Source organism: Scyliorhinus torazame, chromosome 7 (assembly GCF_047496885.1).
Source record: "Scyliorhinus torazame isolate Kashiwa2021f chromosome 7, sScyTor2.1, whole genome shotgun sequence".
In the NCBI taxonomy this organism is placed as follows: domain Eukaryota; kingdom Metazoa; phylum Chordata; class Chondrichthyes; order Carcharhiniformes; family Scyliorhinidae; genus Scyliorhinus; species Scyliorhinus torazame.
Genome location: NC_092713.1, coordinates 224,434,976 through 224,493,575, shown reverse-complemented (window position 1 = coordinate 224,493,575; position 58,600 = coordinate 224,434,976). Strand labels below are relative to the sequence as shown.

The 58,600-nt window shown below is 47.8% G+C and overlaps 1 protein-coding gene across 6 annotated transcripts; it reads right to left on the bottom strand.

The window, feature by feature from the left end:
• Positions 1 to 5,097: 5,097 nt before the first annotated feature.
• msx2b (muscle segment homeobox 2b) lies at positions 5,098 to 46,775 on the bottom strand. 6 transcript variants are annotated; one of them, XM_072512105.1, is made up of 5 exons: positions 46,649 to 46,775; positions 46,221 to 46,500; positions 37,503 to 37,641; positions 6,394 to 6,753; positions 5,098 to 5,715 (listed from the first exon to the last, which is right to left on the bottom strand). In XM_072512105.1, the coding sequence occupies exons 4-5, from the start codon at positions 6,635 to 6,637 to the stop codon at positions 5,291 to 5,293; spliced, it is 669 nt and encodes a 222-aa protein (XP_072368206.1). In that variant the 5' UTR covers positions 6,638 to 6,753; positions 37,503 to 37,641; positions 46,221 to 46,500; positions 46,649 to 46,775; the 3' UTR covers positions 5,098 to 5,290. The 6 variants fall into 6 exon arrangements, with proteins under 6 accessions (XP_072368206.1, XP_072368205.1, XP_072368204.1 ...); XM_072512104.1 differs by lacking the exon at positions 37,503 to 37,641; XM_072512103.1 differs by lacking the exon at positions 37,503 to 37,641 and having other exon boundaries at positions 46,225 to 46,500.
• Between the last annotated feature and the right edge of the window lie 11,825 nt (positions 46,776 to 58,600).

Genomic DNA, 58,600 nt, shown 5'->3' with positions numbered 1-58,600 from the left:
AAAATTGTGTCCATTAAATATTAACTTATGCCTTCATTTTGTGCAGCGGACTTGCGTTTAGAGAGATCCCCTTTGGCGTGTTAATGATTTCACCCCCCATCCACAAATCGTACATCATGGATTGCTACTTGAAAGGAAGACAACTCATGAATATTTAAAGAAAGAAATATGAAAAGAATAATTCAAAGTTAAAGATATGTTTTATTCGTTGTTACAGCTATGCGGTAGAAACAGGAATGTTAGAACTTTATCAGAGAGGTCACACTGTTCGGTTCCATTTTCGCTTCAGAACGGTTAACAAGTACAGTCTTGACACAACTCGGCTGAAAAGGAATGTCAATTAAACAGTTTAATTCTCATTACGCAAATTCATTTCCTTGAGTTGGCAAGAAGTCGGTGTGTTCAAAGATTGTGCCACCAGCGTTTGAGATGATTTATTCCGGGTAATTAATTAGGGCAATTACACCTACACCTTACCTACCACTTGGTTTAGAAAGGTGATCAGTCAACAGTTAGTGAAGTGAACTGGATTTCACGATGTATTTATTGACACTGATGTCCTGTTTGGTTTGGGGCTGAAACTTCAGCCGAATGTTTGTGGATTCTCGACATGCCCATACTGGACTGGTCACCCAATCCGCTGTGATTGTTTAGAATTGATTCAGATGGGCCTAAATGACAACTGACATTTACATTAGTCAGTGTGGAAGGATTGGAAAATAAATGTAAGCTCGAAATGGTTCTAGAGTACGCAAAATGAATAGTACTTTTGAAACGCATGTTGAACAGTTTCGTTACCCTGTACAGGTTAGAGTAACTCTGCCATTCTCCCTTTTATTGTTAGTTGCACATGATCGCGGAAGAGGAAATAAGCAAACGTTTTAAAGTTTGTTTTGCATATTAACAATTTGGAAATAACGTTCCAGGAAGTCAGTCGCAATGAGAAGTTTCCAGTTGTAATAATTAGGCATTTGGTTTACTGACGCAGATAAAATATCTGTCAAGTGTTGTGCAATAATGTTACAGTGACTGTCCTTGCAAAAGTTATCTCCGTATTTTCACAGCAGTCTGCCTGTGGTTATAGTCGCCAATTGTGCAGCTATCGCCAACCAAAGTTAATGTCCCATGTTCATCTGAAATTGAAAGTTAAAATACTGTGAATGTTGTGAAGGAAGCTGGTGGCAGTCACATAAAGCTGCGAGAGCTGACACAATCGGGACACTTTTTCACAGATCAGCACCCAGAATCAGTTTGACAGGGTCCAAACCAAAAGCAAAATGCGAACCTTTCTCTCCATGCATGTGGAGCAAGTCTCACTGTTGCTACGCACATTAATGCACGTGTGCAAATATGTATAGCTACTTGAAGTTTTCTCTTTTTCATATATTTCACTTTATAAGTGGTTTATTGAGTGCGGTTTAGTTTTCGGAAAGACGCGATGATACATTCACGTAAAGTCAGTTTACTCCTCTTTGATGGCGATTGAACTCAGATCTTTCCCAGACGGTCTACTTTCTTATTCGGCAAGTGTAGAAAATAAAAATGAGAGAACTGCTAACCTGAAAAATGTGAATATGTCCCGAGTATCATACCCAGGAGGCGAACTTTGTAAGTCACTTTCAGGCGTTTGAAATAGCAGGCACTGGAATATCATGAGGTTGAACTCTAATCGTTAATAGGTTGTTGAAAACAAGGAGAAATACGAATGGCCCTAATCTTTAACTAAATGCGGTCGGATATCATTTCTATGATAGAATTGTCCTGTCATTCTGGCAGATATGTATAAAACAGGAAGCAAGGTGACAGGGGTAATTAAAACCAATCTCAGTGGGGAACTCCCTTTCAAAGTTCTGATGAGAATCCGGCGCCAGCGAGCTTCAATGCAAAATCTGCATTGCAAAATCAGTCTAATTCAATCATTATTTCTCAAGCAATGTCTCACGAATTAAGCAATCAAGCGCTGATTAACAGAACTTACGGGTAAACAAACCGACGGGAGTATAGAGTTGCACTACGTGATTGATACTGACTGACATTTCCAAGCGCAATATTCTTCTCGAATAGACGGAGACGTTTCGTGGGGATTTGGGGGGGGGGGGTAGGAGCCGGTCGGCTCTAATGAGATCAAGCTCGGTTTTGCCAGACAAGCTCATCTCAGCTGGGAAGTACATTTATTGTAACTGAACAGTGCATTAGATTGATGTATCTGACCGTCCATGCTACAGAGGGGGGATGATAACAAATCGGCTCCGGTTGAAAGTTTAGCACTGCCCCCACCCCCCACCTTTTTCCCTGGGATGTACAGGAAACCGCCTTATACAATCAGAGATGACGAAAGGATACTTTCATTTGATTGAACTTTTGTAATTGCTTCGTCTCGGCCAGTATTTCGGTGGAAAGATATGAATGGCCATTCCATTAAAATGCATGGCGTGGCGGCTCCTCTTGCCCCACCAGCCCTTGATCGCTGAGGGGTCTGCGAAGTGTGTCATCGATGCAGAAAAAGCTTGACGTATCATTAGTTTGCCAATAAATTGGAACGCTTGGATTGGCATTCCACTAGGGACAAATGACTGAAGGTGGAACAAATGGAAGCGGTGTATTGTACCTGTGCCTGTTACAGTGTAACTATGTAGGGTAACAAGACGGGCGCGGCATTTTGCTTATTCTACATGAGGCTGACGAGCCCCCTACACAACAAGCAAGGATTGTCAGCCGTCTCGCTGTCTATGTGGTGTATGTTTAATCATTAAGGGTGTCGCTCATGTGACTCCCCCCCCCCCCCCAAAAAACAACCCCCACCTTGTAATCTTTTTCCAGTTCGATTCCTCAGTCACATAATCCTCAAACTTGGTGTCATTACTTATTTATTGATTGCTTGGTATTTGGGTGTAATTGAGCAAGGCGGCTCAAGCCTGAGGGGGGACCGGCGCTAGATGAGCAATTAAATCAGATTAAGTCAGTCTTTAAAGAGGCGGCTGGCGTGATTGATAACCGCGAACACAATTCTTAAATAGAACTGCTACATCAAAAGGAACGCTTAAACACAAGGCTCTTGGAGTTTCACCAGCATGAACCAAATCATATTAAAAAAAACTTCGGCAGGAGTTTGCCTCTAAATACCTTCCGCCCTATCGTCTTTTAATATTAAAAATCCACAGGAGTGGCAGACACTGTATTAATTAGTTCATCCACTCGTGAAAACTGGGTTTAAACCAGAATTCTCTTTCCTTGTGTTTTGACCAGTCTCAGTAATTAAACATTCTTAATTGGTGCGTTGCCTGTGGAAATTGTGCAAAGTTAAAATTATGCTTTTCATATTACACAGTAATTACAGAGTAAGAGCCCTTTTAAAGCAATAGACAAAATCAAAGAAAGTATAAAAAGGCCTTTCAAGAGGTACAGGAACCTAATAAAGTATGTCTGTATGGTGCTCTACTTTGCCCCCCAGCTACAGCCACAGTGGAGCCAAAGCAATCAGCTCGAATAAAATAATAGCATTCCTTTTCGCATGCAATTCCACGCTCCCAGTGCAAACTAAAATTATTTTCTCAATTTTCTAAATTATGAGGTGTGACTTCAAAGGTAATCCACTCCATTGACAGATGGCACTGGTGCTGTTTGCATCAGTTTGCAAAACATATTTCCTTATTAGTTTACCATCAAAGAAAGGGCTTTGATGTTTGAATAATTATAATTATCACAACAAACACTGTTGTTCTGCTTTTTGGCCCAATCATTTTGATCTTTTTACTCGAAAATACTAAAAGCTGAAGCTGATTTAGAAACTTTTCTAACTATACTCCCACAATATTTCATTCTATTTCCATTTCCCCAAAACCAGGTCTGTTTCTCCTGTGCATTTTATACAATTGGCTCTTCTGATGTATTAAATTATCCATATTTGTTTGAACATAATCAGTTGAACATGTCAAAATTAACATTAAGTTATTATATTGCATATCATTGTGCACCTTGGAATTGTACAGCAGAAACTATTTGATGGAAGTGCTGATGTGTTATTTAGCATTGAATTTCATTGATTTTTGTTCCATCATATGAACTGTATTGATTGTCCCCATAAAATTAAAATACAATTGCCTTTTATAATCCAGCAGGAACTGAAAAGTAAAGGCTTAAATATGCCACTTAACAAGATGTATTAATTGTTTGCAGTTGCACTACAGAATATTATTAACATCCCAACCCAACAAGGAAAACAAAGCCAGCGAATCGTCTGTCCCATTATTTATTGTGTGATTAATGGACTGAGAAAAGAAAAGTGTGATCAATTTTGAACTAACAGACAGGGAGGAAAAGGGTTTCATGTGACAGAAACAGTTGGGAACTTGCTGATGTTTAGAAATACATTATGTATTATATATACCTGAAAATAAGATCAATGTAAAACAATTTTTTTTTCAGGTCCATATTTACTTTGACTGGCTCGGTTGTGTGGGTTGAAATTACAAGTTCAAGAGTATGTCCACTTACGTGCTGTATGAAACAGTATCCAAGATGTGATCTCATCAGGTTTTCATTATGGTAACTATCTGTTTCATTAATCTAGCCAGATTCAACTAACATTTGAGTCAAGTCAACTTTCAAATGGTAAACACTCCTGCACTATATCATGTTGAAACATGGATGTCAAGTAGGGGAAATGACATTATTTTCAACTTGACAACAGCTAATATATAAAATGTTGTTTCTTCAGCTGGGCACCCCGCAAGAAAAAAATGACACTAAGTTTGTCAAGAGTTTTGAGGAAAAGCACTAGCGTGGGATGAGGAAGACAGAATACCTTAAATATTAAGTAAACTCGATTCCTGGACTACCTTTATGCACAGAATACTGGGCATTTATCTAGTTTTATTTTCAGTGTTGCAACGGAGTAAGCACCTCAAATGGCTTTTACCTTGAAACAATTTGGTCTCCAACCCAGTTGGATAAGCGTAAGTAACATTTCAACTTTCCGACAGAAAGATTTGAACACGCTTGTCCCAGGACGTGTTTGTTTTCAGATGCAGTTATATTTATTTTCGGTACGGGGGGGGGGGGGGGGTAATAATGAAAACTAGATGGACCAGTATAACGTAGTATTCAACAATTACTTTAATTTATTCACAAATATAAGGTATAAGAAATAATAAATCTCCATATATATATAAAATAGTACATAACATCCCTTTCAAAGGGACAGCGATCAAAACAATGTTAAAAGCGCTGGCATCGTTTCAAATATATTTGAAAGTTTTGAGTCTTCTATAATTGTGTTTTTTTCCCCCCCTCAAGATAAATGGTACATGCTGTATCCGATAGGAGTGGCATAAAGTCCTACAGGGGGGACTGGGAGCACAGGTCTATGGAAAGGATAAGCGTGTCCATAAAGTGAAGCTCCGTGCATCGGGGAATTCATGGGAAAAGTCAGACTCAACCCCGGGGGTAGCATGGGCTTCGCTGCCATTTTGAACTTTTCCAGTTCGGCTTCTTGTAGTCTCTTTGCCTTGGCCCTGCGGTTTTGGAACCAGATTTTCACCTGGGTTTCTGTGAGGTTGAGGGAGCTGGAGAACTCTGCTCTCTCGGCGATGGACAGGTACTGTTTCTGCCGGAATTTGCGCTCCAGGGCCAGGAGCTGAGAGGTGGTGAAGGGCGTCCTGGGCTTCCTGTTCGTTTTGTGTTTTCTCAGAGTGCAAGAAGTGGGGCTCAAATGTCCTAGTAAAAATGAATGAAGGACGGATCAATATGTTATGTCCACAGTGGAGTTCACAAACGGATAACAACACACTTGCTTTAAACAATAACAGCCATCATGATCTTTAAAACATTTACCACCCCAATACATATATATTTTTTAAAAATCGATCACAGAAATACAGCATATTTGACCCAATTATGATATGTTCCACCATGTTTTGCAAATGTTGACAGCTATCCCACCAAAGCGATGTTAAATCGCAGTCAACACCGGCGACCTGTTTTTTTTTTAGGCTCTGCCCCTGTTGGGGAGTATTTTGAACGAATTGTTCACATCAGTTAGCATTGCCCACCCCGTTGACTTCGATGTTTAATTGGCTGTCAACACGTTTAGTTACAGCAGTAGGCAGCCGGAGATTTTTGAAAGCAGAGAATTGGTGTCTATGGCACCATCACTGAGTTCAACAGTCAGATTAAAAACCACCACACACGCCTTTCAAGATGTGCTCAACTGTGGCAACAGTTTTCTAATGCTCTCGATCGCAGTGGAAGTTACAGCGCTGTTTACCTCGACCGGGAGACCGAGGGGTTTAGCTGTGATGTCTAAAACATCGCATACTTCCGAGAGTAGTTCTGTAAATAAATGTATACGCGGCATTGGATCAAGCAGCCACATAAATCTCGAAACAAACTCACTATTTGGAGGCGGCGAGTAGGTTGCATTTTTCACCCACGGCACACACTCTTCTTCCTTGCAGTTTTCAGACTTCACTGGCGAATCGTCGTAAGTTTTTGTAAAACCTTCCGGTGGGCAGGATGAGGAGTCGACGGGACTCTGCGGTTCCCTGGCCACTGACTTGGGGACAAGCTTTTGGGAGGCGCTGCCGCCTGCTCCGTCCAAAGGAGGCACAATACTTCGGTGAGGCTTCCGATCGGACATCAACGCTTCCACGCTGAAGGGAAGGCTGGACACTTGGACTTTGTGATCGCTCAAAGCAGTTTCGGCAGCCCTTTGAATCTCTGGGTCAGCGACGCTGTTATCCTTCACTGTTAAGCCTTGTGGCGAAGACATCATGGTGAACAAGAAAAAGGCATAAACAAAAAAAAAACAAAAAAAAGTTACAACGCTGGAGAAAGTGATCCTTTACCAAACTCAGCAACTTCCACAACTAAAGGGTCAGAATGGCACGGAACTGTAGTAAAGGTTGCAAAAACTTTACAAGGGGGCGAAACTTTCAGCCAATCAGCGAGGTCTGGCCGGGTGGCGCTGCAGCTCCGGCAAGGCGATTGGTTGATCAAAGTGCCAATAGCAGTAAATGATCGTTTTAAATAAATTAGTCCTTAATCAGATGGGCCACTGGCTGCGATGGGTTAGTGATAACTGCGGGGCTCTAATCTCACTGTAAACATGCAGCTAATTAAGTGAAAAGAGAAGGCAACCGTCACTCCTCCCCGAAAAAAATATGGGGGGGGGGGAGAAAAGTATCCCTGAGGGGGCGCTTAAAACCCGGAATAAAAAGCAATAAATGTGGGGAAGGGATGGATGTGATACTTGGTCCTTTGTGCCTGAAGCCACCTGTTCTCAGAACTGTCTGCCTTGCTAATTGTGTGGATAAACAGTCTGTCACGATTAGTCAGCAGGGTGAAAAGGCAGACAAGTGAGGTTGTTTGTAGGCGCCAGCATCGGCGACATCAAAGGCGATCTCCCTGGGGAACGCTGGTGGAAAGTTTGGCCGGCTCCAGGAGCGTCCCGCCCCCGCCGAACACGCCCCAACCCCCGGGCAGAGCTGAATCCAGAGCCCGTCCCCAGCTTTGAAATCGAGGATAGGCAAAGAAAGCGAAGCAACAACAAGAGAGAGAGGAAAAAGAACACAGCCGTAACCGCTTGTAAAACACCAGCTTGCCAGTAGGGTTTAAACTGAACATCCTGTGTGTATTAAAAAAAAATGCATGCCGTTAAATGCATTCCGATACAGCGTTTATTAGTACAGTAAAGCGATCTAATAGCAACATGTCATACATTTTCAAAAAGGACCTTAATTATTTAACAGCACCACTAAAGGCTCCAGGAAATCACAGCTAAAAGAACAAGCATGTTCACAATTAGTGCGTGCAAGCTGGTATAGGGGGGTACATTGCACAATTAATTGATAAGGTAGAAAGCTATAATGCAGGTCAAGACCAAATGTTACTTTCCGTTCACATTTACAAAATAGAGATAACGTTGGATTCCGTTACAACGCCCATGACACATTGAAAGTTGCAACCAGCTAGACTTGTTCTCACCCAGCCCTTGGTGTAGTTTGAGGACAGGTGGCATACAGGTGACCTGCATTGTTGGAGATGTGTACAGACAGAAGCTTTCAAACGCTGATATTAAACACTGCCGCTATTCACATATTTCACGATGCAATTATTGTCCAGCGAACAATGGGATAATTTTAGTCCGGGTGGTTTGCCCGTCGGGATGGTGATCAAAGGAGAGGCAGTCCGCAGATTATTTCTTAACTACGATTCGACAAATAACCAATGAATCAAAATGGAATATGACAGACATTTACATAACTCGTCCCTCGCCTCTTCCCTTCATACTCATTCATATATTTCCCTCTTTTTGATTACAGAAGCTTAAGCTGCGAAGCGCATTTTTAATCGAATGTATTATTTTGCCAGACGGTGCCACATCAATATGAATCGCAATTTGCTTACAGGATAATGTCTGTACGCCCCAGCACGACAATCGTGGCGACGCTGTTTAAATTCTGAATGTCCACATGGTCAAAACAAAAAGGGACCCCTGGTTAAATGCACGCATGGGACAACATTTTCGGTGTGTTTTTGAGTCATGTTTCCCGACAGATTTGTGTTACGTTAAGTAGGTTGTGCAGAAGGAATGAACTGGACACCTAAACAATACCATTACAGGAGTTAAGTAACCCTCAAACCGGTTCAGGCATTTCTACCCGTTAGTCCGCCCTGGCTTTATCGCGGCGAAGTTAGGTGTTCTTCAGAATCGTTCAGCCCAACAGCTCTGGGCAATAATAATTAATTGTCACCCTCCTTCCTCATTTACAAATATTCTCCCCCAGCTCTTCTTCAAACTTCCCCCCCCCCCCCCCCCCCAATTTCTCATCCCCTTCATCCCACGCTTACTTTCACGTACCGTTATCTGAAATGCACTTTGAACAATTCAAAAAAATATTCACTTAAACTCGTTTCGTATGGGGTCTGGAATTATTTTGACTCGGTTGCTTCAGTGACGGCTTTCAATAATATTGTTGGGTTTAAGTGCACGAAACTGTGTTTCTCTGTCTAAATCATGAAGCGATGTTTTTTTCTTTGGGTGATGTGCAAATAAGCAACACTCGGCATTGGATGGGATTCCGTTAGCCATTGAAAGACAGGTAGGTCCACTTCTTTGCATTTCCCGTTCGCATGCATGGGAAAAAAACGTTTCTTTTTTTAATTTCACCACTTTCGTGATTTTTAGTCGCCAGTTTTGTTTATAACGCACCCCCGAACCATTGCAGTTCGAAGTTTTAGAAAGCTCCAAGTAAAGTGCAATGGTAAAATAGCCACTAACTGCCAGATCGAATTGATAAAGGTTGAAACGAGAGTCTTCTTATCCTCTCCGCGTGTAGGAATTTAAATAAAAACCGAATTACTTGTTAAATTCGTACAAAATAAGCAGCAAATGTTCTGTCAAGGAAATGTATTACTTTGGTAACTTTGCAGATAACTTCACTCGATATCGTATCTAATAAATCGAAAAATAAAGAAATGCTGTTTATTTAGATGTGCAATACGATCAAATATCTTGTTGACGAGAGAAAATACTAAATTGTGAAATGAGCAATCCAAATGTTACGGGAACAGCAACGATAGGTTAGATGAGATTTATACCAGTTTATGTATCGATATTCCTCCAGCTCAGCACAGTACTTAAGCACCGAGGGTAGCTCAACAGAACGGTGGATTTAATTGTCTGCAATTATGGAGACAGGCATGATTCTGTCAGTCTCCATTTGTGATGAATTTTCTGAAGCTTGGAGCAGGACATTTGATTGTGTTTAAAACAACGGCTCGCTTGAGTTTTCAAACAGGAGCGAAATTAAAATCGTTTGATCTGACTCTCGATGAGGGCGCGTTGGTTTTATAACTAACATTGAAGGGGTAAAAAAAACATTCAAATGCGTTTATCAAAAACTATATTTGCAGGTGATCAGGGAGGTTGGTCACCGAAAATCCGTTAACATATGAAAAAGCTATATGATGTCAAAAAATAAACACAAATGTTTCATTTAATTAAAGGGCGTACTTGCAATTATTATGGGCGTACATATGTAAATATGTATCCCCTCAATACATATATCATGTCCTAAATATTCTTAAGTACAGCTAAATATAAAATATTTAATTGTTTCAGGCCAATGCTGGTTATTTAGTGAGAATAATAGATTGAATTATATCTTCTAATGTGGAAAGCATTTCACTATTGTTTTTGCAAATACTAACATTAATATTGAAATATGTTTTGGGATGCCAATAGTTTAAATATCACCCCTCTCATCTGTGGCATATAAGTATCAATAGCTGCACAGATAGATGGAAAAACATTATTGTATAGTTGGTGCCACGTAGACCATAAGCACATAATGCTCAGATTTTTAAAATCACATGCAGCAATAAACTTGAGCTTTTTATACAGTAATTGAAATAGTTTGATCAAGAACAAACTGTGAGCTGATTGCATTTCGTTACATCAGTACCTTGGCCATTGTCATTCTCAGATATGGTCACTCCCGAGGACCCCCCCCCCCCCCCCCCCCAAAGATGTTTGGTAAACATTTTAACCAGAGACCCGAACAGTAGCTCGACTGCTGTAAGAGGTATGGTAAACGTCTGCTCACAGAGTTCAGTGCTTAACAAAGAGCAAAAGATACACCAGCCAAATCTTAGGAATGAAAATGGTCAAAAAAGCTATCCACCTATTTCCAGCACAACATTTTTGTTTTTTGTTAAAAATTGCTTTCTCTAATTACAATCAAAACGGTCGCAGATGTGTCCTAAAGTCTCACAGATCATTAAGTTTAAATTCCATTCAAGGTGATTGTTTTCTCTGGCAATTTTAAATTGACTGAGAAAAGCTTCCCTATCCGATCCAAGGAGAAACTATGCCTTATATGTTTTGAGCTGATTGGACATAGACCCCTTTGGATCGAAGGAACTGGGAAGGTGGGAAGCCTATATCCCAATTATCTAGTTTACTTTTGCTCAAACTAAATTTTACTTTGGTGGTTTTGGTAATTGAGGGGGAGGATGCTGCTGAGGTTAATGGGTTATTCTGACGAGAGTGGATCTTAATTTGACTCCACTGGTAAGTAACATTGGAAAGAATTAGAGATTGATAAACAGCAGTGCTTTTCTCTGTCATTATTTGGAAAAATGGGACTGACAATGAAACTTACACAGACTTTTTCAGTATTCTACACTTGCTTAATATTTAATTATGCTTTTTTTCACAATGACCCCACTTATCACTTCTCTCAGAAACTAATTGCATGTGAAGCATTTTTCCTTAGAAATGTGGAAGCCATTTTGCATGGAAGAAGATTTCACAAATAACAATAAAACACATGACTAGTTATTTTAAATGGAAAACGCTGGAAATACTCAACAGGTCAGGAAATATCCTTGGGGAGAGAGTTTCAGGCTCTGATTCTCTCTCCAGAGATGCTAATTATATTAATAATCATTATTAGTGTCACAAATAGGCTTACATTAACACTGCAATGAAGTTACTGTGAACATCCCCGAGTCATCACACTATGGTGCTTGTTCGAGTACATTGAGGGAGAATTCAGAATGTCCAATTCACCTAACAAGCATGTCTTTCAGGACCTATGGGAAGAAACCGAAGCACCCACACCCACGCAGACAGGGAGAGAACGTGCAGACTCCGCACAGACAGTGATCCAGCTGGGAATCGAACCAGGGTTCCTGACGCTGTGAAGCAACAGTGCTTACCACTATGCTACCGTGCTGCTAAGCCTGCTGAGAATCTCCAGCAGGTCCTGTTCTCATTTCAAATTTCCAGCATCTCAAGTGTTTTGTTTTGGGCTGGCTAACTTATTTCTGGTGGCAATTGTTGAGGAACAAACTTGGCTCGGGTATTACGAACATTCCCTGCATTTATGTGAACACTGGCCACCTGAAGTCTTGGAACAAATGGTTTTACATCTCACCCAAAGAGCAGCAGCTCCAGCCTTCTCTCAGTACCATAATGGAATGTCAGGTTAGGTAATGTTGTCTTGTCCTCGAGTGGGTTTGAACAGACGTAGAAACGCAAATGCCACAAATTGAATTAAATTAATAAATCTGGACATTCTTTTTGCATGGGGGAATGTTATTCTAGCCTGCTTCCTGGAGCAACTAGAGAAACTGGCTTCAAATACCCACTAAGTATTTGTCATGTTGATTACTGTGGTAAATTTATGCAGCAGATTGGACTTTTTGCTAATTGGTGTGGAACTAGATTTTTAAAAGATACAGCTGTTGATATATGCTCAAGTTCTGATGTTATTGCATTACCAATTGTCCCATTGTGTAGCCCTTTGTTTACAATTTTGATAACTTGCCATGCAACAAACTTTACCAGACAACATGGCATCTTTAAACAATTGGATTATTTGGTTTTAGCTCTTATTCCTGTTTAGTATTTAACTGGATTTTTTTATTGGACACATTTTGCATTCAAATCTGACTCAATCTTTGAAATCTGCCCCACTCAGTCTGGACAGTTTTAAGAGCTGTCAGATCGGGGGCAAATGATGGCTATCTTCCATTTTGCTCCTAATCTTTATAATTTATGTTAGACGCTGTGTAGTGCTAGTCTCACATCACCACTTTGTGTAACTTCAGAGATCTTCTTGATTTTAATTTTTTTAAAATTCCCATGAAGGTTGCATGCTGATGAAGGTTTTTATACCCATGAAGGTTGCATGCTGATATGTTCTCTTCTTTAAAACTTTACCTGGCTATGGAAAGGGTGTGACCAGGTGGCGAAGGTTACTGACAAGTTACACATCAACAGCACCATCATGCTTTTACATATGAACTTTGACCTGCTGGAAGTCCGTAACACAGGAAGTTATCTATGCATACTTTCCTTCAGAGTTGGCTTCTAAATCAAGACCAATTCTTTTGGAAGTTTCTTCCAGTTTAAAAATGAGTGTTTGGGAGCCCAGAAAAGAATGAATAAGCAAGGTATTTGCAGGTTAATGTTCTGAAAATTAAACGAAGAATAAAAATTAAGAGATTAGATTAAATGTGAAAAAAATTGAAGTTTAGCTAAGTTAATTTTTAAAATGAGGCAAAGAGAATAAGGAGTGGACAGGGACAAGGTATAAAAAGGAGCAAAAGTATTGCTTAAATTGTTGTAAAATTATCTTGAAAGTGTTGACTAAAATCTGAAGGACTACGGTTTTCAGTATCACATCAACAAAAAATAGCCAGTTTAATTATATTTTTAATTCACTATTGTATCATGTAATTATTCGGTTTAGGATCCTGTGCAGTATCATTTATTTATCCAGTTTAGGGTCCTGACAAAAACAGCAGCTTGTATTCAACACAATAAAGTGTCCAAAAGCACCTCAGAGTGGTGAATAATCACTGAACAGTGAGCAGGGTTGGAAGAAGGAGATTAGGGTAGTTGCCAGAAAGCTTGATCAAAGGGGTAGGTTGCGATGAGTTTCTAAAGAAGGGGGCAGAAATCCCAAGGTCAGAGAGGTTTAGGGAGAGTTTGAAGCTGATGGTGTGGGTGCAACAAATGTCAGAGTTGTACGATGTGAGGGCACATACGAGAACACAAAGCTGAAGGCGATTACAGAGCTGGGAAGGGCAAGGCCAAAGAATGGATATAGATCAAAGTCTTTAAAGTTGATGCATTGAGGAAGGAGGAACTAATGAAGTTGTTGAAGTTATGGGTAATTGGGGAGCAGGACTTAGAGCAGGATAAAATACTGGCAGAAGAGTCTTGGACATGCAGTAATTTGTGAACCGTGGAACTGGAAAGTTGAAATTCAGAATCTCAAGTTGCAAAGCTATGGCAAAATGTTTCAAATGTAGTGGCAATTAGGAGAGGTGGAAGCTGGTGATATTGCTGAGCTGGAAACAGACAATTATGAGACTTCGGTTATATTATTTTTCAGCTCACACTTCAATTTTAGGATCATGATACACTGGTTGCAGAATATTTAAGCATGGCGTTTATTATGATGGCCTTGAAACATTTGAAATCAATATTATTCACGAGTAAAATCCATGAGCCACTCTTGTGTCCCATTTTGAATATTTCTAAAAACATTTTTTATCATAGAATCATAGAATCATAGAATTTACAGTGCAGAAGGAGGCCATTCGGCCCATCGAGTCTGCACCGGCTCTTGGAAAGAGCACCCCACCCAAGGTCCACACCTCCACCCTATCCCCATAACCCAGTAACCCCACCCAACACTATGGGCAATTTAGCATGACCAATCCACCTAATCCGCACATCTTTGGACTGTGGGAGGAAACCGGAGCACCCGGAGGAAACCCACGCACACACGGGGAGGATGTGCAGACTCCGCACAGACAGTGACCCAAGCCGGAATCGAACCTGGGACCCTGGAGCTGTGAAGCATTTGTGCTATCCACAATGCTACCGTGCTGCCCCATCATCTATACAAAACGCTGGAGAACCTTAAACAAATAGGACAATTTGGCTGTTGTGATCAATGTAACATTAAACTTGAAATGCCAGGGAAATTTAAGGAGGCAGCTCAGGAATTATAGAATGATCTGGAAAAAATACGTCTGGTAAGTGGACAGAAAAATACCAGATGAAATTAATGCAGACCCGTGCAAAATAAAATCAGGAACTAAACACGGGCAATTCAAGAACGATGTTGGTTTATCTGAAGATGAAGTAGAAAGAAGCCACCAACTATTAATTGACTTGATTTTCAACGTGCACAATCAATGCAGAATGCCAATATATAAAGTGTGTGTAATATTGAACTGTATGGTCAAAACAATAGAATGTAAGTCATGTGCGTCATAAACAAAATGTACATTGCTCCGGCAGACCAAATCTTGTGTAAATGGTTAGCTTTGGCCACTCGGATACAAGTGCAACATTCAAATGCTTGGGGCAACAGAGAGTATGCTCATACCTTTTAACTCAGACCTCAACAAAAAGGAAGACAAGCTCTCCAGCTTGGAAAAGAGGAACCAGAGGGATGATCTTGTGGAGGAATGGAAGATAGTGAATGATACGGAAAAGGCAAATCTATGAAGTGTTTCTTCATGACACATCTTCATTATTCGAAGGTTGCTGAACAATTGCTTATACTGTGATGTCGCTATGGGACAAACATACAAACAAGAAGCAGGAATAGGCCATTCGGCCCCTCCAGCCTGCTCCATTGTTTAATAGTATCAGGGCTGGTCTGATAGCAACCTCAAACTGCATCCAGCCTATTCCTGATAACCTGTCACCTCCCTGATTACCAAGAAACTATTCACCTCCGCCTTAAAAATATTCAAAGACTATCTTCTCAATGTTACTATTACTATTTCTTTTCGTTTTTTATTTGTGTTGGCATTTGCCGTTAGTTAATATATTATTTTAAAAACGATCACTGTATATATTGTTACAAAGTTGTAAAAATGAAAAATTCTTGGTTGATCGAAAAACTTTAATAAAATATATATTTTTTAAAATAAAAATATTCAAACACTTGGCGGCTTCCACCACCTTTTCAGGAAGAGAGTTGCAAAAACTCACCACCCTCAAAGAAACAAATTCTCCTCATTTTCATTTTAATGGTGACACCTTATTTTTAAATCGTGACCCCTAGTTCTAGAATCAACCAGAAAAAGAAACATCCTCTCCACATCCACTCTGTTAAGACCGCTCGGGATCTTAAATCTTTCAATCAAGCTGCCTCTTCCTCTTCTAAACCCCAATGGATACAAGCCTAGCCTAACCAACCTTTCCTCCTAAGACAATCCACCCATCCTGGATATTAGCCTGGTAAACCTTCACTGAATTGCTTCCAAAGCATTTACATCCTTCCTTAAATAATGTGACCAATACTGTACACAGTACTCCAGAAGGGGCTGTTTAGCACAAGGCTAAATTGCTGGCTTTGAAAGCAGACCAAGGTTAGCCAGCAGCATGGTTCAATTCCCGTAACAGCCTCCCCAAACAGGTGCTGGAATGTGGTGACTAGGGGCTTTTCACAGTAACTTCATTTGAAGCCTACTTGTGACAATAAACAATTTTTATTTCATTTCGTTTCATTTCATGTGGCCTCACACATGTCCTGTACAACTGATAACCTCCCTCTTATTCAATCTGCCTTGCGATAAATTAAATCATTCTATTAGCTTTCCTAATTACTTGCTGTACCTGCAAGGCTGGATGGGGCCGGTTTGCTCAGTTGGCTCATGATGCAGAGTGATGCCAGTAATGCGGGTTCAATTCCCATGCCAACCTTTCCCCTCACCTGAGGTGTGGTGATCCTCAGGTTAAAACACCACCAGTCAGCTCTCCCCCTCAAAGGGGAAAACAGCCTATGGTCATCTAGGACTATGCCAACTTTAACTGTACCTGCATTTTATGATTCATGAGCTCGGGCACCCAGATCCATCTGCACCTCCAGACAGGGTGAGGAGGGAGGCTAAATTGCCTAATTCTGCTTCCTTAAGTCTGCCTCAACTGGAATGGAAATTGACCACAATGCTATTTGTGTTCTTGTGAACCATATGCTAGATGTCTAGCCAACTGAGCTAACCAGCCACCTTCCCTCATAAAGTATTTTTCATATATATTCTTTCACATGTTGTGGACATTGCAGACGAGCATTTCTTGCCTGTCCCTAATTGCCCTTGATTTGGATTTGTTTATTGTCACATGTGCCGAGGTATAGTGAAAAGTATTTTTCTGCGAGCAGCTCAAACAGATCATTTAGTACATGAAAATAAAATAAAATAAAAATAAAATACATAAAAAGGCAACACAAGGTCCACAATGTAAATACATAGAGACGGGCATCAGGTGAAGCACACAGGATTATCATAGAATTTTTTTTCTATGATAGTATGATAGTGTAGTATTAATCAGGTCAGTCCATAAGAGGGTCATTTAGGAGTCCGGTAACAGTGGGGAAGAAGCTGTTTTTGAATCTGTTCTTGCATGTTCTCAGACGTTTGTATTTTCTGCCCAATGGAAGAAGTTGGAAGAGTGAGGAAGCCGGGTGGGAGGGGTCTTTGATTAATTTGCCCACTTTCCCCAGGCAGCGGGAGACGTAGATAGAATCAATGGCTGTGAGGCAGATTTGTGTGATGGACTGGGCTGTGTTCACGACTCTCTGAAGTTTCTTGCGGTCCTGGGCCGAGCAGTTGCCATACCAGGCTGTGATGCAGCCCGATAGGATGCTTTGTATGGTGCATCTCTAAAAGTTGGGAAGAGTCAGTGCAGACATGCCAAATTTCCTTAGTTTCCTGAGGAAGTATAGGTGCTGTTGTGCTTTCTTAGTGGTAGCGTAGACGTGGGTGGACCAGGACAGATTTTTGGAGATGTACACCCCTAGGAATATAAAGCTGTTAACCATTTCCACCTCGGCCCCGTTGATGCTGACAGGGGTGTGTACAGTACTTTGCTTCCTGAAGTCAATGACCATTTCTTTAGTTTTGCTGGCATTGAGGGACAGATTGTTGTCGTTGCACCACTCCACTAGGTTCGCTATTTCCCTCCTGTATTCTGACTCGTCGTTATTTGAGATCCGACCTACTATGGTCGTGTCGTCAGCAAACTTGTAGATGAAATAGGAACCAAATTTTGCCACGCAGTCATGCATGGACAGGGAGCATAGTAGGGGGCTAAGTACGCAGCCTTGTGGGGCCCCGGAATTGAGGACTATTGTGGAGGAAGTGTGTTGTTTGTTCTTACTGATTGTGGTCTGTGGGTCAGAAAGTCGAGGGTCCAGTTGCAGAGTGAAGAGCCAAGTACTAGGTTTTGGAGCTTTGCTATGAGCTTGGCTGGGATTATGGTGTTGAAGGTGGAGTTGTAGTCAATAAATAGGAATCTGATGTAGGAGTGCTTGTTGAGATGCTCCAGGGATGAGTGTAGGGCCAGGGAGATGCCGTCTGTTGTGGACCGATTGCGGCGGTATGCGAATTGCAGTGGATCTCGGCGTTCTGGGAGATTGGAGTTGATATGCTTCATGACTAACCTCTCGAAGCACTTCATTACGATTGATGTCAGGACCACCGGACAGTAGTTATTGAGGCACGTTGCCTGGTTCTTCTTTGGCACCGGTATGATGGTTGAGAAGGTGATGGTGAGCCTTCTTGAACTTCTGCAGTGTAATGTAGGGAAATGTGGCAGTCAATCTGTGCAAGGCAAGATGCCACAAACAGCAATTGCACAAATGGCAACATAATCTAATTGTAATGATATTGGTTAATGGATAAGCAATGGCCAAGGTAACAAGAAAAACACCTGAATAGGAAACAGCCTATGGGTAGATTAATAAAAGCAAGAAGCCTGGAATCATTTAAAGATCAACTGGACAGTACAAGGGAGAGACCCAAGGGCCAGTTTGAATGGATGATCTAAGATGGACTGGATGGCCTTTCTTATCCATAATTTAGCTTGGGATAGAGTTCATTGATTCAAAGCAAAAATAAAAAGCCATGTGTAATTATTTTTACTTATTCAAGTGTTTCTGAACACCTGATTTTCCCAATTTATGGAACACCATTTACTGAACCATGCTATTTTTAATTATGTGAGGATGCAGCCTCTTGCAGATTGATACCAGGAAGTGCAAACGCGGATCCAGATCCATTGCATAACGGCCATATTTTCCTCTGTCTTTCTCATTTGCTTTCTCTCTAATATGCTTCTATGATTGAAGTGCAAAGTTATTATTTTGCCTGTATTGGTTTAGCCAGAATCAAAATTCACTCTGGGATAGGGTCTTGTATTCCTCTTCAGCAAAAGGGTACCTTGTTTTTTGCGTTGTCATTCATGAAGAAAGGTGCTTTATTTTTGTTCCCCTTTTGCTTTGGTTTTGTTGGCAGATTATATAAAACATATGGCTTGGATTATTAAACCCAACTGTTTTTATGGGATTTTCGGTAGCTAAGAAAACAGTTCTTTAAACTTGGTACAAGTTTTAGCGTCTGGCCCTACGGCAGGTAAGAAATATCAGTTTTTTTTAAAAAAGCTCTGTTGTTTCAAAGCACAATTAAAAATTGATATAAAAGATTTGAACAACTCTTCTGATGGGTTAATGAAATGCCCTGGGCCATACAAACCAGGAAAATCCCAGGCTTGATCCCATGCTCTGCTGAGGTAGGTCTCTCACTCAAGTCACAGCATGAATGCTACAAAGGAGTACAGTAGTGTAAAGGTTTTGTTAGTGACTAATAATCCAGAGGTATGGACTAATAATCCTGTAGAACATGAATTCCAAATCCCACAATGGTAGTGTGAGAATTTGAATTCAGCATTTTTCTTTTCATTTAGAAGTAATCAGCAGTTGTATTGTTCTAAGAGGACAACTGGTTCATTAATGTTTAACAGGGAAGAAGATAGACTTACCTACTCTAGGTTATACATAACCCCAGTCCCCCAAATGGTTGATTCTTAACTGATCTCTGAATTGAACATCCCCAAAAGCTTTCTGCTGTTGGTCTTACATCCTGCAAACAAATGATTTTTTTTTAAACTTGGAGCCAGAGGCTGTAGACTAAACAGGTAAAAATCCTGTCAGGACTCTGACTCATGATCACAAGCCAGTGACTGCTGCTGGAAGTAAGGCTTTGATTTGTGAAGATCAGGCTCAGCTGTTGTGCCCAAACTGCCAATCAGCCTGCCTGCGTTCACTGTCTAGGTTCACCAATGAAGAAAGTACATTTGTTGAAACATGAAGCCTGGCCTTCACATAGAAGTGGAGCCTAGCCTTAATTCACACACAACTGAAGCCTAGCCTTAATTCACACAGAACTGGGGGCGCGATTCTCCACTCCCGCGCCGGTTGGGAGAATCGCCTGGGCCGACAAAATTTCCCGGGACACCGGTCCGACGCCCTCCCGCGATTCTCCCCAGCGGCGGGAACGGCCCGGTCGAGTTTCGCGGGCCGCAGGCCGGAGAATCGCCGGAGACACCCAAAATGGCGATTCTCCGGCACCCCCGCTATTCGTGAGCGGTGTGTGAACGCTGGGGTGGGGGGGCGGCCTGCGGGGGGGCGAGGGGGAGATCCTGCACCGGGAGGTACCTCAAATGTGGGGAGGCCCGCGATCTGTGCCCACCGATCGTCGGGCCGTCCTCTCTGAAGGAGGACCTCCTTCCTTCCGCGGCCCCGCAAGATCCGTCAGACATCGTCTTGCGGGGCGGACTTAGACAGGACGGCAACCACACATGCGCGGGTTGGCGCCGGCCAACCCGTGCATGCGCGGATGATGCCCGTTATGCGGCGCCGGCCGCGTCATCTATGCGGCGCCGCCTTTACGCGGGCGGCAAGGCCTGGTGCGTGTAGATGACGCGGCCCCGATCCTGACTCGGTCGGGATCTGGGCCGTTTCACGCAGTCGTGAACCTCGACGGCGTTCACGACAGTGCAGCCACTTCGGCGCGGGAGTGGACAATCCCGCTGCTGGCCTTCACACAGAACTGAAGCCTAGCCTTAATTCACACACAACTGGAGCCCAGCCTCAATTCACACAGAACTGGAGCCTGGCCTTAATTCACACAGAAGTGGAGCCCAGCCTTAATTCACACACAACTGGAGCCCAGCCTTAATTCACACACAACTGGAGCCCAGCCTTAATTCACACAGAACTGGAGCCTAGCCTTAATTCACACACAACTGAAGCCTAGCCTTAATTCACACACAACTGGAGCCTCACCTTAATTCACACACAACTGGAGCCTAGCCTTAATTCACACAGAACTGGAGCCTAGCCTTAATTCACACACAACTGGAGCCTAGCCTTAATTCACACACAACTGGAGCCTAGCCTTAATTCACACACAACTGGAGCCCAGCCTCAATTCACACAGAACTGGAGCCTGGCCTTCACACAGAACTGGAGCCTCACCTTAATTCACACACAACTGGAGCCTAGCCTTACTTCACACAGAAGTGGAGCCTAGCCTTAATTCACACACAACTGGAGCCTAGCCTTAATTCACACACAACTGGAGCCTAGCCTTAATTCACACAGAACTGGAGCCCAGCCTTAATTCACACACATCTGGAGTCTAGCCTTAATTCACACACAACTGGAGCCGAGCCTTCACACAAAACTGGAGCCTAGCCTTAAGTCACACACAACTGGAGCCTAACCTTAAATCACACACATCTGGAGCCTAGCCTTAATTCACACACAACTGGAGCCTAGCCTTCATTCACATACAACTGGAGCCTAGCCTTAATTCACACACAACTGGATCCCAGCCTTAATTCACACACAACTGGAGCCAAGCCTTAATTCACACACAACTGGAGCCTAACCTTAATTCACACACAACTGGAGCCTAGCCTTAATTCACACACATCTGGAGTCTAGCCTTAATTCACACACAACTGGAGCCGAGCCTTCATTCACATACAACTGGAGCCTAGCCTTAATTCACACACAACTGGATCCCAGCCTTAATTCACACACAACTGGAGCCAAGCCTTAATTCACACACAACTGGAGCCTAACCTTAATACACACACAACTGGAGCCTAGCCTTAATTCACACACAACTGGAGTCTAGCCTTAATTCACACACAACTGGAGCCTAGCCTTAATTCCCACAGAACTGGAGCTCACCTTAATTCACACACAAATGGAGCCTATCTTCCAGACAAATCTCTCTGATCGGGGGTTTCTGTCCCTGCCACATGACAATCATGAAAGTTACAAATTCATATCCTTATGTGACTGTGACAAAGGTAAAATTTGGCTCCTCCCTTTCACATGGATGAGCAAACTATGGGGCGAGATTCTCCAAAACGGCGGTTCCCCCCGGCGCCCTCCACACCTGGTCGCTGCCGTCGGGAACAGCGCGCGAACGTTGGGGGGGCGGCCTGCGGGGGGGGGGGGGGGGAGGGAGGATCCTGCACCAGGGGGTACCTCAAATGTTGCATGGCCCGCGATCGGTGCCCACCGATTGTCGGGCCGTCCTCTCTGAAGGAGGACCTCCTTCCTTCCGCGGCCCCGCAAGATCCGTCCGCCATCCTCTTGCGGGGCGGACTCAGAGAGGACGGCAACCACGCATGCGCGAGTTGGTGCCGGCCAACCCACGCATGCGCGGGTGACGCCAGTTATGCGGCGCCGGCTGCGTCATCTATGCGACGCCGCCTTTACGCGGCGACAAGGCCTGGCGCGTGTAGATGACGCGGCCCCGATCCTAGCCCATTGTCGTGGCCTGAATCGGTCAGGATCGGGGCCGTTTCACACCGTCGTGAACCTCGACGGCGTTCACGACGGCGCGGCCACTTCGGCGCGGGAGTGGAGAATCCCCATGTTCCTTTGATACCTCTCTGCTGTCATACAGCTGGGACTGCACTCCCATGGCTCCATCTTTGACTCTGTAGTTGTAGTCAGAGAATCACTTACAATGACTCCTCTTCTTGTTTCCACATTGTGACCTTTAGTCTCCCCCAAGGATGCATGCTTGGCCCAAACATATTTCTCACCTACCTGCTGCCCAGGAAACATCATCCAAGGCACAATATTAGTTTTCACGTGCACGTTAACAACACTTAGCTTTACCACAACACCAACTCTCTCTCAATTCCTCCACTGTTGCTAAATTATCAGACTTCTTAAAATTCAGTCGTGAATGAGCAGAAATTTCTTTTGAGTAACTGGGAAGACTGATGCCATTGGGCGCAATCTACCCGAACCGCGAAACATCGCTTCAGTGCAGGGAGAGATCAGGACCCCTGAACCCCACCACCTAGCTTCAACTCACCTATAAGAGGGTCGTCAACCCCCCCCCCCCCCCGGGCCCAAGTGGCCAGGGTGACAGGCTGGCAGTGTCAGTGTGCCAGGTTGCCCAGGTGGCACCAGCAGTGTCAGTGTGCCAAACTGCCCAGAAGGAAAGCAGCTGGGGGATTCCAAACCCCTGGAGACCCCTGTCTGGTCCCCATTGGTGGAAACCAACACTGAACAGCGCTCACCCAAGATCTCCAAGGCAACGGGGTTAGTCTCACGCCTTGGTCAGGTCTCGGGAATGCATATTAGATTGAGTCTAGCTGTCTTACTTTAACATGCAGATTTGCCAGAAAGTGATCCTGCCCACAATGGGCGGGATTCACATTGTGACGTCTCACAAGGTCGCGTTAGAGCCTGTAAGGTGTGACAAGCCAGGTAGATCCAGGAAGAGGAATCTATCTACCGGCTGTGCCACGCTGCTTTTCTGGTGCAACTTGGCTGGCAGATCTCGCCCATTGTTTTCATTCTCCTCTCCATTTTCCTAGTTACTGACTCGATCCCTCTCCTGGCAACAATCTGAGATTACAGTCTATTCACAATCTTGGTGTTACAATTGACCCCGAGATGAGCTTCCAACTTCTGTGCCATCACTAAGACTGCCTATTTTCATTTGACGTCGCCCCTGTCTTAGGCGAACTGCTGCTGGGATCCTCATTCAAGCCTCTATCCTTGTCTATTCCAGCACACTCCTGGCTAGTCTCCTACATTCTATCCTCTACAAACATGAGGATATCTACAATTCGGCTGTCCATGTCTTAACTCACAGCAAGTCCCATTTTCCTACCATTCCTGTGCTCGTTGACTTAAGTTAAACAATGTCTTGACATTAAAATTCTCATCCCAGTCTTCAGATCCCTCCATGGCTTGGACCCTCCCTATCTCCTCCAGCTTCACAACCCTCTTGAGATATCTGTGGTCCTCTAATTCTGGCCTCTTGTCTATTTTTAATTATAGTTGCTCCACCATTAGTGGTTATATCTTCATTTGCTGAGGCCCTAGTTCTGAGCCAGAATTATACGGTTCCCCAATCATCGGTTCATAGGTGGGGGCATAATAAAATTGAAGGGATGGGATTCCCTCTGGGTTCATGTCCTGACCACACAGTGAGCAGCAAGGCCTTGGACGGGAAGCCCACCTTTGCCCCAACTGAGGCCCTTAAGTGCTCAATTAAATGACTACTCAAGTGCCTCAATTTTGAGGCAGACGGTAAATTGAACATCTGTGGGGAAAGCCCAACAAAGAACTAGGTTGCATTTCAGACAGGAAGGTGGGGGCGGGGGTGGTGCCTCCATAGGAAGCACCCTTCTGAAGTGGGTGACCCCCCCCCCCCCCCCCTTTAAGGGCCAGTGACCTCTGGGCGTGGCCCCACTCACTCCCTCATTGTGCCTCTCCCAACTAGCCTCTCCCCTGGGACCCTGATATCCCCATCGCCCCCCTCCCCTTGTTTTCCACGCCCTCCTGGATCCCTTGGAACTTACCTGGGCCTCCAGTTCCTGGACTTAGTCTCCTGTGTCTTCTTGAACTTTACCTTCCATCCACCACAAATTGGCTTCGGGGTGTCCGAGTCGGTGAGGTGAGTTCCTGCTGATTCTTTGGGTGGCGGGAAACATGACCCCACTGTTTGAAGAAGGCAGGCCCTGGAATACTCTCACTACATCCTCTGTTTCTCTACTTTGCTTCCCTGCTTTAAGACACTCTTTCAAACTTACCTTTTTGACAAAGCTTTTTGGTCATCTGACCAAACATCTGATTATGTGCCTTTGTAATATGCTTTGTTTTATAATGCTCCTGTAAAATGATTTGGGATGTTTTATTATGTTAAAAGCACTACAAAAGTTGTTGAATATTACTGATTGAATGATGATGGGCTGACAATGATAAGATAACTACATGTGTTGCACAAATTCATAATAAACTGTCCAGATGTTTACAGATGTGCAATCAACAATTCTTGGGCAAAATTCGACAGGGACAGAAATGGATGCTGGGACCGGGATGCAGGTTTACCTTCAAGTTCATTGCTCCTGATGCAGACAGCAGGCTAACTCCAAACTGCCTGTGGTCGCAGCCAACACTTACTGTGCCATGGAAGGTCGCATGCCGGAGTAGGAAGTACAAAATTGTGAGAGGCAGGCAGGATCAGTGCAAGAATATCAGGCACCCAGGCGAACTTTCAGCCTTGTGCCCACCCCACAATTAAATTTTGAAAACAAATGCAGTAAAATGGTTTTACTTGGTCCCCATCAAAAGCACTCCCACACAAGTGCTAAAATTTGTCAAATTGACAGGTAGTTGTTATCTGCGGCCTGCCCCCACTCTCGTCTTAGTCTGCTCACTAGATTCACACACTCCCACACCTCTTGCAAGTTATCAACATTCCCATCACCACAATCACACAGGAGATTTCTGATTGGTTGAAAAAGCAGAGCTCTTAGGTAACTGGTAAAAGTGGCAGCAGAGAAAGGGGAAGGGGGGAAACTGATTGGAGGATCAGTGAGCATCTGCAGCAGGAGACAAGGGAAAGAAAAGCTATGATTGACAAGTCCCAGGTTCGTTTCCCGGCTTGGGTCATTGTCTGTGTGGAATCTGCACGTTCTCCCCGTGTCTGTGGGTGCTCCGGTTTCCTCCCACAAGTCCCGAAAGATGTACTGTTAGGTGAGTAGGACATTCTGAATTCTCCCTCGGTGTACCTGAACAGGCAGCGGAGTGTGGCTTTTGACGGTAACTTCATTGCAGTGTTAATGTAAGCCTACTTGTGACAATAATAAAGATTATACTGATACGTGAGCACGCGGAGGAAAAATGCTGTGATTTGAGGATCAGTGAGCAGCTGGGATGGGTGCAAGAACAGGGGAAGTTGTCATTGATAGATCAATGAGCATGAAGGAGAGGGGAAGTTTTTAATGGTGGATCAGTGAGCATGGAGAGAATGGGGTTGCTGTTGTTGGAGGTTTAGTGAGTTCGCTTGGGGGTTGGGCTGGGCTGGGAAAAGGCTGCTTCAGAAAATTTCTAAGTTTTGGCTTCACTTGTAGAAACTTTGGGCATTTACGTCACTTTAAAGCCCTTAGTTGTTTCAGTTTTTTGACACTCTTCCAAATGTTATCACCTAGGCGACTGCCTAATTTACCTAGTCGTATCGGTCCTGGAGGCGACAACAAGTTAAGGGTAGCTCCCGCTACTTAAAACTAATCTGTACCTCTTAAAGAAAAGATGCAGTGGGACTGCAGCAGATGTTAGAAATCATCCCATTGTGATTTTGACATGCTCAGCACTCAGTAATAGCGCAACATGGCATCAAGAGGCCTTAGTGCAGGAGGTGGAGAGGAGGAAAGAAGGCATCTATCCAGAAGGGACCAGGAGCGCCTCTGGGTAAATTTCACTAAGGCTGTGGGTCCTGATAGGCATGGTACTTAATGCCAAGAGTCCAACCCCAAAGTCCTCGATGTCAATGACTTCATATGAATTTTCGAGCAGGTCATTGAATACATAATCAAATACCATGTGTGCGATTTAACCATTGCGTTTCTCCTGGCACGAATCTGGACACGCGGTTAAATAGTGGGAAAGGCCAAAATCGAGATTTGCGCCCGGCATGAATCAGTTTGCTATCTAACCGGCCTGGTCCCGATGGCGAGTTCTGAATCTCACCCAATTATGGGGCGAAATTCTCCCCTCCTCCCCCGCCAACCCCCCCCCCCACGCCAGGGGGGGGAATCACCCGGGCGCCCCGCGAGTCCCGCCACGTCGTCCCGATGCCCGCACGCGATTCTCCCCCCCCCACCCCCAAACCGCGCGGCGCGAATAACAAAGAAGAACAAAGAACAAAGAAGAGTACAGCACAGGAACAGGCCCTTCGGCCCTTCAAGCCTGCGCCGACCATGCTGCCCGTCTAAACTAAAACCTTTTACACTTCCGGGGTCCATATCCCTCTATTCCCATCCTATTCATGTATTTGTCAAGACGCCCCTTAAATGTCACTATCGTCCCTGCTTCCACCACCTCCTCTGGTAGCGAGTTCCAGACACCCACTACCCTCTGTGTAAAAAAACTTGCCTCGTACATCTCCTCTAAACCTTGCCCCTCACACCTTAAACCTATGCCCCCTAGTAATTGGCCCCTCTACCCTGGGGAAAAGCCTCTGACTATCCACTCTGTCTATGCCCCTCATAATTTTGTAGACCTCTATCAGGTCGCCCCTCAACCTCCGTCGTTCTAGTGAGAACAAACCGAGGTTATTCAACCTCTCACAAGCCAGAAGGAATCCAAACCGGATTGACGAGAACAGGGGAGTGCGCCTGAACAAGGACCCGCAGCGTTAACGGCTGGCCGCTGGGAGAATCGGCGCTTGCCATTGGTAATGGCCTACCCAACACGACAGGTTCCCGCCAGCGCCATCCACACCTGGTCTCTGCCGGCGGGAACAGCGCGGGAACACTGGGGGGGGGTGGGGCGGCCCGTGGGGGCGCGACGGGGATTACTGCACCGGGGGGGGGGTTCAAAAGGGGTCTGGCCCGCGATCGGTGCCCACCAATCGGCGGGCCGGCCTCTCTGAAGGAGGACCTCCTTTCCTTCGCTGCCCCGCAAGATCAATCCGCCATCTTCTTGCGGGGCGGCAGCGGGGAGGACGGCACCCACGCATGCGCGGGTGTCATCATTTACGCGGCGCCGCTCCTAGCCCCCCGGGGGCGGGAGAATAGGGGGCTGGGAACGGCCTCCGACGCCGGAGTGAAACACTCCGGTTTTCACTCCGGCGTTGGGACTTAGTCTCCCAATGGGAGAATTGCGCCCATGGTGTGCATATCATTAACCCAAATTTGCATTAATTTCCATCTCATTAGCACGATTGAAGTCAAATGTAACGGAGTCCTGGGAATTAACCGGCTCCCCAGCGAGAAATCACGCGGGCGTCGTTTCATACTCCTTTTCGAAATGTGAAGCTGGTGCAATGGCTGTTGAGGGGAAGTGAGGAGGTGAGTAGCCATTTCCATTTTCATGCATGCAGCTCAAGGCATTGGCACTTAATCGGGGAATGAAGCATTCCAGGTCAGGGGTCGCCCCTGGTCCTGGCACGGTGGTGGTGGTGGAGGGGATGGGGGGGATGGGGAGGGATTGGGGGGGGAGGCGCATTGAGGGGCTTTTTGTCTGTGAGCATTCAAGCTATCCTTAAATATTGTGGATACCCATAACAATGGCAACTACAGCTGCTGCCTGTCTGTCCTACCAGAAACCTCCAGGACAGAGCCCTGTTCTTGGTTATATGCTGAAGGTCACTTTAACTCCCTTTGACTGTGAGCAGCCTCAAACTTTACAGCTGAAGGCAATTGTTAACAAGGAATTGGCCTTGTTAGTTGTGACAGCACCTCACAGCTGCAGGTTCTGCTTGCTACTGCTTGTGGCTGCAAATGTCTGGAGGCTGCTGTTGCTGTTTCCTTCCTTTTCTGTAGCCAGGAAGAAGGACAATTTTTTCTAAGATACCTGGGTCCTGGAACACCAGGCTTAGGGGGACATATGAGTCCAGAAGGCAATCTGGTTTGAAGCAAGAAGACGCTGCAGTTCATGATGCACGACATTGATCCAAATGGGCCACCTGATGATGGTCATTGAAGAAATGCCTTCACAGATTGAACATAGAACATAGAAAAATACAGCACAAAACAGGCCCTTCGGCCCACGATGTTGTGCCGAACCTTTGTGCTAGATTAATCATAGATTATCATTGAATTTACAGTGCAGGAGCAGGCCATTCGGCCCATTGAGTCTGCACCGGCTCTTGGAAAGAGCACCCTACCCAAAGTCAACACCTCCACCCAACACTAAGGGCAATTTTGGACACTACGGGCAATTTATCATGGCTAATCCACTTAACCTGCACATCTTTGGACTGTGGGAGGAAACCGGAGCACCCGGAGGAAACCCACACAGACACGGGGAGGATGTGCAGTCTCCGCACAGACAGCGACCCAAGCCGGAATGGAACCTGGGACCCTGGAGCTGTGAAGCAATTGTGCTATCCACAATGCTACCGTGCTGCCCTTAAGAACAAATAAATCTACACGATATAATTTTACCGTAATCCATGTACCTATCCAATAGCTGCTTGAAGGTCCCTAATGTTTCCAACTCAACTACTTCCACAGGCAGTGCATTCCATGCCCCCACTACTCTCTGGGTAAAGAACCTACCTCTGACATCCCCCCTATATCTTCCACCATTCACCTTAAATTTATGTCCCCTTGTAATGGTTTGTTCCACCTCGGGAAAAAGTCTCTGACTGTCTATTCTATCTATTCCCCTGATCATCTTATAAACCTCTATCAAGTCACCCCTCATCCTTCTCTGTTCTAATGAGAAAAGGCCTAGCACCCTCAACCTTTCCTCGTAAGACCTACTCTCCATTCCAGGCAACATCCTGGTAAATCTCCTTTGCACCTTTTCCAAAGCTTCCACATCCTTCCTAAAATGAGGCGACCAGAACTGTACACAGTACTCCAAATGTGGCCTTACCAAAGTTTAGTACAGCTGTATCATCACCTCACGGCTCTTAAATTCAATCCCTCTGTTAATGAACGCGAGCACACCATAGGCCTTCTTCACAGCTCTATCCACTTGAGTGGCAACTTTCAAAGATGTATGAACATAGACCCCAAGATCTCTCTGCTCCTCCACATTGCCAAGAACTCAACTGTTAACCCTGTATTCCGCATTCATATTAGCCCTTCCAAAATGGACAACCTCACACTTTTCAGGGTTAAACTCCATCTGCCACTTCTCAGCCCAGCTCTGCATCCTATCTATGTCTCTTTGCAGCCAACAACAGCCCTCCTCACTATCCACGACTCCACCAGTCTTTGTATCGTCTGCAAATTTACTGACCCACCCTTCAACTCCCTCATCCAAGGCATTAATGAAAATCACAAACAGCAGAGGACCCAGAACTGATCCCTGCGGTACGCCACTGGTAACTGGGATCCAGGCTGAATATTTGCCATCCACCACCACTCTCTGGCTTCTATCGGTTAGCCAGTTCGTTATCCAACTGGCCAAATTTCCCACTATCACATGCCTCCTTACTTTCTGCAGAAGCCTACCATGGGGAACCTTATCAAATGCCTTACTAAAATCCATGTACGCTACATCCACTGCTTTATCTTCATCCACATGCTTGGTCACCTCCTCAAAGAATTCAATAAGACTTGTAAGGCAAGACCTACCCCTCACAAATCCGTGCTGACTATCCCTAATCAAGCCGTGTCTTTCCAGATGCTCAGAAATCCTATCCTTCAGTACCCTTCCCATGACTTTGCCTACCACCGAAGTAAGACTAACTGGCCTGTAATTCCCAGGGTTATCCCTGGTCCCTTTTTTGAACAGGGGCATGACATTCGCCACTCTCCAATCCCCTGGTACCACCCCTGTTGACAGTGAGGACGAAAAGATCATTGCCAACGGCTCTGCAATTTCATCTCTTGCTTCCCATAGAATCCTTGGATATATCCCATCAGGTCCGGGGGACTTGTCTATCCTCAAGTTTTTCAAAATGCCCAACACATCTTCCTTCCTAACAAGTATTTCCTCGAGCTTACCAGTCTGTTTCACACTGTCCTCTCCAACAATATGGCCCCTCTCATTTGTAAATGCAGAAGAAAAGAACTCGTTCAAGACCTCTCCTATCTCTTCAGACTCAATACACAATCTCCCACTACTGTCCTTGATCGGCCCTACCCTCGCTCTAGTCATTCTCATATTTCTCACATATGTGTAAAAGGCCTTGGGGTTTTCCTTGATCCTACCCGCCAAAGATTGTTCATGCCCTCTCTTAGCTCTCTTAATCCCTTTCTTCATTTCCCTCCTGGCTATCTTGTATCCCTCCAATGCCCTGTCTGAACCTTGTTTCCTCAGCCTTACATAAGTCTCCTTTTTCCTCTTAAGACATTCAACCTCTCTTGTCAACCATGGTTCCCTCACTCGACCATCTCTTCCCTGCCTGACAGGGACATACATATCAAGGACACGTAGTACCTGTTCCTTGAACAAGTTCCACATTTCACTTGTGTCCTTCCCTGACAGCCTATGTTCCCAACTTATGCACTTCAATTCTTGTCTGACAACATCGTATTTACCCTTCCCCCAATTGTAAACCTTGCCCTGTTGCACGCACCTATCCCTCTCCTTTACTAAAGTGAAAGCCACAGAATTGTGGTCACTATCTCCAAAATGCTCCCCCACTAACAAATCTATCACTTGCCCTGGTTCATTACCAAGTACTAAATCCAATATTGCCCCTCCTCTGGTCAGACAATCTACATACTGTGTTAGAAAAGCTTCCTGGACACACTGCACAAACACCACCCCATTGAAACTATTTGATCTAAAGAGTTTCCACTCAATGTTTGGGAAGTTAAAGTCACCCATGACTACTACCCTGTGACTTCTGCACCTTTCCAAAACCTGTTTCCCAATCTGTTCCTCCACATCTCTGCTACTATTGGGGGGCCTACAGAAAGCACCTAACAAGGTGACTGCTCCTTTCCTATTTCTGACTTCAACCCATACTACCTCAGTAGGCTGATACTCCTTGAACTGCCTTTCTGCAGCTGTTATACTATCTCTAATTAACAATGCCACCCCCCCCCCTACCACATCGTAGTCCCAAGTACCGATCCATGCCTTAAGTTCACCCACCTTATTCCTGATGCTACTTGTGTTGAAGTATACACACTTCAACCCATCTCCGTGCCTGCAAGTACTCTCCTTTGTCAGTGTTCTCTTCCCCACTGCCTCATTACACGCTTTGGCGTCCTGAATATTGGCTACCTTAGTTGCTGGACTACAAATCCGGTTCCCATTCCCCTGCCAAATTAGTTTAAACCCTCCCGAAGAGTACTAGGAAACCTCCCTCCCAGGATATTGGTGCCCCTCTCATTCAGATGCAACCCGTCCTGCTTGTACAGGTCCCGCCTTCCCCAGAATGCGCTCCAATTATCCAAATACCTGAAGTCCTCCCTCCTACACCATTCCTGCAGCCACGTGTTCAGCTACACTCTCTCCCTGTTCCTAGCCTCGCTATCACGTGGCACCGGCAACAAACAAGAGATGACAACTCTGTCTGACCTGGCTTTTAACTTCCAGCCTAACTCCCTAAACTCGTTTCTTACCTCCACACCCCTTTTCCTACCTACGTCATTGGTACCAATGTGCACCACGACTTCTGGCTGCTCACCCTCCCCCTTAAGGATCCTGAAGACACGATCCGAGACATCCCTGGCACTGGCACCCGGGAGGCAACATACCTTCCGGGAGTCTTGCTCGCAACCACAGAATCTCCTATCTATTCCCCTAACCATTGAATCTCCTCCAACTATTGCTTTTCTATTCTCCCCCCTTCCCTTCTGAGCCCCAGAGCCAGACTCAGTGCCAGAGACCTGGCTGCTAGGACCTTCCCCCGGTAGGTCATCCTCCCCAACAGCATCCAAAACGGTATACTTGTTTTGAAGGGGAACGGCCACAAGGGATCCCTGCACTGTCTGCCTGTTTTTGTTTTTCCCCTGACTGTAACCCAGCTATTCTTGTCCTGTACCTTGGGTGTGGTTATCTCCCTGTAACTCTTCTCTATCACCCACTCTGCCTCCCGGATGATCCGAAGTTCATCCAGCTTCAGCTCCAGTTCCCTAACACGGTCTTTGAGGAGCTGGAGTTGGGTGCACTTCCCGCAGGTATAGTCAACGGGGACACCGGTGGTATTCTTCACCACCCACTTCCTACAGGAGGAGCATGCAACTGGCCTAGCCTCCATCGTCTCTTACCTTACAGAATATAGCTGCCCTGTGGACCAACTGGATCTCCGCCCTCCAACTCTGCTCCCAGTCAGCTGCACTCTCTATAAACTCCTGGCTCTCTTCTCACTCTTTGCGGAAATGTAGGAAATAAAATGAAAGGAGCACCTTTCTCCCTCCTCACCTAACTCCCTCAATCACCAAACTCTCACTATAGCACTCAAATGCACCAAATTCAGCAGTCCCTCAGTCATCAAACTCTCACTATAGCACTCAAATGCACCAAATTCAGCACTCAGTGCAAACAAAATCTGCACTGTAGCTGGCTCACCTTTGTACTGTGACTCTAGCCTCTGAAAACTGGCCTAATCCAATTAACTAATTAACAAGCTCCAGCTGCAAGTGCCTACAAGTAGAAGCTTTGTTTAAAGCTGATTGAAAATTCACCTTCTTCTAAACCAAACAGCAACATTTAAGTTAATTAACTAAATAAAAGAAAGACTAGACTTTAGATAAAAATGAAGCCTTATACTCCCTCAGTCACCAAACTCTCACTATAGCACTCAAATGCACCAAATTCAGCACTCAGTGCAAATTGCTGATGCTTTTGTTGCTGGTGCGGTGAGTGCTGCATGTAACTGGTATCTCACCACGGGTTAAACACAATGGACGTAAAGGATGTTCAACCTTGAGCACCAGTGGAATATGTGGATGTCAGGATCTAGTTCTGGTGAGATTGGCCCATGTGGGAGGGCTGCACAGCTGCAGCCCCTGGACAGAGACTGGCACTGATATGTGGAACATGTCACACATTGATGGACAGCTCATTTCCAAGACAAAGTTATGAACATGATAACACATTCTAAGGCTTTTCCTCCATTTCTGTTGAGGTACATGTGAGGAATAATATTGTGTCTTTGGTTTCTTTTGTGAAAATGGACTGATATCGCTTTATATTGGTACCAATATGAAATGGAGACATTTCCTTATTGGTTAATGGTTAATGTAATGGTGGAATGTTACATAATTGATTTTCACACCTTTGTTACTGTTGATCATTTAATTAACAAAATATTCTCAAGTGGTGCTGGAGGTTGTGTTTGCTGATTGCTCCTGCTGGTAGCTGCAACTGCCTGAAGATCATGTGTTTGTTTACTGCCACCTCTTTTGCTTCTGTGGCCTGGAGTAAGGAAAAGGCGGATGTAAGATGACCTGATACCAATACTGGGGAAGGGAAAGGGGTGCTCTTTCTCATTCTGACATGCTCTGTGACGGTTTGGCATTCCAGTGTGATTTTCCACTGTTGAGAGTCTACTGCTGGGTGCTGCGGGAAGGGGAGAGAGAGGCAGATTCATCTAGGTGCAGCTGCAGCTGCCTGGAGGTTGTGTTGATTCAAATGGGCAACTTGATGAAGGTGTTGAAGAAATGCTTTTGTAGATTGCTGGTGACTTCATTGTACTGTTGAATGTTTCATGTTTAATGCCTGGAGGCTGTGCTGGTTTGCTGCAACCTCTTTTGTAGGGAGGATATAAGTTGACCTGTTACCAACGCTGGAGAAGGGGAAGGGGTGCTCTTTTGCACTTCTGACGTGCACTTTGTCAGTGTGATCTTCCGATATATTGTTACACTACCCTTGGGCAACTTTCCACTGATGCCAATCTTCTGTTGGGAGCTGCAGGTGGTGGGAAGAGTTATTGTGCTTTTCGCTACGAAATGCTTAATCCCTGGAGTCCATGGGCGCGATTCTCTGAAATGGAGACAGAGTGTTTGCGCCGTCGTGAACGGCGTCGAGGTTCACGTCGGCGCGAAACGGCCCCTATCCCGACCGATGCAGGGCCCGAAAATGGGCTAGGAGCGGCGCTGCGTCATTTACGCGCGCCAGGCCTTGGCGCCGCGTCATTTACGCGCGCCAGGCCTTGGCGCCGCATAAAGGCGGCGCCGCATACATGACGCGGCCGGCGCCGCATAACTGGCATCACCTGCACATGCGTGGTTGCCGTCGTCCCCGAGTCCGCCCCGCAAGAAGATGTCAGACGGATCTTGCGGGGCTGCGGAAGAAAGGAGGTCTGCCTTCAGAGAGGCCGGCCTGACGATTGGTGACACCGATCGCGGGCCAGACCCCATTTGAGATCACCCCCGGTGCAGGATCCCCCCCCCCCCCCCCCCCCCCCCCGCAGGCCACCCCCCCCCCCCAGCATTTCTGCGCTGTTCCCGCCGGCAGCAACCAGGTGTGGACGGGAAGCATCGCGGGAAGATTTGGTGACCCAGGCGATTCTCTGAAACAGCGCGGGAGCAGAGAATCGCGCCCCATGTACTTCTTTGGCCTGGAGCAAGGAAAGGGGGGATGTAAGATGACCTGAAACCATTGCTGGAGAAGAGGAGGGGGTGCTCTTTGGCTCTTCTGACAAGCTCTCTTCAGTGTGACGTTCCGCTACTTTCCACTGATGCGAATCTACTGCTGGGAGCTGTCGGAAGTGGAGAGAGGGGCTAGTCACTTTGAATGCTGGTGACTTCATTGAACTGTTGAATGTTTCATGTTTAAAGTGTGTTTGTTTTCCTTGAATAAATGCACTGTTGTAATTTTGTAATTGTAATGATATTGTGAAGTGAAGATGTGTGGTGTGGTACTGTTTCCTTGTTGATTAATGGTTTGCATGATACATGGACTGTTGAGTAGTTTGTTTTCACTTTTTAAATGAAGGTACTGTTGATCATTTCTGCCACCTCTTTTGCTTCTGTGGCCTGGAGCGAGGAAAGGGAAGATGCAAGATGATCTGCTACCAGTGCTGGTGAGGAGGAAGGGGTGCTCTTTCTCTCTTCTGCCATACTATGTGCTGGTGTGACTTTTTGATACATTGTTACGCTACTCTTGAGTGACTTTCCACTGTTGAGAGTCTACTGCTGGGAGCTGTGACGGAGTGAAAGAGAGGTGTATTGGTCCAAATGGGCAACTCGATGAAGTTGTTGAAGAAATGCTTTGGCACTGTTTGATGTTTACAGTGTGTTTGGTTTTCTTTGTATAAATGCACTGTTGTAGCTTTGTGTTTATCGATATTCTGTAGAGAAAATGTGTGGTGCGGTGCCTTTTCTTTGTTGGATATATGGACTGTTAAGTAGTTTGTTTTCATTGTTTTGTATGAAGTTATCGTTCATTGTTCAATAAGCAACATATTCTCAAGTGGTGCTACAGGCTGTGTTTGCTGATTGCTCCTGCTGGTAGCTGCAAATGCCTGAAGGCCGTCTGTTTATTTGCTGCTGCCTCGTTTGCTTCTGTGGGCTGGAGTAAGGAAAAGGATATCAGATGACCTGCTGCCAGTGCTGGGGAAGGGGAGGGGCAGCTCTCTCTCTCTTCTGGTGTACTCTGCATTGGTGTGACTTTCCAGTATTAGTTATGCACCCCCGAGCATATTTCCACTGTTGAGAGTCTACTGCTGGGAGCTGCGTGAGGGGGAGAGAGAGGCGGGTTGATCCGAATGTGCAACTTGATGAAGGTGTTGAAAAAATGCTTTTGCAGATTTCTGATGATTCTATTGTACTATTGATTGTTTAATGTTTATATGAACTGCTGTGTCTTTGTGCTTGTACTGATATTCTGTCATGAAAAGATGCTTGTGTGTATGGCACAGTGCCTTTTGCCTGTTGGCTAATGGTTAGTGTGGTGTATGGTCTGTTAAGTAGTTTGTTTTCATCTTTTTTTATTAAGGTACTGTTGACCGTTTAATAAACAAAATATTCTCAAGTGGCTTCTCATGTACACGTGCCATGTCTCAGACGATGATTATTGCATTGCATTTCAATCAAACTTTGAAGCCTGAAAATGTTGCCTGAACTCTAGAAGCATCAGCATCATAGAGGCAGCAGACAATATTCAAACACTCAAGAGCTGGCTGCAGCACTGGAGATATCCTCACGACCATAGGGTAATTGTGCGGATCAGGGGAGGTCACCTGAACATGGCCTCCCTAATGTTCCCGGCTGGGATCTTGGGTCCTGATGTAGCTGGGGGTGAGTGTGCAGAGCGAGGTTCTCCAGCACAACTGGCTCGGTGGATGGCACTTTGAGAGAAGATGGGACACGGAAGGGAGGGGGAGGTTTGGTGGATTTGAGGGTCCCGGGGTGGTAGCCCTAACTGGTTGTCGGTCTCTCCCCTTCTCTAATTCTTTACAGATATAACAATATGGCTGATTATGTCGGTCCTGCAGAGGCTGCCCTCATGGTATTGGTGGAAGCCCAGGCGGCCAGATACCGGAGAAGGCAGTAGCAGTATCAACACAGGCTGGAGGCCGCACCCACGGCTGATGACGCCAGTCTGGAGACTGAGGCGGAGATCAGATATAACAAGGCCCATGTAGCCACTCGTGAGGATATCCCCGGTGCTGTAGCCAGCAGCTGTAATTGAGCAGTGCATCGGACTGCTCAAAATGTGGGTCTTATGCCTGGACTGCTCTGCAGGTGCACTACAGTACACCCCCCAGAGGGTCTCCCATTTGTAGTGGTCTGCTGTGCCCTCCATAACCTGGCAAAACAGCCAGGCAACATGCTGGAGGAGGAGGAGGAGGAGGGACATATGGCCTGGTCTGAGGAGGAGGAGGTGCATCAGGAAGGGATGTAGGACAAGTCCAGGGAGGACCCAAAGGAGCGGCCGGAGGATGGAGGATAGGTGGCCGCAAGGGTCCGGCATGTCTGGAGGGCCAGGTGGCCCGCATCCTCATCCAATTCTCAAAGAACAAGGCTTTGTCCGTCAGGCCACAGCCCCCCCACCCCCCCCATTCTGTTCATTCCATCCCATTCCCCCCATTCCTCTCAATTCGCCTCATTTCCCATCATTCCCACCCATTCACCCCCATCCCCCACCCCCACCCCGTCATGACTACCCTGTTCCACCCTCCCAGGGTCTGTGTAACATCACCCCAGGATGATGGGCCTGTGTCGGCACTGTCAGCAAGTCAATATACAAGGCAGGAGAGCGATGATCACTCACTGTGACGAAAGCTCTGGTACTCCTCAGTTTATGCCAAAATCTGACTCCTGTCTTTCTGCTGACAGCGCGCTCAACCCATCCTCTGAGTGGGGTCTGCATGGGGGCATTTTATCTTGGAACACTGTGCTCGGGGGTTGGCCTGGGGGAAGAGACGGGCAACGGAAGGTGAGAATGCAGTCAGGCCCACTGTGAAGCTAAACAGGACAGAGACATCACATGTAACATGTTTTATAGCGAACTATTGACATTCCCATTCCTCCTAGCTGCAGATATTGCTCCCTGCACTCTGCCCCCCACCCCCATGCCCACTCAGTGATTCTCTCTCCTCTTGATCTTTCATGGTCTACTGCTACATTTAGGTGTGTCCCCATGATGCACATCAGAGGTGGAGGCAGCCTGCTGCTTTCCACACCCAATGGCTTTTGGTGCCCTAGGCGGACGTCCTCTGGAGGGCCTGGAGCCGGAGGGCTCCGGCCAACTTACCGGTGTCAGGAGGGGGAGAGGGGTGGAGGGGCAGGGGGGGCTTCAGGAGAACTGGACACTGCCATTGTTTCCTTGATGGCAGGCCCAGTGCTTCCTCCTCCCTGACAGTGCCCATAGGATCCTTGGGGTCTCCATGGGATGGAGCGGCAGCGGGCATGAGCTCCAGAGGCCTCTGTATCATCTGGCTCTGTCAGTCCTGCTGCCTCCCCCTTGTCTGCACCATGGTGTCAATGCCCTCAGCGATGCTCCTCAGTGACTGGACCACACCATGCAGTGCTCCGGCAATGTACACTCAAGTCTGTGACACGTCCCTCAGTGATTGGGACATGCTCTACAGTGCCTCAGGAATGTCCATCTGCGTATGGGACAAGTCCCTCAGCAACTGGGATATGATGTCGAAGCCCTCAGCCATGGTCATCACAGACTGAGCCATGCCTTGGACACTACCACTCAAGATGCTGTCCTGGTGCTCAAGGCTTTTCACTGCAGTCGCCAACCTAGAAGTGTTGGTCACGATACCACGCATTGTCGGCATCATCTTCTGTGCCTGTAGACTTTGCGACTCCTCCAATTGACAATGTACTCGCCGCAATGTCGCTGACATCCCCTCCTGATTCTCACAGCCGTGTCCTAGCATCTGCATCAGCTCTGGATAACCTTGTCCAGGGGCTCGGCATCTGACTGCAACTCAGCCTGGGATCGTCCGACTGCTGCCTCCCTTGGATGGTCCTGCCTCTACCTGATGTACCTCAGCAAGTGTGTGGTGCTCACCAGATTCTGCCCCAGAAGCCTATTCACTAATATCGCTCACTGAGGTGTGTGTCTCTGCGCTGGTGGAAGGTGGGGTGATAGCTGTGACACCACGATGGTGATATCCTTGAGTTCTCCTTCAAGGTGTTCTCTTGGGTTTTGGGGGGGAAACGACTGTAGATGATCCAGCCCCATCACATGGAGATGCTGCGAGACAATAGACAGTGAGAGGGAAGGATCATTTTGTCTGACATGAACAACTCAGTTGAGACAGGCTATTGGGTGAAGGAGCAGCGTCTCCTCACCTCAGAAACATCACTGTCGGTGACTTCTCTCCCTTCGTCAACACCGTGATCTCCAGGGCCCATTCCTCATAGGGAGTGAGGACACGGGTCTCTGGTTTTCCGCTCCTGTCTTGGTCCTTTCCCATTTTATTATGGGCTATCTTCTCCTGTGGGGACAAAGAGAGGGTATTGTGAGCCGCACCCTTGGTGGGTTGGAGGGGGGGCATTAATAGCATGTGGCATGTGTGAGCACTGCACCCGGATATGAAAGGTGTGCGCTGATGTGTGCCAGTGAATTCTGATGAGCAAGAACGACAAGGGTGCGAGGTGTCAGCCAGTGATTTGTGGAGGTGGGTGGGAATTTGAGGGGTGACAGGTTGGACCGATGCCAAGAGAGAGGTAGTAACTTACCCTTGCAGCTTGGTGAAGGTCGTTGGTCTTCTTTGTACATTGGACGGTGGTCCTCCTTGTCATGCTGCCCACATTGACAGCCGCTGCCACTGCCTCTCAGATGGTATTGGTGACCCTGCTGCTGGTCCTCCGACTCCCTCGGGGGAACAGGATGTCCTGTCTCGCATCCAAAGGGTCGAGAAGCCTGGCCAGGTCAGCATCCCCAAAGCGAAGAGCAGGTCTGCGCGTCGCCATGCCTGTGTTGACTGGAATGAGTGCTGAGGGAGTGTTTAAAAGCAGCTCCCCCTTGTTAAGGGTGAGACCCTGAGGCATGAATCTAGCGAATTGGACAGCGAGACAACCAATAATGGCTAGACGCTTGCGGAGGCTCATTTCAGGCACTAAGTATCACTAAATTAAATTAATTCCTTTAATTTCATTTAATTATTCCTTTCATCAACATTGAAGAATTGAACAAATATTTTAATTAAAAACCTTTATTAAACCAGAAACAAAAAATTCATAAACACTCTGTAACTGTATGTCTACATCACAGCAGCTCTTGTGCTTTAATATTTAAAATTAATTTGTTTTCATGTAACCAGTTAAACAAATGTTCAGATTCTCGCATTATAATCTGAACTAGTTATCTTTTGTATGTAAGCCTAACTCTCAGTTGAAAATTAGTTTTTCTATTCGCAGTTTGGACAATTAAAATTATTCCTCCAGGAAGAAAGAGCTATGCCAAAGAGTTCTAACTCAGCTGTTTAAACAACTGATCAATAAATTGTAAAAACCTTTGGTATCGCTGAAGCTGTATAATATGCATCAAATATTAACAATATTGATGGTGATGGAATTTTTTTAGTCCATGCAGCTGATTTTGAGCTTCTGTACTTCTGAAATTGAAACTCTCACCATAGCTCTGCTCACCATTTACCATTGCTTTACAATTGGGCAGCATGATGGCACAGTGGTTAGCACAGTTGCTTCTCAGCTCCAGGGTCCCAGGTTCGATTCCCGGCTTGGGTCACTGACTGTGTGGAGTCTGCACGTTCTCCCCGTGTCTGCATGGGTTTCCTCCGGGTAAGCTCCGGTTTCCTCCCGCAGTCCAAAGATGTGCAGGTTAGGTGTATTGTCCATTCAAAATTGCGATTAGTGTCCATAAAGGTTAGGTGGGTTACTGGGATAGGGTGGGGGTGTGGGCTTAAGTAGGGTGCTCTTTCCAAGAGCTGGTGCAGACTCGATGGGCCGAATGGCCTCCTTCTGCACTGTAAATTCTATGATTCTAGATATGAGCCGCGATCTCGCCCACGGGGCCACCGAGGAACACCCCGCCAATCACACCCAAAATGACACTTAGGAATTTTTCTGTTAAATTCTGCCCCATATTTCACCACTGCACCACTAACCTCAAACGGTGCATCACATGGCCCATCACTCACCTATTGACCATTCGATTAATCACAACTCATACCTCATACTCATTGCTTCACTTCACCTTCACAAATTTAGCATCACTGCAAGCCACACAATCACACTTTTACTCAACACCTTTTGAAAGTCTTTATACACATTATCAACGCTCTTCATTTAAAAAACAAATCAATCCAGTTAGTTAAAGCTGATTTGCCTTTAACAAATCTGTGCTGTCTTTTCTTCTCAAATACATTTATTTCCAGTGATCGTCAATTTTGTCCGTTATGAAAAGCTTTGCCACCATTGAGGTTAAACCTACCAGCATGTGGTTGCTGGGTTTATCGCTGCACATATTTTGAACATTTAGCCCTGGAGCCTGTACTGCCATCCAATTAAGTTGTGACTGATCTGTGACCTAACTCTACATGGCTGCCTTTGGCCCATATATCTTAATAACATTGGCAAACAAAAATATATCAATCTTAGTTTTAAAATTATCCATTGACCTAGCATCAATTCGGTTTGTGGAAGAATTTCAAATTTCAACCACCCTTTGCGTGAAGAAATGTTTCCTAATTTTACTCCTGAAAGGCCTGGTTCTCATTTTCACACTATGCCCCCAGGCCCAGACTGCACAACTAGTTTCTCTACTTATTCCCTTAATATCTTTAAAACCTTTGTTAAATCACCCATTAGCCTTCTAAATGCCGAGGAATACATCTCTAGTTAGTTTAATCTCTCCTTAGAGCTTAACCTTTGGAGTCCAGGTATCATTTTAGTAAATCTATCCAGCTCTCCCTCCAAAGTCAGCATATCCTTCCTAAGGTGTGGAGTTCAGAATTGTTATTTTTTTGAATACTCCAAGTGTGGTCCAATCAGATCTTTGTATAGCTAAATCATGATTCCCCTCCCCCCCCGCCCACCCAATCCTGTGTATTCTAGCCCTCTCAATATAAAGGCCAGCATCCAGTCTCCAATTTTCATGACATTTTAATGATTTGTGTACCTGAGTTCTGTGGTGATATGCATCACTGTAAATACACAAGGGGTTAATGTAAATACACTAGGACTAAATAAACACTAGAGGGAGCACCAGAGACATCATGACACACAGACATTCAACTAATAGGTCAGTAAGATAGGACACAACCAATGGGCAGTCATGACACACCCAGAGGTGACACTACCACAAGGGGGCTACCCATATAAAAGGACAGGGCACACATGCTCTTTCTCTTTCCATAGGCGACACTCAGAGAGACAGGGGCAGATCAGGAAGCATCACACCACATGGCTTAGAGCAGACTGGTTAGTTAGATTGAGTTACTATAGCAAGATCAGCAGGAGAGTCGAACTCAAGTAAGAGAATTGTTAACTGTTCAATAAATGTGTTGAACCTATCTCCAAGTCTGAACCTTCCTTTGTCAGAGTATACATCAAGGAAGCAGCTTATGCTACACGAAGAAGCATAACACAACAAGTTCCAAATCCCTTTGGACCTCCAATGTTTTAATGTTTCTTACAATTTAGAAAGAGCTCTGTTTTACCTTTTTTGGTCCAAAATTGATGACCTCACATGAGAATCCATTCGCCACAGTTTTCCCATTCACGTAATCTCTCAATACCTCTTTGCAATTTTATACTCAAACCTACAACACAATACCACCTACCTTTGTGTTGATGGCAAATTTGAGTATGTGGCTTTCCAGTATCTAAGTCATCAATTAGTACAAAAAGTAAAAAAGATTTGCATTTCTAAGTACTTTTGATGACTACCATATGACTCAAAGTGGGACTGCATGTCCTTACTCCAGTGGAGGAGACCATGGTTACCATCAATTGCATGACCACCAATAAGGTCAGCAGGGTTGAAGTATCAGTATCGTCACACCTAATTCTACTTCTCATGTGCCACTTCCCCCTCATCCCACCATCTCTTCTGGTGCACAAATCATAGATGATATAAGCATGCACCACTTGCTTCCCTGTGTCCCGTCAACACAACACTGCCATTGCACTTTTCTCCTTTCAAATACCAAGAACTGCTGCCTGACAAGGCAATGTTGGAAGAGGAAGAGGTGGAAGAATGGGAATACTATAAGGTGATAACCTCAAAGCTTATTTACACAGAGTGAGACACTGGACACACGTGCTGCAGCCAGGGTGGCAGTGAGATGTTGTACAAGTACCAGCTTGCAGGAGTATGAAGGTGTACACAACGTCTGCTGCAGACAACTCAATCAGGGCCTTTGATGGGGCGACAACAGAAGAAGACTAATGTGCATTCAGAATGAAATACCTTGCGGATTGTAAGATCTGTTACAAAGTCTGCCATTAATGTTAAGGAATATGGAGGTGTTCAGCTTGGCACACAGATGTTGCTCGATTTCTTCTTGCTGCCTCTCCTTTCCAACATCAGTGCACAAATGAATATTGTGACAGTCAGTGTTGGAGGGAGATAATCTGTGGGACTGTTGACGAATGGGGAATTGGGGGTGCTTTTAAATGCATTGCAGCTGAATGAGTTGACCGCCTTTCCAGAAAGGGGTTCTCGAGGTTTCCCCACCTTTCCCCCTGCTCCTTCTTTTCGTGCTCCTCAGCTGCACACTGTAGACTGGTGGCATAAACATCGGACATAACCATAATGATACCACCCGACTGGTGGTTTCATTTTGGACCGAGACATTACCGATGGACCACGTACCTTAGCTGTAATACATTTTGACTGTGTCCATAGTTTCTATTGGTGTACCTGAGTTCCCGAAGCTGGGTATATTGGGAGTGCACAAAGGGAGCACAATTGTCAGCACTCGGATAAGACTTCCTCTTGATGGCCAAGTTATGTAACATGCAGCATGCCATGATGAATCTTGACACATGCTCTACTGAATACTGATCCCTTTAAATAGTGGTGGTATGTGGGGAGGGGTGACTCCTGCTGCCGAAGACATTTTCAGAGAAGCAACATTCAGAGATGGCGATAGTCAGCATTGATCTCCAAATGGCAGAACTGGCGCTAAATCAGGAGGATACTTGTTTAACATACTTCTGGTATGTTGAATATGTGCTAACACCCTCACCAAAATGGTGTCCAGCATGGCTCGTACCAGCGGTATTGTGTGTGCTGTGAATTTCATTTTTGTCTTTAAATGGCACTCATAGCATTGGAACTTGAGCTGTAAGGAGCCAAATTTTGTGGTATTAATTGTTTTTAAATGTCTGTGCTTATTTTTAAAAACACTCTGAACAATTAATTTTTTTAATCCTTGTACTGAGTGAGGACTGTCAAAATACATTGTAGTCAGGCCTAAATCTCAGTCTGATTTCCATTTTCACTGAAACAGTGGGCGGGATTCTCCACTCCCGCGCCGAAGTGGCCGCGCCGTCGTGAACGCCGTTGAGGTTCACGACGGCGCGGAACGGCCCCGGTCCCGACCGATTCAGGCCCTGACAATGGGCCAGGATCGGGGCCGCGTCATCTACACACGCCAGGCCTTGTCGCTCGCGTAAAGGCGGCGCCGCATAGATGACGTGGTCGGCGCCGCATAACGGGCGTCATCCGTGCATGTGTGGTTGTCGTCCTCTCTAAGTCCGCCCCGCAAGAAGATGGCGGACGGATCTTGCGGGGCTGCGGAAGGAAGGAAGTCCTTCGCGGGCCACCCCACATTTGAGGTACCCCCCCGGTGCAGGATCCCCCCTCGCCCCCCCACAGGCCGCCCCCCCACAGGCCGCCCCCCCAGCGTTCACGCACCGCTCACGACGGCAGCGACCAGGTGTGGATGGCGTCAGGGAGAACCCGCCGTTTTGGCCTGGCCGCTCGGCCCATCCGTGCCTGAGAACAGCGGGGGTGCCGGAGAATCGCCATCTTGGGTGTCTCCGGCGATTTTCCGGCCTGCGGCCCGCAAAACTCGACCGGGCCGTTCCCGCCACTTGGGAGAATCGCGGGAGGGCGTCGGACCAGCGTCCCGGGAAATTTTGGCGGCCCAGGCGATTCTCCCAACCGGCGCGGGAGTGGAGAATCTCGCCCAGTGAGTTTCTGACATTGGTCAAACCATCGGAAAAAAATAATGAGCAGAGCAGAAACGGAGACTTGTCGAGAGAACACGCCGACAATGATGAAATGTGGGAAGAGTGCATAAAATTATGAATGGATATCTGAATAGGATAAATAACCAGAGAGGTAACGAATAGCTGAGAAGGTAGGCTAAAAATATTAAATATATTTAGCAAAGTGACAATGCGATATTGATAGTCAAAGAAACATAGATAAAATGGGTAACATTTGCATAATCCTGATAATAGGCAGTGTGTCCACCACAGTTTAATTGTACATTAATTGTATTTAATTGAATGCAGATGGTGGGTTTTAACTGGTCCTTCACTCAGCCACCTTTAAATAGATGCCGGCTGAAATTGAAGTAATTGGGTTAGGAGTTGTATACTTTTAATGTTTAAAGGTTGTAAATTAATATAAAAATGTGCAAAGATTGTTTCCAGTTCTACCCTTCACTAACTGACTTCCTGGAATAGAACACTGTGGGCGGGATTCTCCATTCCCCGACGCCGATTTCGCAATCGGTGATCGGGCGGAGAATCCCTTTTTATGATGGAATCGGGGGATGCGCCTGTTTTCACGCGCGCTGCCCCTTCCAAAACGGCATCATCGAGGAGCGCGTCGCACACCGTTGGAACGGCCTCAGGACGTCACCTGAAGAACCTCCCCCGATGCTCCACCGCTGATGGGCCGAGTTCTTGACCGCACGAGGGACGTGTGGTCTCAGCGGTCGGGAACCCGGACTGTGTCTAGCGCCGCCTCAGTCAGGCGGGAGCCGTGCTGCTGGTCAGGAGGGCTTCGGCGAGGGCTGGGGGGACTGGTGGGGGATGGCCAGGGTGCTATCTGGCAGGTCGGGTCCGCTCACGGCCGGAGTCATGTTTTACGGCGTGATAACTGCAAGTCATCGGCGTGGGCATGTGCAGCCACGTACCCGACCATTCTCCAGCCGTTTATTTTGTGGAGTCCAGGCATTGTACGTGGCAGCTGCTAGCCCTTACCGGTCGGAGAATCGGTGCTGGGGTGGTGGCGATTGTTTTGACGTAAAATGCCACGGATCCTCCGGACATAGCCTGAAAATCGGAGAATCCAGCCTTATGGATGAAACAAACAAATGTGCTTGTATTTTTACCCTTACAATTACATTTATGCTAAGTTCCTGCATTCAGTTTGACTAGACAAATAGAATGCTAAGAATTAAATGCTATTTAACTGTGTTTACCCTCAACTTTCACCTATATCAATTTATGTGGGAGGCGATATTAAGTTACCAACCCAATGCGTGTGTTAATTTTTCCTCTGCAAAAAGTGCTGGGAGATTCTCAAATAAGTTATTTATACCAGCCTGGCATGAATCCTCTGATGTGCAGCAGATTTCATTTCCGTTGTCCTGAGGTGGCAGTTTTTACTCTGGCTGGGATCAAAGTAAATAACTGTGCAGCAGTTGAGAAACCCGAGTAGGAATCAGCTGGAAATTCGCAACTAATTCCATCCTGCAGCCACAGTGTAATTGATGCTCTTGGAATGGCGATTGGAGATGAATTGTTCCTTATACAAAATGCAGCACAAAGTCTGGATATCTTTAGCTGAGCAAGACAGTGAGATTTGGATCTTGATAGACCTGCAGTAGAATGGAAAGTAGATAAATTAAGGCACTTAGTTTTAATCTTATCATAATTGCAATTTTAAAAATTATTAAATAATGAATTTGATGCAAGACAGTGCAAGATATAACAAATAAGACCAACGATAATAATTATCTAACTAACTGTGAAAATGATGTTACAATATTTCTGCTTATTCCAATAAAGAAACCTATAGAAACTATTTGTGTTTCTTGCAGTGGAGCCAGACCGTAGTACCATAGTCTGTAAGGTTTATAACAGTATCCATGAGTATAGTGTCCTCTGGGTCAGTTGCTATGGAGACTTCAATAAGCGTCACAGTAGGAGTGTATATCTGCATTGGGGTTGGCACAGCAACAGCTCTAATGTTTTCTGGAATGCGGTTTAATAATCCTCTACGCTGACCCCTTAAAGGCTAATAGAGTGAATACAGATTGTAAATGTTAGCACAAAACTACACAAAAAGATTCATGTTGGCAGTTTATAGCACATTATTTGACAAGCTGACGTTAAAAGCAATCAGGCTCAGAAAGACTTGAAGAAAAACCTACAATGACTAATTATATATTTATATGCAAAATACTTTTGAATATATTATCAGCATAAAATGCCAGTGTTCATGGCATTTAAGGGATTGTATTTCATTTTCAGCCAGCAAATCTTAGTCATAGAATGTCACAGTGTTAGATTGAATTCTACCTTTTAAATATCAGGAAGAATAAAATTGTATACATCTATGTTAACATGCAATAACTTATTCAAAATTAGTATAATTTATATGGCTTAAAACCTCCTAGTTTATAGAAGTAATAGCATATTCATTTGAAGGTACAGTTGCAAATTGACTGCCGTTGAATTACTTTTCATCCTCGGAGGAACTAGGTAATGTGAATTAACACTTCTTTACAAGGTTTGTTAAAATAATTTGCAACAGTTTTAAGGCTTTTTCGAAAATATCTGGACTTAATTAACCCTTTGAGAACTCCTGATATTTAGCACAATTGTTTTAGTTTTAACTTATTGTCAGAAGTTACTGCAAATAAATAAATGCTTTTGCACATTTCAATAATTTCAAATTTTAGCATTCAGCAATAAAATATTATTCAATACTTTGTGGGCCATTTCTGGTCACAAACGAAGCATTACAGTGATATGCTTTTGTATGCCTGCCTGGTTCACATATATTCCAGCCAGGGCTTTTCATGTCTCAACTTCTTTATAGAAATGTACAGTAAACCTTATACATATCAAGTTACAGAGAGCTGTCGCATGGACCTAACGAGAATATCTAGGACAGTTTGAAAGGATCAGAAACAATTCCGTTACCAAGGGATTATTTGATGTTGATTTTTAAAAAGCACTGATATTCTAACAATAGAAAATGATTTGAAGGCAGTATGTAAAATGTCAGCCAGCTTAGATGCAGCACAAGAAGCTTATTAAATTGAAAACTTCAACAGGATAACCGAGTCAATATTAATGCATGGATCACTAATTTTTATTTGATTCGCACTTTTATAAAGCAGAGTACTATTTCAAAAAAAACTTCTTCACTTTAAACATATGGGCCTAGAAATTGGTTTGTGGTGGAATTGGGGTGTAACACCAGTGCAGTGCAACCAAATGAGGCTGGAAACAGGACCAAGAAAAACTGGTCCTCTGGCCTCAGTAGGACTGCACTAATGAACTGTGGTGGCTGGCATGGCCCCAAAGGCAATTTACAGGGTGAGATCAGTTAAGGGCCGCAGGGGATTCTGATGGGGGTGACAATTGAGCAGTGACTGTCCTCAGTCATGATTTGGAGCGGGAACCCAGAAGAGCATTCCAGCTTAACAAAACTAAGATACATTTAGCTTTTAACGTGCTTTTCAGCTAACAGCTTGGTGCATACAGTAATTAATTACAGTCCAATTTGGCAAAGAAGCCTGAAACAGGCATCCTACTAGGTTTCCAATTTTCAGATGCAACTTGTCTAATGTCACTGACAGGTACATTCCCGAGACGTCTACTGAGCATCCCTAAGCAAAATGGCAAGTGACGCACTTTTGGTGCGAATTTGGTGCATATGTGCTGAGGTACAACCTTAGGCAGCCATGTATTATACCTGTTAAATGTAAACAGCGCCATCAAATTTCTCAGTCATGATTTTATTACATCGCTGCGTCAGATCTGATCTCCGCAGTAACACAAAATAACTCAAGCCAACAAAAGGTTTTGAATGCTAATTTCCAAAAGTTACATTTTGGTTGCCTTTGTACGTTTTTTGCAAATTATGAAACTGAAAACTGTGGTTACAATATTCTTTTCACCCACTGGATGGTGATTGTTTCCATACAAGCACAAGAAATAGTCGCACTGATCAGTGCAACTTTTCAAGTGTGTAAGAAACCTTTGTACAATTTACAAAGACACAACTAATCTAATTCAACACAGTATTATTTTCATTGAATAGCTGCTTCGATAATAACTAAAATCTGATAGCCATTTAGGGCAGCATGATAGCACAGTGATTAGCACAGTTGCTTCAAAGCTCCAGCGTCCCAGTTTCGATTCCCGACTTGGGTGACTGTCTGTGCGGAGTCTGCACGTTCTCCCCGTGTCTGCGTGGGTTTCCTCCGGGTGCTCCGGTTTTCTCCCACAGTCCAAAGATGTGCAGGTTAGGTGGATTGGATACGCTAAATTGCCCTTAGTGTCCAAAAAGGTTGGCTTACGGGGATAGAATGATGATGTGGGCTTGGGTAGGGTGCTCTTTCCAAGGACCGGTGCAGACTATATGGGCCGGCTAGCCTCCTTCTGCACTGTACATTCTATGAAATATCTATGAAATATTTCCAAACTTCAGTGTAAGAGCTCAGAATGCAGTGAAGTCAGCAGTCCAAGGTTACAAAAGCACAGTGGAACTCTGGTACCAATTTTTGGCACTTTGTCTTTGAAATATACAACTTTAAAGCAGACTTCTCCTATGAAGCTTGCAACTGCAGTGAATTTTGAAAAGACTATCGAGATATAATTGCTGATAGAGCAGATTGAAGTATTTGCACAGAGTGAGTAAGCATTTGTCAACGTTTGGTGCCATTTCAAAAATTAAGTGTGAATGTGGGAGCACAGAGTGACGAAGCCCGTGTGCAAAGGTATGGCTGCTAACATGGGAACTCAGTGCAGTCGCTGTGGCTTTATATATCTGGGCCGGGATTCTCCCCTACCCGGCGGGGCGGGGGGCCCCGGCAGGATGGAGTGGCGTGAACCACTCCGGTGTCGGGCCGCCCCAAAGGTGCGGATTTCTCCGCACCTTTAGGGGCCAAGCACTCACCGTGAGGGGCTAGGCCCGCGCCGGAGTGGTTTCCGCTCCACTGGCTGGCGTGGAAGGCCTTTGGCGCCACGCCAGCCGGGGCCGAAAGGACTCTGCCGGCGGGCGCGAGTCCGCGTATGTGCGGGAGCGTCAGCGGCTGCTGACGTCATCACCGCGCATGCGCAGGGCGGGTGTCTCTTCTGCGTCGGCCATGGTGAAGGCTGTGGCTGAGGCGGAGGGAAAAGAGTGCCCCCACGGCACAGGCCCACCCGCTGATTGCGGGCCAGGCCACCATGGGGGCACCCCCCGAGGCCAGATCATCCCGCGCCCCCCCCCCCCCAGGACCCCGGAGCTCGCCCGCGCCACCAGGTCCCGCCGGTAAGAGAGGTGGTTTGATTCTCACCGGCGGGACTGGCATGACAGCAGCGAGACTTCGGCGCATCGCGGGCTGGAGAATTGCCGGGGGGGGGGGCCTGTCGACCGGCGCGGCGAGATTCCCGTCCCCGCCGAATATCCGGTGCCGGAGAATTCGGCAACCGGCGGGGGCGGGATTCACGCCAGCCCCCGGCGATTCTCCGGCCCGGCGGGCGGTCGGAGAATCCCACCGCTGTTTTGTCAGCCTGTGGAAGTTGGTGAGTGTTCAAGGTTTTAATTCGATGAGGAGGTAGCTGATTGTTTGGTGGGTTTTTAAAAGATTTTAGCCCCCTAAACATGGGAAGTAGTTTAAACTGGTACTGATAAGATTAAGTATTGCATTAAATTTCTAGGTATAATCACAGACAACAGTTGAGTGATATTTCCAAACCTATGAACAAATGATCATAACAAATAAGAGCAGAAGCAGGCCATTCTGCCCCTTTAGCCTGCTCCATCATTTGATAAGATCATGACTGATCTTTTGTGTTCCAAGTACTATTTATCCATCTATCCCGATATTCTTCTTCATTTCTTCGCCTGGTATGAATCTATCTGCTTCCGCAATTAAAATATTCACTGATCTCACTTCCACTGTCTTTTGAGGCAGAGAGTTCCAAAGTCACAAAATTCTCCTCCTCTCCCTCCTGAAAAGTGAGCCGTAATTTTAAAACCGTACCCCCCCAGTTCTAGATTCACCCACAAGAGGAAACAGCCTTTCCACATCCACCTTGTCAAGAACTTTCAGGATCTTATATACTACAGTCAAGTCACCCCACACTTTTTAAAACGTACTGGAATCAAGACCAGTCTGTCTCTGTCCAACCTTTCCTCATAAAACATCCGCTCATTCTTGGTATCAAACTATAAACCTCCTCTGATTGCCTCCAATGTATTTATATCCTTCCTTAAATAAGGAAGACCAAAAACTGCACACAGTATTCAAGGCGTGGTCTCACCAATGCCCTCAATAACATCCTTACTTTAATGTTAAATTATTCTTGCAATAATTTCATTAGCCTTTTTAATTACTTGCTGTACTTGCAAACTAACTTTGTGTGACTCATGCACAAGAGTACATAGATTCCTCCACATCTTGGGATTCTGTAACCATTCTCCATTTAATTAGTACTCTGCTTTTTTTATTCTTCATGCGAAAGTGACCAACTTCGCATTTTTCCACATTATGCTCCATCTGTCAGATTTTTGCCCACTGACTCATCCTATCCATATCTTTTTTCAACCTCTTTCTGTCCTCTTCACAACATACTTTCCAAACTTGAACTAACCAAAAATCTAATTAGTTCCTAATTTGAACCTAATTAGTTCAGTTAAATAAAATAAAAATGGGGCAAGGCAGATGATATGTTGCAGCTGTAGCATGAAGCAACTGGAGGACACCATTATGATCCACAGTAAATATTTGCAGCTCAAGGAACTTCAGCTCAGAGTTGATGGGCGCGATTTTCCACTCCCACGCCGGTTGGGAGAATCGCCTGGGCCGCCAAAATGTCCGGGGCCGCCGGTCCGACGCCCTCCCGCGATTCTCCCAAGCGGCGGGAACGGCCCGGTTGAGTTTCGCGGGCCGCAGGCCGGAGAATCGCCGGAGACACCCAAAATGTCGATTCTCCGGCACCCCCGCTGTTCTGAGGCCCGGATGGGCCAAGCGGCCACGCCAAAACGGCGGGTTCCCCCCGGCGCCGTCCACACCTGGGGCGTCATTCTCCGACCTCCCGCCGGGTCGGAGAATGGCCGTTGGCCGCCGTGAATCCCGCCCCCGCCCCCGCCGAAGTCTCCGAAGGGAGAAAAGTCGGCGGGGCGTTAATGGCGCCGCTGCCGCGGAGAATGTCACGGGTCTGCGCAAGGCAGCCAATTTTCGGCCTGCCGATATTCTCCCTCCCGGATGGGCCGAAGTCCCATCGACGTGATGACCGTTCACGTCGACGTGAATCAAACCTCCTTTTCATCGGCGTGACCCGGTGCTCCAGGCTCACGCCGACCAGCGAGGAGGTGAGTGACGGCCTGGGGGGTTGGCTCTGGGCAGGAAATGGCGTGGCTGCAGACTGATTGCGTGAGGAGAGGTGTGTCTCGGCTTGTGTGTGTGTGTGTGCGGCGGGGGGGGGGGCGGGGGGGGGTTAGAGTAGGCTGGGCTCCGGGGGAGTGCCGGGAGGGGGTCCGTGCTGGGGTGGAGGTTGGGGGTTGGGGGGGGTCCGTGCTGGGGTGGAGGTTGGGGAGGGGGTCCGTGCCGGGGTGGAGGTTGGGGAGGGGGTCCGTGCTGGGGTGGAGGTTGGGGGTTGGGGGGGTTCCGTGCTGGGGTGGAGGTTGGGGAGGGGGTCCGTGCTGGGGTGGAGGTTGGGGAGGGGGTCCGTGCTGGGGTGGAGGTTGGGGAGGGGGTCCGTGCCGGGGTGGAGGTTGGGGAGGGGGTCCGTGCTGGGGTGGAGGTTGGGGGTTGGGGGGGTCCGTGCTGGGGTGGAGGTTCGGGAGGGGGTCCGTGCTGGGGTGGAGGTTGGGGAGGGGGTCCGTGCCGGGGTGGAGGTTGGGGAGGGGGTCCGTGCCGGGGTGGAGGTTGGGGGTTGGGGGGGGTCCGTGCTGGGGTGGAGGTTGGGGAGGGGGTCCGTGCCGGGGTGGAGGTTGTGGAGGGGGTCTGTGCCGGGGTGGAGGTTGGCGGTTGGGGGGGGATCCGTGCTGGGGTGGAGGTCGGGGAGGGGGTCCGTGCCGAGGAGGGTGATGGGAGGGCAAATGAGTTGGTCCACCTGGCCAGGTGCCAGCCTCCAACAGTTGGACCCATGCGGTCCATGCCACCTGGCTGGGGGGGGGAGGGGATATGGGCAATGATGACATGTCGTCGTTCCCCTCCCCCCCCACCAGGCCGTCATGTTTTCAGACCATCCAGCGATGTTGGCCGCCGTGGTGGCAGCCGCTCATGTCTATGTTGCCCTGGATGAGGAGGAGGAGGAGGAGGAGGAGCTTGCCAGAGAGGCGGCGCAGGCTGCCGCAGAGGGGCAGGCGGCAGCCGCCCAGGCTGGAGGGACACCTGACCGACAGGACGAGGAGGGGGAGGAGGACGCCGCGGCCCCACGGCAACGGAGGCACCCAAGGGCGCCCTGTGTGTACCGGCCCCGGCAGTCATACCAGGACCTCACGGACCGGGAATGCAGGAGGAGACTCCGGATGAGCCGGGAAACCGTGGCACACATCTGCCACCTGCTGGCACACCTGTCACCGCGTGGCACTGGTGGGGGACACCCTCTCCCCGTGTCCGTCAAGGTTACGGTGGCCCTGAACTTTTATGCAACGGGGTCATGCCAGGCACCGAGTGGGGACCTGTCCGGCATATCGCAGACATCGGTGCATCGGTGCATCCGGGCAGTGACAGATGCCCTTTATGCCATGGCGCACCGCTACATCCGCTTCCCCGTGGACCGGGCCAGCCAAGATGCCCGGGCCGTGGGCTTCTCTGCCGTTGCCGGGTTCCCCATGGTCCAGGGCGCGATCGATGGGATGCACGTCGCCGTGCGGCCACCTGCAGATAACAGGGCCGTATTCACTAATAGGAAGGGGACCTATTCGATGAACGTGCAGGTGGTCTGCGACCACCGCATGATGATCCTGCACGTCTGCGCCCGTCACCCAGGCAGTGTACACGACTCATTCGTGTTGTCGCGGTCATCCATCCCCGGCATGTACGAGGGACGCCATCCCCGGCTGAGGGGCTGGTTGCTGGGCGACAGGGGCTACCCATTGCGATCGTGGCTGATGACGCCTATACGGAGGCCACGCAAGGAGGCGGAGAACCGCTACAATGATGCCCATGTAGCGACAAGGGGAGTGATCGAGAGGTGCTTTGGCGTGCTGAAGATGCGTTTCAGGTGCCTGGACCTCTCTGGGGGCGCCCTCCAGTATCGGTCAGATAGGGTCGGCCGCATCATTGTGGTGTGCTGCGTCCTGCACAACATAGCCCAGCAGAGGGGCGATGTGCCGCAGGCAGAGGAGGGCGGAGTGGAGGAGCAGCAGGAAGAGGCCCAGTCCTCCCCAGATGAGGGGGATGGGGGCAATGGTCAGGGCAGACGGGGTAGACACAGGCGGGTGGCTGTCCACCGTTACCGGCTGGCCCAGCGGGCACGGGACAGACTGATAGCCGCCCGCTTCACTGACCTAGATGGGCGTGGGAATCGGGTAGTATGGCTACAGACCGCACACCATGGCAACAGCCGACCACCCACACCCCCCACCCATCCACCCACCCAGCACCCTCACCCCCCTCCCCAACCCCACAAACCCCACCCACATGCACACCACCCCCCCCCCTCAATTGCCGATCCACCGGCGGCACAACGGGCCGGGCTCACCCAGTTGCAGGTGGACGCGTGTCTATCGCAGGCCATGGAGGATGATGACAACCCGCCCTGCGATGAGCTCCTGGCTCTACATCGTTGGACTATGTCTGACCCATGGCCACAGTACCACCATCCACCCGGACCATCCCTGCATGCGGCTGTGACACTGCAGCGCACGGTCCCGTCCTCTGCCCGGGGGATGTTGATGGCGGCCCAGGGAGAAGGGGGCAGACTCACCTGGGGCTGAGGTAAGACCACCCGTCACACACACACTTGCGCTCAACGTACATGACACGCCCGCACACTTTGGACAGAGCACAAAGGTAGCTTCGGTAGGTGTAACATTGACTTTAATAACCAAAGGAGTTCATGCACGTGCCCTAGCCCCTAAAACTCATCTGTGCCCTGCACCCGTGCCAACTTACTCAGTGTCTAATTGTTTGGCCTTACGGGCCCTTTGACTACGTCTACGTGGTTCCCCAGACGGTACAGCAGAACTGGAGGTGGACTCCTGTGATTCCTGCCCTCTGACACTGGATCCCTTTGGCGGCCGTTTCCTGGGGCGTCCTGGCCTAGATGGGCCAGGCTGCGGCCCGGGCGACTGGGATGGCGAGCTGCCAGCCTGTCCTGCCCGTGGCCCACCCGATGCACCTGGGACGGAAGGGGGGGAGTCCGAGGTGTCGCGGTGTACCGGGACCTCCCCTACAGAGGGAGCCGGGACGGACCACACCACCTCCTCCTCCCTCGGGGTGCCCGATGGCCCCCAGGCCTCTACATGGGTGGGGGATGCGAACGGACTGGCCATCCGACATGCCCCCGACATCTGGCGCTGCCAGTCCTGGAGGCCCGTGCTGGTATCAACAGGGATCTGCAGGTTTGCAGCCATGGAGCCCAGGGGTTTGTCAAGCCTTGTCTGTGACAGTGCGACGCAGGCTCGCACATGGCCACTGGCGCCGATGCCCTCAGCGATGGCCTGCTGAGACTGGGCCATGGCCTGCTGAGACTGGGCCATGGCCTGCAGAGACTGGGCCATGGCCTGCTGAGACTGGGCTATGGCGTTGAGCGCCTCTGCCATCTGGCGCTGGCACTGGCTCATGGCCTCCTGTGAGAGGGCAGCCATTTCCTGGGCCACAGACGCCGCCTGCACGGAAGGCCCCAGGCCTCGCAAACCGTTCCCCATGTCTGACACCGTCGCACCCATTGCCTCCACCGCGGACGCCACCCGTGCGGTGTCAGCCTGGGTGGCACGCATGACCGGGACCACTCCCAGCTCCTGGACGCGGGTGGACTCCTCCACCTGCGACCGCAGCCGCCGCAAGCCACCCGTCACCCTATTCGCTCGTCTCCGTGTCGGTGGTTGCATCGGATCTATGTGTGGGTGTGGTAACTGCAGGAACCCGGGATCCATCTGGGCGGCAGATGTTCGCTTGGCCTGGGCTGCCCTCCGACCGCCCGGTCCCTCTGCTGCTCCTACCTCCACCTGCTGTACCGGGACGGCTGTGTTGTGCGCACCAGTGAGTGTATCAGACGCCTCATCACTAAAGTGCCCAACCGTGGTGAGTGTTTCTGCGATGGTGGAGGGTGTTGGTGACAGCAGTGGCTTTGTGTCGTGCTCTTCGTCCCACTCTGACTCCATGGCACTTTGGGGTGGGGGTTCGTCTCCACCCATCCACTCTGAGTCACTGTCCGGTATTTCGTCTTCCCGGGTAGGGGTGTCCTGGGTAGTGCTGTCCCGGGTAGTGCTGTCCCGGGTAGGGGTGTCCTGGGTAGTGCTGTCCCGGGTAGTGCTGTCCCGGGTAGGGGTGTCCTGGGTAGTGCTGTCCCGGGTAGTGCTGTCCCGGGTAGGGGTGTCCTGGATAGTGGTGTCCTGGGTAGTGGTGTCCTGGCTCGGATGTGACGGGGGCCTGTGGCTGCCCCCCTCATCGCTGGGTGGTCGCTCCCGCACGTGACGGGGGTGTCGTCTCCCTGTTGCTCCAGGTCTCTCCATCTCCTGTGGTGTGCGAGGGGCATCCTGCGGGCGTCGCATGCTGGAGGGTCCGGGTCTCTCCGTCTCCCGTGGTGTGCGAGGGGCATCCTGCGGGCGTCGCATGCTGGAGGGTCCGGGTCTCTCCGTCTCCCGTGGTGTGCGAGGGGCATCCTGCGGGCGTCGCATGCTGGAGGGTCCGGGTCTCTCCGTCTCCCATGGTGTGCGAGGGGCATCCTGCGGGCGTCGCATGCTGGAGGGTCCGGGTCTCTCCGTCTCCCGTGGTCTCCGAGGGGCATCCTGCGGACGTCGCATGCTGGAAGGTGCGGGTCTCTCCGTCTCCCGTGGTCTCCGAGGGGCATCCTGCGGGCGGTGTGCATCTGCGGGGATGGGTGCCTGGACGTTTGGTCCTGCGATGCACAATGAAGCATGCATGGTTAGACATCAGGCAGTGATCAGGTGATACGGGGGAGGGGGATATAGGGGAGGGGGGATATGGGGACGGGCTGTTGGTGGCTCACTTGCTCGTGGGCCCCCGACCTCTGCATCAGCAACCTCCCGGTCCTCAGGTCCGCCAGCCAGTTCCAGGGCCCTTTCCTCGTGTACGGTCAGTGGCCTCTCATCAGCGGGCCCTCCTCCAGTCCTCACATGCTCCCTATTGTTGTGTGCGCGCTTATCCTGTGGGGGGGGGGGGTGGTGGCAGGGGTAAAAGGCAACAGTGTTAGGCAGGTATATGAATGCACGCCATCGGTTGCGCGTGCATTGCAGAGGTTAAGGTTAGGGCTGGATTCACTTGGGGATATGGGGGATATGGGGGAGGGGGGATATGAGGGATATGGGGGAGGGGGGATATGGGGAGGGGGGATATGGGGGATATGGGGGAGGGGGGATATGGGGGAGGGGGGATATGGGGGATATGGGGATATAGGGGAGGGGGATATGGGGGATATGGGGGAGGGGGATATGGGGGAGGGGGGATATGGGGGATATGGGGGAGGGGGGATATGGGGGAGGGGGGATATGGGGGAGGGGGGATATGGGGGATATGGGGGAGGGGGGATATGGGGGAGGGGGGATATGGGGGATATGGGGAGGGGGGATATGGGGAGGGGGATATGGGGGAGGGGGGATATGGGGGAGGGGGGATATGGGGGATATGGGGGAGGGGGGATATAGGGAGGGGGGATATGGGGGATATGGGGGAGGGGGGATATGGGGAGGGGGGGATATGGGGGAGGGGGGATATGGTGGATATGGGGGAGGGGGGATATGGGGGAGGGGGGATATGGGGGATATGGGGGAGGGGGGATATGGGGGATATGGGGGAGGGGGGATATGGGGAGGGGGGATATGGGGGATATGGGGGAGGGGGGATATGGGGAGGGGGGATATGGGGGAGGGGGGATATGGGGAGGGGGGATATGGGGATGGGGGATATGGGGGATATGGGGGAGGGGGGATATGGGGGAGGGGGGATATGGGGGAGGCTCTGACGATGTCGTTCACCTTCTTGTGGCACTGGGTGCCTGTCCGTGGTGTCAGGGCCACAGCGGTGACGGCCTCTGCCACTTCCCTCCACAGACGCCGGCTGTGGCGTGGGGCAACTCTGCGGCGTGCCCGGGATACAGGGCGTCCCTCCTCTGCTCCACCGCGTCCAGGAGCGCCTCCACATCGCGTGACTCGAACCTCGGGGCTGAGCGACGGCCAGCCATCCAGTCGGGTGTTGCGGTCGGGTGTTCTGGTCGGGTGGGGGGGAGCTGCGCGGCCTTATGAGCCGTCACGCCGTGCAGCGCGTATGACGCTGCACGGCGTGAACCACTGCGCAAGCGCAGATCCCGTTACGTCGCTGCTAGCCCATTTCGGGCCGGAGACTATCGTCCCATTTTTATGACGTGACGCAAGTGGGATTTGCGCCGTTTTTTGCGCCGATCGGCGGACTTTCCGCCGATAACGGAGAATTTCACCCCAGGTTGCTGCAGTCGTGGGCGGTGCGTGAACGCTGGGGGCCTGTGGGGGGGTGAGGTAGGATCCTGCACCGGGCTTCACCTGGAATGTGGGGTGGCCCGCGATCGGTGCCCACCGATCGTCGGGCC

Bases quoted from the DNA above. Each gene is read 5' to 3' on its own strand.
- msx2b (XM_072512100.1), bottom strand. From the start codon at position 8,032: ATGCAGGTCACCTGTATGCCACCTGTCCTCAAACTACACCAAGGGCTG. The intron at 6,754-7,983 runs GTGAGAACAAGT...CTTCGCCACAAG, and splicing joins CAAACTACACCAAGGGCTGG to GCTTAACAGTGAAGGATAAC. The intron at 5,716-6,393 runs GTGAGTTTGTTT...CATTTTTACTAG, and splicing joins CTACTCGCCGCCTCCAAATA to GACATTTGAGCCCCACTTCT.